Source organism: Fundulus heteroclitus, unplaced genomic scaffold (assembly GCF_011125445.2).
Source record: "Fundulus heteroclitus isolate FHET01 unplaced genomic scaffold, MU-UCD_Fhet_4.1 scaffold_129, whole genome shotgun sequence".
Taxonomy (NCBI): domain Eukaryota; kingdom Metazoa; phylum Chordata; class Actinopteri; order Cyprinodontiformes; family Fundulidae; genus Fundulus; species Fundulus heteroclitus.
Window position 1 is genome coordinate 147743 of NW_023396541.1, and position 72089 is coordinate 219831.

Here is a 72089-nt window from a genome sequence, read left to right on the forward strand (position 1 = left end):
TTATTGGATTAACTGAGCAATTTAGTACAAATACTAGGACAGTACAAAGTAAACTTTTTTTGAATTATTTAATATTTTACGTCAGATGATTTTTTTAACCTTCACCTAATCATGATTGATTATGTAGTGATATCCACCATTTTCCAAAGTCAGTGATGTATTTTACAATACATAATTTATGGATATCTATGACTTGATTTTTTTTTTTTTTGCTTGTGCAAAATAAGAAGGGTCCTTGCTGCTATTTCTTGAGCTTTATGCAGATTCTGCTACAGAAATATTTTTATAGAAAACAGGGGACATGTTTAATATTTATTTTACCCTCTCCATTGATTTATCCATCTTCTGTTCACAACCATAAAAATAATATCAGATTTACTCCCAAAATACATTGTAGGAACAACTCTTTTTACTTATTTCAATGAAAAGAAGGTTGGAAAAATGTATGGGTCGAAACTCTTCCACAATGTGTAGAAACTTGTAAAGAAAGATGGAATAAATGAGAAAATATGAAGAGCTGAGTGCTAATTTTCTGTTTTCCACGGCTGTATGGAGAGCATATATAGCGAAGATCTTGACACACAATAAAAAAGGTAGAAGAAACATTTAGTTATAGACACATGTTCAGCCATGGGCCCTTCTTTTTTCCTGTCTTTGTTTAAAGACAAGAATCCCTCTCTCCTATATTACAATTAAAGATCATTAAATAGGAAAAAATGGTTTTATTGTATTTCAAATATTAAACTTGGTTTTATTTATCTTCTGAACTTTATGTAAAGTCTTTGTGTAATTAATAGAACTCTGATGTTGTATTTGTTTAAAAATAAAACAGGTCCCTCTTAAAACGAAGATCCAGAATCTCAACAAAATGACTTTGAATGATAATAAAAAACAATATCAAACTTTAACCTTTGGACTTTTTGCTTTGTGCTCATTAATTAACCCAGATTCATTGTGCTCTTTAGCAAACCTAAGTTCTAGTGGCTCCATCAGTTTCTCAATGTTCAGTATTTGTCTTTCTGTATCTTTTTTAGCCTGATCCAGTTTCCACTGCTCTCTTAAGAGATTTTCTTTTACCCCTAACATTTTCTCAGGGTCCACGTTCTTTGCTATCTCCATCTCCACTGACTGAAGCTGCTGTCTGTTTTCTGCCCTGCCATCCGCCACGTTCTCCAGAGACTGTCTGAGTTCATCCCTCCATGACTCCATTTTAGTCTTCATCTCTATCAGTGTAGCAGCGGCATCTTCATAGGCTTGCCCCGTCAGCTGTAACTCCCTTTGAAGCTCACAAATTGCCCTCGCCATTTTCTCGTTCTCACCTGTTTTTGAGAAAAAGTTTGGGAATGAAAAATAGAACTATAGAAAACACAAACGTAGTCAAGGGTTGTGGGAGATAAATAATAATGAAAAGTAATTGTTTCTTGTTAAGAAGAAACTGGTACAAATTTTCTTGGAGCAGGGAATGATTTATTCTCTGTACCAGGCAAAGTCCCGTTCAGGAACCATTTAACACGTGTGGAAAGATTAATGGTCTTGTTATATCAAACAAGCACAAAGGTCTGTATCACATCCTGAAGATGAGCTGGTCGAGCTGACCACCAGAAATAACTGCTAAATCCTTCTGCAAAACACCTGGAAGATACCAGAATAACAACTACTTGAGCCAAGGATTGCCATAAGAAACAGACTGGCCTTATTGTTATTAACTATTTGATATTATTTTTTTCCCATACACTGTATATATCTGGATATACTGTATTTACTTCATGTACCTTTTTCTTCTTTGTGCACCTTCTGTTGCTTAAAAGAACCGATGTCACAAGTAAATCTCTCCATTGTGAGATCAACAAAGTTCTATCTTTACTTATCTTATGTTATTGGTCAAACTGTTCCACGTTCCTGTTCTATAATAGAATGTCAGGAACTTTTGGGCTGTTAAAGCACAGTACAGATGCTGCTCTGGGTAATAAAGCTCCCAATGCTGGCATCTGGACAGAGACTCCATTCGAATACGTCTTTTGGATAAGGACTTTTTAGCTAAAATGGAAGTGCGTCAGCAGTGCTGTCCCAAAAGGGCAGTCAGTAATGAAGGAGGTAGGAAAAGGAGCCTGTATGGTTCACCTTGCAGCTACTTTGGCATAGGAACCTTGTGATGTCTCTTACCGGTGCTAAGGAGCTATAAAGAATCCCACAATCCTTTGCAGGAGTGGTGGCCTAGTGGTTAGAGCAGTGTGCTTGCACTCATAGAAGGTTGCAAGTACCCGGTTTGATCCCCAGCGCCTGCACTCTGGGTCCCTGAGCAAGACCCTTAACCCCCGATTGCTCCCCGGGCGCAATGGCAGCCCACTGCTCCCCAAGGGTGATGGGTTAAAAGCAGAGAACAAATTTAATTGTAATGTTTGTTGCAATGACAATGAAGATGATATTATTATATTACTATTATTATTGCATGACATCAATGCAATTGCAGACAAATATGTCTGGAGAGAAGAGAGCGCATAGTTTGTAGTTCAATCTTAGAAGGCTGTAGGCCTGGATTTGACTTGCATCATCCATGTGCGTTTCCATCACGTAAAGACGTTGAAAATAAAGGATGTCCCAAGTCTGCACAGCAGTCCAAAGCTCTTTTCCTCTCCATGATGGATATTCTAACTGTTGTTGTGTGAGGAACAAGAGCTAGAAGCTATAATTAGACGTATTTGGATGGAGCCTAAACTTTTTACCTGTCTCCTTGTCCACTTAAGATTGTTGCCTCTGACTTTTTTGACAGGATTTACAAACCATAGGCATTTAGCTGGAATTTTAATTATAACTTGTTTACATGATAAGAACTACAAACAACTTATTTTTTTATTTAGCCAAAATTTGGGTATAGCTCTTTGCTACTGTTGATTTTCTTTAATCAACAGATTCCAAAATGTGAGGTTTGTGCTAAAAAAAACAATAACTTCAAGTGACTTCACCAGTTCTACCAAACATAATTATATTATATTATTATACAGGAATCAGCTTTCTAATGAAAGATTAATTCTAAACTATAGACAACACAGTACTAACTCACTTTAATCTAGTTTACTCCAGTTTAAAAAAAAACTAAATTTAGCCGTATACTATTATATAGGTAAATGCTTGTAAAAGTGTTGCACTGTTTTACCCTTCAGTTAACTTATAAAAAATGTATTCCCAACAAATCAATTAATGCCAATTGCCTATGGGTGTGAACACCTTTCTACACTGTTCTGCATACAAATTCATAATGTTTGAATTTTTTTTTCCATCCTTGGATGCTATGAAGGCTGAATCTTTTTCTATAATGGATGCCATAAGGGTGTAAAAACATTTGAAACTCACTATAGAGGTCTAAAAACCATCAAAGAAACTATTTAGCATTACCCCTGTAACAGGTACTTTAATTTTTACATAATATTCTAACTAACATGTCACTCATGTTACTTTCTATAAGGAAGTAAATTTGATATTTCCTTATTTGATAAACATGACCCATGAACAAATGAAATAAATATCAAAAACATGAACTTACTCTTCAGTTTATGCATAGCATATACAGTTGTCAATCCCAACATCAACTCAAGGACGCTCCCAATGGGGAACTGGAGAGTCACTTCATAGACGGCTGCTACTGAATCAGATGAAATAAGAACATATTTTCAGCAACATCCAGATTCAACAGAGTACAATTTCATAAAGAACAACATACCCATTTGGTAAAAGATCAAATTAGTTATTTAACCTGAAAAAAACAGTTGTTGACCTCCACATATGTCAATGAGTAGAAGGATGAAAATTGTCTCAAGAGGGAGGGATCCACTTAAGGACACAACTTGAGATGTGAAGACAAGTTCATCTGTTTGATTTTGGCACATAATATACTACAAAGTAAAAAAGTTCAAATAGTTACAAATTTAAAGACACATTGAAATAACTTGTTTTTTTATATTTGCTTACTGTTTCAGGTTCTTGTTTGGGTTCTTTTTTCATCTTTTCAGTAACCTTCTGCTGTTCCTCTGTCATTGTCCATTGTTCTACATTCCTCTGTGACTGTCTCTCTGTGAGTGACAGAATACTGACCTTCGTCTGGTTTGTCATTTGTTCTTTTGGATAATAGTCTGACAACAAGAACAACAAAAAGTGCATAAGTTTAAAGCTCATAAAATTGAAAAGTACAATACATAGAGAGATAAAAGAAGACAGACAGACAGAGAGATAGAGCATAACTTGCATGCCCATACAATCAAAACCAAGACAGTTGCAAGAACAGAACCAATCTTCTGAATCATGACGATCAGTGGAGCAGGGATTGTAAAATCTGCTGTAACTTGAAAACACAAAAATTGTTCGCTTGACTTTAAGATTTTCTTTTTTTGGAAACTGGTAGGTTTTTTGAGTTCTACCAAAGTTAAGATGAATATTTTTTAAGATACATTTTAATTTTTAAAACAACACCAACAAACTTTGAACAAATGTAAAAAATTTTTGACAATGTCATACAGATTACATAATGAACACATGAAATATGAATTTATACAACAGTTGTGCAGCAAATTAAGAGAACTTAGTACCTGGCTTGCAGAGGTAAATTCCTGAGTAAACGGTTACACGAGCTGCTGGTTCAAGTGCCCTGACTTGAACTTTAGTCTGTTTTCTGCTATAAACCAAGGTGTGTCTAGCACGGTTTGCACATAGGAGCCTATTGTCTCATATGATACCATCCATTACAGAGTATAGAAAAATATATGTCTCATAATGATATACACAAAAGCAAAAATCTAAATACAATAAGTTAAAAAGAAAATAAAGTTTCACTGTTTCACAATGAACTTTGACACTTTGACCACTCCCAAAATTGTCCTTATTGTGAGTGTGTGTGTGAATGGTTGTTTGTCCTGTATGTCTCTGTGTTGCTCTGTGACAGACTGGCGGTCTGTCCAGGTTGTACCCCGCCTCTCGCCCGGTGAACCCTGGAGATAGTGACCAGTACCCCTCGTGACCCCATTAGGGATAAGCGTGTTAGAAAATGGATGGATGGACATTTTGACCACTGAAAATAGAGACAGTTGTATTACCAGTCTAGTTTTCTGACAGGAAGTCACAGTAATTTACAGTGACAATAATATCACTTCATATCTCTGAAGAAAATCTAGAGTGTCTACAAAGGCTTTCTAAACAAGAGGTGGATGAGAAAATCTTGTGGGCTTCACTAAAGGTTTTCACAGAACAGAAATAAGGTTCAGATTTCTGACATTTTCCAAATGTGAATCACGCAGTGTCCTCTCTGTCTGATGCTTGCATTTGAATATGTTAATGTTTTTGGTAAGGCAAAAACACGGACATGAAACTTTTGAAACCTAGGATAGTTTGGAACTTGCTGTTGTCTCCAAAGTGTCCAGACATTGACATTTTTATGTGAATGTAGTGATCTTACTCTTTGAGTCAATGTGAACATTTTAGGGGCTATAAACGACTTAATTTCATACTGTTATCCTCAGCTGATTATAACTTTCTCACTGTGCTTCCAACAACCTTCATGCATAGAATGGAATAAAAAAATACTCTTTACCATTCTGCAGTGGCACAGATTCAGGTATAGCTGCAGGAGTACCCGTTGCGACCTCATGATGGGTGCTGATGACTATCTTCAGACTTCACTGGACGAGAGGCGGGGTACATCCTGGACAGGTCGCCAGTCTGTCGCAGGGCAACACAGAGACAAACAGCAATTCACACACACATTCACACCTAAGAGGATCTTAGAGACCAATTAATCTAACAGTCATGTTTTTTGGACTGTGGGAGGAAGCCGGAGTACCTGGAGAGAACCTACGCATGCAAAGGGAGAACATGCAAACTCCATGCAGAAAGACCAAGGGTTGGACCCAGAACCTTCTTGCTGCAAGGCAACAGTGCTACCCACTGCGCCACTTAAAAAAGATACAGTACGGGGAAATTTACAACATAACAAAAATAGGGAGTCCGACTTTTCTAATATTGTATCTTGACCGGCTGCCACTATTCAAATGCAATGTGGTTGTCTCTGTAATGTTTTCCCTCTGTTTCTGTGATTCTATTCTTTCCTCTGTTTTTTTTCATGTACAGCACTTGGAATTGTCTTGTTAGAAAATAAATAGAGTATTTAGTAAAAACACACAAGCAAACATTGAAATAACCTTAAAAATAATCTTGCACTGGGCTTAATTTATTCAATCAAGAATCTGCAAGACTGTTGTAATAAAAATACATTATCTAAAAACGTGTCCACTTGTTGAATTACAACACTACATGGATGAGCTTATACAGCACAATTCAAATTACAAATTAAATATAAAACTACACAGAGATGAAGACAGTGGAAAATATTGAAAAAGTTCAGTATGGTTACTATTATGTCAGGATTTGGGTTTTGTTTTGGCTGTTTGTTAATTTTGATTTATTAGTTAACTCTCCGGCCTTTTAAATCAGTTTTGGTTTTGGGTTCTTTCTTGTTTGGTTTCTATTATAGCTTGTGTTTTGTTTAGTCTTAGGTTTAGGTTCTGTTTTGGTTTATGGAGTAGTTTGTTATTAAGTCACTTGGCCTGCTCAGTTCACTTCTTTGTATCCAGCCTTTAATCAGTCACTCAGTTCACGTGCCAGCTATCTGCCAGCTCACCTCTTAGTCTACACCCTGTCACTCCTCTTCTCCAGTCACCATCCAACAGTGTTGTAGTCAAGTCACTATGCCTCGAGTCCGAGTCCAGGTTCGAGTCACCAGTGTTCAAGTCCGAGTCAAGTCCAAGTCATTAAAAAAAAAAATCCGAGTCGAGTCCGAGTCGAGTCACTATTGACGTGTGATGTATGACATGAAGCAGTAACATTCCCTTGCACTAATAACTCTTTCGCTGTAGTTACCCTTGGTTTTACTCGGTAAAACTACCGCTTTTTCCAAGTCTAAGACGTCTCCTAACCATGGTTTTTAAACATTGTTGTTATGGAACGCGCAACAGCGACTCGAGGTACGCTGATAGGCCGCATATGAAGGATGTTAAAGCCGCAAGCGGCGTCGATCGGCCCTCGCAGCCAAGCGCGCTCCGGCCTATTGGCCACTGCCGCGGTGCCGACCGGCGGGCGGGGTTCGCACACCGCCGGCCGCCCGGAGCCGCCCGCCCGCCGGCCCGGCCGCCCGGAGCTGCCCGCCCGCCCGCCGGCCGCCCGGAGCCGCGGCGGGGTTCGCGCACCACCGGCCGCCCGCCACCGCAGATGCTGTTACGCATTTTCCTCGCCCGTCCACCGGGCGATTCCCACAAACGCGTTCGGCAGCGTTCCCCCATGACTCACAACAAATCTGGTGTGGATCGGTCGATGCAGCGAGGAGATCCAGCCGTTGGATAATGATAATGCATTTGGCCACCGGACCGGACTAAATTGTTCGGCGGGCCGGAAAATTTATACCGATTCCTGGACGGTGACTACAAACAGAAAAAAAACGTCTGATGACGCCAAGAACGCCGAGCCGAAGAAAAACATCGACTTACCTTCCTATCAACTCGGCCCGTCTTTCCGAGACCTCGACACTCAAGCCATCGTTTGAGCTGAACGTTGGTATGTTGTTCCACAGTTCTACCAGTAAAACGGGCGCCTGGACATCCTCTTGTGAAAGTTTAACAGCTGAAAAGTCAGTCATATTGTTGTATCTGTTGCATGTGTAACGGCTGGTTGCTACTTGCGTTGCGCTCTCACACTGTTTGCCCTTCCTTAGCGGCAAGGGGCGTTGCTCATGAGATGGTGACGTCACGTGCGCGGTACGACATTTAGATATTAAAATCATACATCAAAAAATATTCTAATGACATATTAAAATTATAGCCTAATGATATAAAAAAAGTCGAGTCTTTTTCTCAATCTCCGAGTCAGAATGATCTGAATGTAGGAGTCCGAGTCCAAGTTCGAGTCATCAGTGCTCAAGTCCAAGTCAAGTCACGAGTCTCTAAATTTAGCTAATGACTCGGACTCAAGTTCGAGTCTCGGACTCGAGTACTACAACACTGCCATCCAATCAGTGTCAGTTTTCTTCCAGTCACTTCCCTGTTCCTGACAAACTCCACCCATGTCAGTAATTAGTTTTCACTCCTGTTCACCTGCTCACTCCCCTATATAGTCCTGTCTCAAACCTCTGCAATCTGCCAGATCAATTCAAACCACATGGTGAGTCTTATCCAGCGTTGTATTTCTGATAGCCCTGTTGATACCGACCCGATTGCCTTTTTGACTCTGAGCCAGCCTGATCCTTGAACCTAATTTTCTTGCCCTGTATGATTGCTTACCTGTTTTTCTGACCTGGACCTGCCTTGGGATTTTGAGTTTTGCCTTAGCCTTGTCTGTACTTCTGCCTTTTTGGATTGCCATTTTGTGTACCGGATTTTGGACTGCCTTTTTGACCACTGTGCATTGCCTGTCCCAGATTATCATTAAATCCTGTTTTTGCTTGAAACCTATCTTGTCTGGTTGAATACTGGGTCCATCTGTCTCTGGTTCATGACATATTAGGCATTTATTTATATTCAAATATATTTATTGCACCTTTTAATCAACATTTATTTAGCTAAAGGAGCTTTAAAATAGATGTTACACTGACAAAATATATATTTTACTCATATTTAAGGCAATTCCATGTTTTCAAATTTGTCCTCTAAAATGTGTTTAAAACATGTCTGATGCTTTAAATCATTTAATCAGTCATCAAATTTAGAATGGAATAGAATTAAACTTTATTGTCATTGCACTGTCACAAGTAAAGCAACAAAATGTGGTTTGCATCTATCCAGAAGTTCTATAAAGGATATAAATATTATTTATATGTATAAGTAAAAAGTAATAGTAGGTGACTGTAAAATGTTGTGTATAAATATAAATATGGGAGCTATATGCACAGATTATACAGAATATACAGGAATGTTAGGAAAAGGATTATATATGTATTAGCGGGTTTATAAAACAAGATAAATAATGGCAGATAAGATTGACAGAATCTATACAGAGTGTATACAAATTGTATGTGTGTGTGAGGGGAACAGTCCATATGTTATTATTGGATGGGGGGTTACAGTCCTTACAGTTGTGTCAGGAGGCTGTTCCGGTGCCTGGTGGTTCTGGGCCGTAAGCTTCTGTAACACCTCCCAGAGGGCAGGAGGGAGAAGAGTGTGTGTGCAGGGTGAGTGAAATCCTTGGTGATTTTCCCAAGGACTTTGACTAGGCCACTCAAAAATCTTCATTCTTTTTTTTCCTCCTAGACGTGGACTTGCTCGTGTGCTTTGGGTGATTGTCCTGCTGCGGAAAACAAGTTGGTTTCAGCTTGAGGCCTCAAACAGACTATTAACACTATTAAAATCTAATATGAGGTAAACATTGCTTTGCAAAGGCTGTCTTCTGAAAAGGTTTCACCCCTTTACTCTTGCAATATAAGTAGCTCCAAAAAAACGTGTTTTCCTTGTAATAGCAGCAGTGTTTCTTTTCTTATTCTTCAGTTCCTCATCAGCCTCCATCAAAACATGCTGCTGGTTTGGTTTGAAGACTGGCTCAAAAAACTCATCTACTGTAGCATCAGTGAATCTGGTATCGACCTCATGGTCTGTAGACAGCCAGGGGCGCACATTTAGCTGGATTACTTACACCTCGCTTGAGATAGTTGCACCTACTGAGATTTCCCGAATGCGCCCTGCCTCTCTCTAATGACTACTTGAGAGAGGGACAAACATCTTTGCAGAGATTAAGCACATATGCAAAGTGGATGGATAGTTCAGGAACAAACCGGTGTAAACGAAAAAGTAGTTTCTAAATCTAAGTGCAGCAACCCAGAGTAAATTACTTTTCATACATTCTGGATTCCTGTCTCTTCATCTACAATTCAGTTAAAAGGAGTTCCTTTGAGTCATTTTAGCAAATACCTCCCTTGTGTGAGTTGAGGATTGAAAAAATCTTTAGAAAAGTCTAAATACGGCAAGTATGTATTTAGACCAGAAGGAAGAAGAATAGATGAGGAATTTAACTAAATACACACCACAAAGTAAATCATAGCCACAAGTTCAGCGTCAGTCAGTCTTCTGGTATCTGTCTCCAATGGCTAACACCCTGGATGGGTTGCAAGTCCATCACAGGGCAGCAGGAGCCACCACAGCCCAGAAAATCATGCAGACTAAAAAACAGAGTAGCCAATGAACTGCTACAGGTGGATATTGTTAATGTTAACCTCTACCGTGACTGTACGCTCTGTATTGTCTTTAGACTGTAGGATGTTTGCCTTATTTTGCCTTATTTCAAGCACACAGCTTCAGCAACACTATATTCTATATGAAGGCCAGATGTGTGTCTGGTTATTAATAGATAGGGCTGAGACACATACAAAGGGTAACATACTGAAGGGATGGAGCTTAGAGTATAAGAAGAGATGGAAACTGTTGTTTTTTGCCACTCTTTGCCAGTTCTTCTGAAGAAGTCTGACCGGTGGTCCAACGCCAGTGTGTAAAACAGATTTTCTGTATTATTCAGATTGTGTAACTACTTTGTTACTTTTATTTGGCCTATTATGGAAGAAATATTGTTAATCTTAACATTCTAACTCCTTGTGCATTATTCGGAGAACTGTTTCCTCTCGAATAAAGAGTCCGGGGCAATAACAAAACTTAACAGTTCCGCTTTTAGGCTGTGGATAGAAGATGGAAAGAAGCTCTCAAAGGAAGAAGGAGAACATGCAAGCACAGTCCAGAAAAGGATAATTCTGGGATTTTAACCCAAGACCATCTAGATGCGGGGCAACAATGCAAACAGCACCACTGTGCAGAACAATTTATTTACGGTTGCAAACAAATTTAGTTTTTGTTGCTAAAAACATAAACAGAAATTCTGTCTCTTATTTGAAGCCCTGTACAGTGTTTTCCACATCCCCATGCAGAAATAAGCAGCAGTTACCTGCACTCCTTGTACTGTGTTTACTTACCAACAAGAAGGTTAATAAAATATTCTTTATTCCCTTTTGGATCATAGCACCTAAATCTTGCGCTGTCAGAGTGTCTTACTCCCTTGAGTCTCAGTGAAACATCTCCATCTCTCAGTCTGTCTGTGAACAGTGACGTTCTTCCCCTGTAGGCCGTGTTTAGGTCATCTGTATATTCACTTCCTTCAAACCACACATACACAAATTTAGGACTTAGGTCCAGTCTCCCCCATTCCAGCACCAACTCATCAACGTTCACAGCAACTTCCAGGTGACACGGTAAAACAACGTCTTCACCGACCATTGCTGTCACCAGCTGAGGCTGGTTTGTCACCAGGGACTGACCTGCAAAAGAAAACCTGATTAATTTCTCTAAACTAATATAACTCTTTGTACCTGGTCTCAGTCACAGATATTATCCACTAAGGGTCTTATTTCCTTGAACCATAATATCTTTTTGTAAAAAAATACATGAAATAAGTTCCTGATTTGGCAACTGACAGTGATTAATAAACTTTCACCATTTATCTCTTAGGAACTTACATTTGCAGGAGTTTGCCAGGAGAAGGAAGCCAAACATGAGTTACCTGACTCCGCCAGATAGATTTGCTCCGCATATCCATCTAGAAACCTTCCGTTGAAGTAATTTTGGGAAGGGGCGAAAATACTGGTTAGCTGATTGGCCTATGTTGGTGATAGACGGGCCATGAACCAATCAGATTCGTCGTCGCTCTGTTACGAGCGACGACGAAAACACAACCACAAGCCAAGCTGCTCTTGCTGCTGCAGGTAAAGGCTCGTTAGCTCAGCAGAGAAATACTCTGTTTTTCCGATAAAACTTGCTCGGTGGCCACGCTAACGCTAGTTTCATCGGCTGAAGCCGCCATGTTCTTAAGACTGAACTGACGCGCTTCTCGTTGCGTCACACCTCAACCCGCCTCAAACCAACGCTGATTGGACGTTCGTTTGGTGAACGGCTCCAAATTTTCTTTAACGGAGAGTAGCCAGACTGATCTGCGAGTGAAACCTTGAAAACTCGCGAGATCAGGATGGTCTCACGAGGCTACAACATGAGATCAGCAATCAGAACTTCTTTCAGCAAAGGCCTTAAAGATAACATTTGTGGTAGGGGAAGCATCCTGAAGACAACAAAGTGACAGAAGAACAGGAAAATATGCTGAAAAGTTCCACATTTAGAAAATGCTGTAGTAGATTATAGTCCCAAACATTTCTTGATCATAAAACATTTTGAATGATGGTGACCTATGGTGTTACATTAGCTTTTCTGAAGCCAAATAACCAGATTTTCTATGCTGCATAAGGTCCTAAAAATATATTTTATTTATTTATATATATATATATATATATATATATATATATATATATATATATATATATATATATATATATATATATATAAATATAAGCACTATGAGCATTAACACTACTGATTAGTGATGGGTCCAGCAACACCGATGCCTCGGCGAAGCGTCAAGCTCATAGAGCAAAACCCGTGTCGATGCGCGTATCGCTATGGGAAAGTCACGTGACCGATACAGGCGCTGTTTCGAACTGACTCTGACGCGGCAAACTGTGTTTATAAGGAAGGGTATCTGTCAACAGGATGCATCTGCCAAAATAATCTTTGATCCGGGAATAGTATAAAGTGTCAAAACATGTATTTTTCCCTCTCCCTCCCCAAATGTGGCTCCTATCTTTCCACAGAGTTAAAGGCAGCGCCCTATGGAAACCGCGTCAGGCGGGGTCCTCGGCAGCAAGGCCTCAGTCAATCGTTCCCCCGAAATGTTTGTGATGTATGTGATGGACGGTTGTACTGGAACAGTAATTTCCCTCTGGGATTATTAAAGTATTTCTGATTCTGATCTTTAGCGGTTCTTCAAAAACTATGGAGCTTCCTCAAGCCAAAAGAAAGGTTTCTGCCATGTGGGACCATTTTGATCACATATTGGAAAATAAGGTATTTGTTTTAATTTCCTTGTTGTTTCATTCTGTTCCTCAGAGTTTCCACTTGATCTATCTGAACTGAAATTCTTTTCAAAGTGACTCTTAGTTTACTGTTCCTATTATTTTCTGCAGGTTAAACAATGCACTTGTTAAACAGAACTTTATTTAAACAAAAGCACCTCCTCAATTTAAATCACTCCGGTTCCTCAGTTCCTCCAGGTGCAGTGAGCCCATCAGCAGACTGTGGTCAGAATGTGCATCTGTAATAAGAAGCACAAATGAACCCCAGCCAGGAACATCTTCACAACAGCTGTGTGACCCACTTCAGGCATGTTATTGAGCATTACATATTTGTAAATCATGTTCTAAAATGCTAATTTGTCTTTTTAGATACCCTTAGGCAACATCTTGACATTGAAGTGGGCAGGCAGACCAAAAGTCCACATATGATGCCAACCAGGAGGTGCACAGATACTTAGCAGAGGGTCCCAGGATCCTATGATATACTGGAAAAACCAAAAGACAGTCTGTTCAAACTTCTGACGCCTTTCATTACATTTTCTTTGCACTCCAGCATCATCTGTGCCGTGTGAGCGGCTGTTTTCTACAGCTGGAGAAGTGATATTAAAAAAGCGTAATGGACTCAATATCAAAACATCGGAACAACTTATTTTTTTTTAGAAAAAAACATTAAAAAAATTCAGTACACAAGCATCCTCATTCACAACATGTTTACTTAGAGTTTTTATGTTATGTTACAGGCTCACATTATTTGACTGTATCTAAAAAAAATCTAAGATATTTTAAATTTTAATAAAAATATGAAATAATACAATGCAACATACAATGACTTAAATTGTATTATTGTGCATACTTGGTCATCATATCAGTGTCAGTTAACTCTGTCAACTAGGCTGCCTGTAGGGATTTTTAAAGTCCAGCAGGTGTCAGTATTCAATACAGTTCAATACAGTATCAATACAGTTTTTTTCCCGTATCAATACAGTTTGTCTAAACGCTTCATGACGCCTCATCTAAACATCACTACTACTGATAAAGAGGATAAGTTTAAGTTTGTGACTTTCCATGCACTGCGAAGATCACTTGTTTCAGTAGTTTTTCCTCATCATACATTTAGAACCACATTTAATTAAAAACAAATAGAACATGTAACAATGGCAAATACTATAGAGGTCTGAAAATTGTTATGTCATTTTTAATCTGTCTTCTTTATAAAAATGTAAATGGTTGTCTGAGTATGTGTATATCGCCTCCTAGAGTCAATATGACCATGAGACTCATCTGAGAGATTGTGCCGTGTTGTTTCTGGTCCATCTGCTTTTATGATCAGGTCTACTGAGCAATGGAGCACTTTGCCTGATGATGTTTGGAGCTGTCGCTCTGAGTTTTTTTTTAATCAAATATAAAAAATAATTTTAAAAACCCGCTCAGACTTGTAATCATTGATGGTGTGTGTGTGTGTGTGTGTGTGTGTGTGTGTAGCCTCATTTTTGCAACCTGTCAATAAACTGGAGATGTGGATTATCTTATGCTGCAATATGGTACACTGCATCAAACGGTGTCATTTGTGTTAGAACTGTTCACTGCCCTTTTTAAATAAAGTTCATGCTCATACAAAGAAGAAGAAATCGAATTTAAGAAAAATAGGTTTATCTGCTCGGCTGTATTGTGTCTCCTTTCTTCTCCATTAACTGCAGGGTGCAAAGTCTCAGATATAAAGCCTGTAAAGTTAAAGGCGAGGCCACCTACCACCTTACTAGTTCAACCAGGAAGTGAACCTACTGAAATGTCAGTGAACTCCAGAATAAAGTTGAGACTGAAAGGAAATGATCACCCATCCCCCAGGGTTGGTTAAACTAAGCATTTCCCTCTGTCCATATTGTACTTTCTTCTCATTTTATGTAGTTTAAATTTACATATTGTCAGAGGTGTCAAAAGTCTTCACATTTATTACTCCAGCAGAAGTATAAATTCTAGGGTTTAAAAATACTTTTGCAGAACTAGAAGTATCAACGCAAGCTTTTCATTCAAGTAAAAGTGTAAAAGTGCCAGTTTCAAAAGTTCTTAAAGTATAAAAGTAAAAGTAATTTAAGCAAAAAAAAAAAAAAACGCCGTTAAGGACAAAAGCTTAGATGTCCCATGACACAAGGGCCTAAAATGCATTACACCTCTGGCCTAAAAAAGACATATTGCTAAAGGCAGTTATTACTAATAGTTTGTTATGATGTTAATGTTGGAATACATTGAAATAGGCTGTTTCTCCCACATATATGTCCATTGAAAAATAACAATTTAGTCCAATGCAACAATATTAAAGGACCAAAAATCATGAACATATGGGTTTCATGGAGCAGAAGATCTGATGACTGGTTGCCTATAGTTATTTTTGCAAAAAGTCAAATTTCAGAGACATATCATCAATAACCTCTTATTTGTTACTATTGAATGTAAATGGACAACCAAGCTTAGCTGCAAGATTTGATGAGAGCAACAGATGTCAGACAACAAAACTGGACAAGATAGTACTAATTACTTATATTACTGGCTCTCCCAGTGTGTAACTTCCAGATTCTTGAAAACCTTTGTGTGAGTAAACCATCCAGCTTTCCTATTTCTGACCTCCTGTTACTGACCTGTCTTGTTCCTCTTTTACTCCTGGCTCCCTTGCTCCTGTCGGATACTCCTGTTGGCTTCTGATCTCTGGACACTGACCTCCTGCCTTGCTTACTGACCAAGCCTGTCTGCCTCTGCCCCTTTCTGGAGTCTCCTGCCTTCTGCGTACAATGCAACCCTGGACCTTGGACCTCAGACCTGTCTCTGCTGCACATGGATACGTCCGGACAGTGTGTGTTCCTCCTGTTACGAATCTCGTGCCTGGATCCGTCTTTCCCTATCGCCTAGCCCTTCTGGAAACATCTGCCCAATGGAACATCTCCCTGTGTACCAGAAGATGTGAGTGGTCTGGAGGGTTGACACAACAGTATTTTGGTACTAAGCCGTTCATTGCTTTATAATCTAACAGAAATATTTTAAAGTCTTTTCTCTGAAGATCTCCAGGGTGTACCCAGCATCTCATCTGATGACAGCTAGAGACAAGCAGCCTCACACAACCCTGCATGAATAAACGGGTATAGACAACGGTGTGATAGACGGATGTTGTGACTGTACTCTTTGGCTGGAGTGAGTACGCAACCCACCTGAGGAAACAGTGGAAAAGGGAGAGAGGTGCTAAGGAAAAAAGAGGACCAAATGAAGTCCAGGGACGTGAGGATGACTACAATAAAACATATTAATTAAAAATCTAATTTTAGAGAAGTTGTATGGTTAAATATCTCATGCTCCTTTTTATAATTTTTCACTGGAGGGGGACCAATGAAACCCGAGACCAGTAGACCTTAATTCCAGTCCTCAAGGGCCAGTGTCTTGAGACTTTTATTTGCCACTCTGCTTTAAAATGCCAATAATCAGAGTCAAATAATCAGGTTGTTAGCAGGAATCTTGAGAACTTGACTGCATACGGAGGAGGTAATTCAACCATTAGATTCAGGTGTGTTGGACCAGAGACACATCTAAAACCTGCAGGACATCAGTCCTCGAGGACTGCGATTAAGGGCCACTTTTGACAAAGACAAGATTTTTTTTTAATATATTTTATGCTGAATTTTAGACAGCCAAATTCCGAGGGTTATATAGTCTTTGATTAATATGAAGTGGCTTTCCTTGCGGAAAAGAGAACACGTCTTTTTGTGTGATCATTAAAGATTGGCTGCTCACCAAGCACAGCACAGAATCACAAAAACTGTGGCTTTGAAGAGGAAAGGAGTTGGTCATTTTAGGCAGACTTATGTTGAGAGACTGAGCTTGTTGTTACCATATTTTACTGATGTATGTAGCATTCTATCTGCAAGTGCTGCAAAAGGTCCGTGGCAGTATCTGTGTGACAGCAGTACTCTCACAGCTATTTCTAGCATGACAATTTCAACCTGCATTTTTAAACACCTCAGAAATAATCGAGACAGGAAGAGGAAGTTCTTAACCTACAGATGACATTGCATGTCAGTGTGAAACACTTGAGAGTCAGTGTGAACATCTGTCATGGAGGCCATGTCTTCCTGCATTTGTAAGTAAAAGTTTTTAAAAGCAACTTTTTTGTGTTTGTATGACGTCGATTTCTCTCTTATGTCTTCGTTTGTAGTCCTAAATGTGTTTTTGGTGATTGCACAACGTGAACACAGCGTTTATGCTCAGAGAGCTGGTGAGTTGTGTGGAAACACTTATGTATTCATACTAAAAGTGATATTTAACGATTAGCTTACTTCTAGAAAATTGAGAGCTTGCAATACAATCTTATCATTTTGATGGTGTCCTAAGATACCCTTAGTATCCAGAGTTTTTCACTAACACTTTTCTCATTCTATTCCCTTCAGATGGGGCTTTACCTTACATTTTTCCCGACAGATTTCAGTTTTTTGAGTATGAGTCTGTAACTGTGTGATGTGAGCTGATGTCTGGCGATAATACGTGGAGAGTAATGAGGGAGTTCCACAAAGCCCGACCAACAAATGTTTCAGACTCCTGCAGCTCACCAGCACATTCCTGCACCATTAAGCCTGCGTTAGAAAAACACAGTGGAGAGTACTGGTGCCAAAATGATGAAGGACAAAGGAGCGGTTCAGTCAACATTTCTATTACGGGTATGTCTATAACCCAGGAGAAAGTTTGGATTAAATAAGAGCATGATATCTATTCATATTAAGCGTATATAATTGGAAAATGTTAAATTAAGTAGAATTAATCAAAAACGTTTTCGTCCAAATACTTAGCCTTTGTACCCTTTTAGTTTACAGTGTATTGTTTTCTGATTTGAAAACAATAAAACAAAGGAAATGAAACAGAATATTTTTGTATTAGAGACAAATCAAGGTTTTTGTCTTTTCAAACAGCCTTGAGAGCATAATTAGCTTGTTTCAAGATAATTTAGTGTGATTGATTTTTTTTGTCCTGTATGTTTTTTGGCATTTCAGGCATACCATAAACAGAAGCCAGTTGCCTAAAAGTACCAGGTCAGATTTCTTCTACAAAAAGGAAGTCTCAAGAAAAAATCCTAATGTATGTAGTAGTCTTGTGCAATTAAATGCATGTATGCTATTTTAGATTTTATTAAATAGCCTTGTCTGACAAGTATTGTCCTGTAAACACATATGAAATGCACTTATGAAAACCTCTGTTCAAAATATGATCATTTATTGACAGAAATAATTAAACTTAATGCCAAATTTCAATCAATAACTGACTGATCCAGTTAAATTCACTTAAATCTGCTAAGCAAAATTATGATTTAAGAACACTAATGAAATATGTAAACACTAAAGAACGAAAGGACAAACAAAATGGCTGAAAACTATTACGCAAATTAAAGTTCAATGAGGAACTTTATGTTTGAGAACCAAAGTCTGTTTTAAAGAATTTGAAAAAAAGGTCAAATTAGCTGTTAACTAATTCAGAATTTAGCATTTGTTTAAGCCCATTTAAAATGTAAATCAATAATGCAGATAAAACATTATTTTGAGAATGATTTGCCAGATTAGAAATCAATACCTTTAGATGATTCTAACCTGAGTCAAGAACTCAACAGGTGGAGGGAAACGTGGCAGGCCCACAGTTAACAGGTGGAAGTGTGTTGGAAGCTCATCTTGGTCACCTGTAGCTAAAAACAAAACCATTAGCCTAATATTTCTCTTTTAATTTTCACAAAATACCATGAATCAGCATTAATATTAGTATTACTGTTTATATGGACACTAGTGATGTATGGTGCATCAACACTGACATATTTAAAAATAAATACAGAAATAATTTGATTTCAATAAATAAATAAATAAGCATACAACTAAGGGCACAGTAATTACTGCAAGTAGATAATATATTTTTTATTTTCTTCTGCCTGTCCTCTTTACATTTCTGTATGCATTTGTACCTCATTATGCATAATGAGCACGGACGGCACGGTTCTAAAGAGGAACACTTCTGCCTATTGGCTGGTTAGACTGCATGGCTACATGTTATCGGCCACTGTACTGGACAAAGATGTATGGAAGAAAAATAGTCTCATTGGAATCCACCTTTTTTTTAACACCGAAATTTAAACACTGAATTTTTTAACACTGAATTTTAAACATTGAATTTTTTTTTACATTGAATTCCTTACACTGAATTTTAATCTGGTAAAAATTCGCCCTCAAAAATTCAGCTGCAAAAATTCAGCTGAAAAAAATTCAGCGTCAAAAAATTCAGCGTTAAAAAATTCAGCGTCAAAAAATTCAGCGTCAAAAAATTCAAATCCAAATGTGTTGACCTTTTGATGAACTCAAGCCAAAGCAATCTGCACTCGATAGAGTCGAGCAGCTTCTAGCCAATGAAATTAGCCCATTTGGTCACGTGACACAACGGTTGGCCATAAAAGCTTTGTTCCCGGCTGAATGGAGCTGAATGAGGAGTTTCTCTTGTTAAACAGATATGATTACAAACGTCAGGTAGCTACTAATAGACAGCAATTAGAGTTTTTCATCCAATCAGACTGGGTAAAATAACTGAGGCGATCACAGCTAGTGCGGCACCCCTGTCTGCCAAGGCTCTTGGTTTGATCCGGAAGAAGCGGCCGGCGGCAAACTTTTTTTTTTTCTTCTTTTCGGCCAGAGGCAACATGGCGGCGGCCAACTCGGGAAGTTCTTCGGTATGTATACTGTATATTATCTTATATGTATATATTTTATTATATGTATATATTATCTTTAATGTTTGTGCTTTTGAAACTGTGGCTTTGCTTTAAATGCATTGCTCATTTACAGATTTGGTCGTTGCACAATTCTCTGAGGTTTAGCCCACTACAAGCTAGCATCATTCTAATGAATTCACCTGGATATGCTGTGTTTGTGATGATATTAGATTTGGTAATGAAAATCTTTTTTTTTGCATTTATAAAAATATGCCATTGTGTTGTTAAGTATTTGTTTCCCACATTGTAGCTGACCATACATTGCTATGTTTACTCACGACATATTTTATTAAGTAGTTAAGAATAATAAATAATATAATAAAAAGAATAATATTTATTTTGGTTCTGTTTTAGGAGTTACTCCTAAATCATATTCTTGAGAGACTGCGTTCACGCTTGGAGCATTGTCTTGAACACCTTCCCCTGGATCAGGACTTTTTAGATTTCATTTGCACCCAGGAGCTTGTTTTTTTAAATGCTTTGTCCGGTCAGATAGAGGTTTGCCCTCTGATTTTAGATGCAATAAACAATTTGCATACACTCATAAGCAGAGAAAAGGACCAAAGAAATCAGACTACTGCTGTCATTCATTTTGAGCGGGGATCTGCTGGGCGCCACAGAATGGCTCTTTCCCCCCAGTATCTTAACAGTCTTCTAGAACTGAACTTGTCCATCCCAGCCATTGCTAAAATTTTGGGAATGTCTAGAAGCACTGTATTCCGACGCATGGAGGAGTTCAATCTGTCAGTCAAGGCAGTCTACAGCAACATGTCAGATGGAGAATTGGACCAATGCATTACAGACATAAAATCTAGGCAGCCTCACTCTGGGTATCGGATGGTAAAGGCACTTCTTCAGGCCAGAGGACACAGAGTCCAATACCAAAGAGTTCGAGCATCCATGCACCGTGTTGACACAGCTGGTGTTGTGTCAAGAATGGTTTCATTAGGTTGCATCGCTCGACGGGCTTATTCTGTCCCAGGACCACAGTCTCTTATGCATATCGACACAAACCATAAACTGATACGGTAAATAATTTGAGCTTTTTAAGTTAACAATCCTGAGTAGGGCTGGACGATATGGAAAAATCTATATTGATAAAATAGAAATTATATTGATCGATATCGATAATTCAACCAACTTTTTACCAAAACTACAAGATAGAAAAACTTATTCTGTTGAACTTTTTATTGACCCTTTTTTTCTATTATCGATATACGTCTGTTGATCAATATATATTGTAATTGAATTATCGTCCAGCCCTAATCCTGAGCATATTTTCAGTTGTAAATAATTAACACTGTATATATTTTCAGGCTTATTGTTAACTCTAAATGCAATTGAGCTAAAATAACTTAGTTTGCATTACCTGCTTTCAAGCAATTTTTAAATAACTTTTCTGTTTTGTTTTCTTGTTCAGCTATAACATTGTCATCTTTGGAGGCATTGATGGCTTTTCTCGTAAGGTATGTTGAGTTGTGCAGTCCAATGAGCTGTTTACATGGATGTCATTCATTACTCTTTTTCTGAGACAGATTATGTATCTTGATGCTGCCACAAACAACCTGGCATCAACAACTCTGGCATTCTTCCAAACATCAATAGAGAGGTTTGGTTTTCCTCTCAGGTAATTACTGATGCATTTCTAACTCTTAGGAATTTTGTCATACACTTTTACTAAAACTATATACTGATATTTAATTAAAGGAGTTGTCTAAAATGATAAAAAAGTATGGCCAATCTCAAACTTTAAATATTTGATTTCCCAGTATGTGTCTCTAATTTTAAAGGTTTGATTGACTTTTTGTGATGTTAAGAAAGATGACTTACTAAATACATTAAACTGGCAATACTGTGGTTTACTTGGATACAAGAGATGGTAAATTATGTTTTATCGCTTTTTTTTGATAATAAACCTCAACATTACAGGGATAACAATCTTTCATAATGTTGTTTACTTGTAGTACCAGGATTTAAAACTGAATATCATTATCTAGCAAAAGTCATAATTCTAAAATGTTGTAGTCATGGCAAGGCAAGGCAAGGCAAATTTATTTATATAGCACAATTCAGTACATGGACAATGCAAAGTGCTTTACATGATTAAAATATAGCAAATTAAAACAGAATAAAAGCAAGTAATAATAAAATGTAGATAGAAATTAGAGCAAAAAAGTGGTGGGGAAAATGGGGAAAACATTTTTGAAAAGCATATACAACTTTCCAATATATTAGCTAAAAACATATATGTATTGATGTACAGATGTTTTAAAAACATAATCTACATTTTTATTTCACAAAGATGACACTTTCCTGATATTAAAATACTTTTAAATATTTTTACTACCCTTTTAAAGCATTAAAAATAACAACTCTATTAAAATAATTTCTGAAGATCATGTTTATATAATCCAGATATTTCTAATAACATTTCAAAAAAATTATAAAAACAAAAGAACTGGACTTGTTTGTTTTTTTACTTTCTTGGAATGACCATGACCTGGATGACTGAGAATCTTCACCAGCATATTTCTAATAACACTACTTGTCAGAGACAAATAGTTGATATTTTTTGGACCACAAAAAAGATATTCATAAGTTTGTTTTGCAGAATCGTAAAACTGAAAGAAATATACAAAAAAGGCAAAGATAGAGAGCAGGAAGAAAAGAAAAATCAAACTATTATACTGACACATACTGGAAGTTGAATTGATGTGACTTTTTTTGATGCAATGCAGGCCGATCGCAATCACAGATCAAATGGGCTCTTTATTTCCTTGAAACTTAATTTACAAATTGACAAAATTGTTGATACTGCTCTGTTGGTGAGCACAGTGGTTACTGAAATTACTTGAAACTGACAAAAGTAACAGACAATGAAACAGGCCTGGATAAAAAATAGCAGTACATGTATCTTAATATTCAATTAAATTCTATTCAGTTTTATTTATATAGCGCCAATTCATGAAACATGTCATCTCAAGGCACTTTCCAAGTCAAGTTCAATCAGATTATACAGATTGGGTCAGATTATACAGATTGGTCAAAAGTTTCCTATATAAGGGAACCAGTTGATTGCATCAAAGTCCCGACAAGCAGCATTACTCCTGAAGAAGCGTAGAGCCACAGGGAGAGTCGTCTGCATTGTCCATGGCTTTGCAGCAATCCCTCATATTGAGCAAGCATGAAGCGACAGTGGAAAGAAAAACTCCCCATTAACGGGAAGGAAAACCTCCGGCAGAACCGGGCTCAGTATGAACGGTCATCTGCCTCGACCGACTGGGGGTTACAGAAGACAGAGCAGAGACACAACAAGACAGACAAACAAGCACAGAAGCACACATTGATCCAGTAATCTGTTCTATATTAGATGGTAGTAGCATGGTGTGGACCAAAAATATATTGGTCCACTCCATGTCACCAAGCATATCAGTGACTAAATGTAACCCTTTAAATAAACTTGAAGAGGAGCAATTTGTCCAGGCCTGCTTCATTGGTTTAAGTAAGTTATTTCTGTGGTTATTGTGGCTTTTTAGGTCTTTACAGAGTAATACCAACAATTTACCTCAGAATCTGTTGTTTTTGTTTCAGGGTACGTGGCGACCACGGTGGAGAAAATGTGGAGGTTGCCCGGCTGATGTTTACTGTCCGTGGCACAGGAAGAAGTAGTTTTATCTCAGGAAAGAGTGTGCACAATCAACGGTTTGTTTGTTTTTTCTGAAACTGTCATTCAATTTTTTTGTAGCTCTGACGATGTAGCTTCATTTAGTTTATAGGAAAAACTCTTATCCCAGAAAACCCGTTTCCCTAGCAACTTCACCATACACCAGTTGTAAAAATAGATAACCACTGTCATGACCGATTCTGGTCTTCAGGTTGGTTGCAGATGCACTGTAACTCACGTCTTCCAATTTTAAACATCCTGTGGTGTTTTCCTCATGAGGATCTAGTGTTAAATAATTGACCTGTTTGCGGTCACCCCAGGGTCTTTTATCTGGTAATGTGGTGTTCTTATTGTAGACTTCTGTAGTAGTAGAAATACTCTTCAAACCGTAGCTATATTTTGCAATATTTAATCTAAAAGGCAGAGGGATGTTTACTGCTTCAATACTGGTATGTCATACACAAAGCAACAGGTGCCCGAGAGAGTCCTGTTCATTCCTCCCACAGATGTTAAGTAGGACCCCCTTTAGGGACGTACACAGTATGATTTCAGTGTTCTGTTCATCACATTGGTGGAGAAGATAATGCTATAATGTAGACGTGTCCTAGCTGACACAGCTTCCACTAAACAGTCACTCTTTCCAATGCAAGTATGGTAGACTCTGTGCCTCCAGAGTCTGTTTATCTGTGATCTCCATGGTAACAGGTAATGCATGCCAGTCTCTGTATTCACATAATCTCTAACGCTAGTCCTGGTTCTTGTTTTTCCATCTGGAAGCGGTTGATATTCTAAAGATGGCTTTACAACAGCTATATTCTTTGCAACAGTTTCCTACATGTGAGACTTGATGCAAATGGGTTATCCCTGATTATTTTGAGGGTTTCAAGAGTTATAAATGACAAACGCATGATTTAAAACTGCACTAATCCTCAACACGTATAGGCTCTAAATGTGATCAGTCGCGAGTACTGAATTTTTCAAATGCATACCTCACTAAAGATTTCATTGTATATTATTTCAGAATAGAGCGACTATGGAGAGACCTCTGGGTGGCGGTTACATCTGTTTACTATGAGGTTCTTCACAATCTTGAAGATGAGGGATTTCTCGACATCTCAAATGCTGCACACCTCTTCTGCTGTCACTATGTGTTTCTGCCTCGCCTTCAGGAGGATTTGAATACGTTTTGCAGTGGTTGGGACAACCATCCACTAAGAACAGAAACCAACATGAGCCCCAATCAGTTGTGGGTGTTGGGTCACACTTACCACCCTGTTCCTGAACCAGAAAACACACAGGTAAAGATGCTCATTTTAGCATTTAAGATTTCCCATTCACACTTATTCCTTCCCTTTTTTATTGCAGGGGGTCCCGATTCCAGACATTGAGTGGGAGGACAGTGGCCTTTCTTGCCAGAACCAGTCGACTATTGTTGTTCCAAACATCGACTGTCCATTGACTGAGGAACAAATGGCAAGTTTACAGGAAGTGGTAAATCCAAGAGCTGCATCCCAGTCCTTTGGCTCAGACATCTACATTGCAGCTGTTCAGTTTTGTGAGCAATTCTTTTAAATGGGCTATGTCAACTTATCTGTAAATAATGCCAACAGATTTTTTTATGTAAATACTTTATCATTTGAAGAGGAAAATTAGAAAACTGTTGATCTAATCTCATTTGGCAAATTTGAAATGCTTGGGTTAAAAGATTGAAAATGTATACATAACATTCAAATGTAAAAGTAGAACCCTAGGAAGAAACGTGTTGTAATAAAAAACTTCCATGCAAATCTGCTTGTTTATTTTAGTCAAAATGCATGTGAATCTTTGGCAAAGGAAAGTTAACATTGTCACAAATGAAATAAATTTTCTTCTTCCAGTTTAACATATACAGGAGGAACACATCGAACTTCATATTTAAATTCCAAACCTTGAACAACTTAGACTCAATTTTATGCAGTGGAAGATCCAACAATCAAATAAGACCAAACCCCGCATAGCAGGTTTCAATGCAGGCCAGGAGTTCACCCTTAAAGGTCGAGTAGTCCTTATAATGGAGTGGAAGGCGTAGAGTCTCGTAGCAGGTGGCAGCAGTGGGATACCTTCCATCTACTATCTCCACGGTTAGACTTTTTGGCAGAATCTCCCATCCAGTCCAGAATTTTGTAAGATTGTGGAGTTCACTTGATGTTGCTGTGGAGAAAAGCATATGCTTAATATTAAAAGTTAAATTTGAGGATTTTCCAGGTGCATCAGTGGCTCAGCCTGGAGCGAGAGAAAGAGATGCTTAGATAGGCCACACCTCCACAACCTGAAACGTCTCTGAAGCGGCTGTATTCACGGACTAAACTCTGATAATCTACCTGTGTGTGTGTTCTCACTTTGTTTATTTCATGCACTAGTTTCTTAATCTGAGTCTGACTCACAATTTACGTCGCAAAATACAAACACTAAGAACTTTACTTTAATTTGTGTCCGATGACGAGCGAGAGAGACAGAACTTTGGTAAAGCAGACCACAGTAACAATAACTGAGCACTCCATAAAGATGTTATTAATAAGAAATACTTTTTTTTTTTTTTTTTTTTACAGCGGTTACATTCAGCAGGTAGACACGCCCGGGGCAACACCTCAGCTCCCCTACGTATTGCAGCTTTGTGCGTGAGCATAGTCAAGAAATTGCGCCTACCACTAATATCCCCCCCAGCTGCAGTGCAGGCTGCAGCTGGGTGCGGGCGAGTCATGCGCGTCAGTGCTGGTAGAGGTTCATAGTCAAGGCACCATGAGCAGCTGTTTGTAGGCGCTGCGCGATCAAAAGAGAGACTGTCACTCAATTTAATTTTGTAAGTAAAACTTTCAGCCCGAATTCAATTTTCCCTCTTCTGATGAACACGACGTGAGGCGAGGAAGGAGATGGAGAGACATTTGTCTTCTCCTAGATCCGTTGCAATTCTCCTCTGTTGCCTCAGATTCCCTGGTTTCAGCCAATTGAGCATATTTGCGAGAATGAATGAAGTAGAGGCACAAGCTGGGAGCGCATATGAAGCACAATGCGTAGAAGAAGATAACTTCATCTTAAAATCAAGCGTAGAACAAAACTTTTTAAAATAGATTTTCATGTCAATACATTTTATTTATAAAATTTTCAGTTTTGATTTTCACAAAGGAAATGTTTATTTACACGTCTTTATGGTTTTGGGAAAAAACACTGTCAAACCACTATTATAGAGTTCAAGTCGCGCAACCCCTAGTGGCAGCTCGCATACTTTGGGAATCCCTGCCTTAAAACTTGATTGTAACTGATGTTAAATATAGCCCCTTTCCCAATGAAATTAGCAGGCTAAAGTGGGTTTTTCAAAAGCGGTTTCAATCAGCATTATTCCCAATTCTTCCCCACAACAGTATCCCGGACCTGCCTGGTGTGTTCCTTGTTCTTCATGATTCTCTCTGCGCTTTAAACGGACCTTTTAGACTATGACAGAGCAGTTGCATTGATTCCACACAGGTGGATTCTATTCATCATCATCAGTCATTTAGGTCAACATTGGATCATTAAGAGGTCCTCACTGAACTTCTGGAGAGAGTTTGCTGCACTGAAAGTAAAGGGTTTTGATTAATTCTGCATGCCCCAGTTTTCAGTTGTTTATTCTTGAAAAATTTTGAAATATCCAATAAATTACGTTCCACTTCATGGTTTTGTCCCACTTCTTGATTCTTCGCAAAAAAAAATTATAGTTTTATATCTTTGTTCGAAAAGTTCAAACAGGGCCGGATATTTCTGCAAGGCACTGTAAGATTTCAATAACTTACCATTTAGAATGAACTGCCTGAGATAGCCTGTGATTCTGCATTTTGTTTCAACTGGGCAGTCATCATCATCGCCTTCATCTGGCCATACAATCCTCTGAAGTACGACCTGTGGTTAAAAAAAGAGAAGAGAAATCTAATCTCCAACATTTTTGTACTGCAATCCAAAAACACTGTAAAGGTGAGTTCACATTGTGGCAACAGATTCTACACTTTTGCATGCTCCATACTCTAATGGATCTGCACCTTGTTTGATATTGTGAAACATATTTTGTTTTAAAATACTCCTTTAACAATTCTGGCTTATTCAAAATTGTTACAAAGGTTTCACATTGTATTTGAGGTTTTATACCATGTTAATAAACAAAGTTCTAAAAAGAAAAAAAAAAAGGATCCAACAACTGTCGCTTTGCATCCCCTGCAGGTTTCGTGTCGCTCTAATCATCATACCAGTGGCCTTCTTCTGATCTTTGGTAAACAATATGACAAATGTATTTTCTATACTCAAGTATTAAATTCTCCTATCTTTTTTTAAAGGAGCAATAAGCGAAATTTCATTATTTAAGAACTTAAGATATAGTTTTGTGAATAACTTCAGATATGTTTTTTGATGGACTACGATTAAACCTCAAACATCTCACTCTGTTGTTTTGTTTACACACCCGGGCTTGCTGTTCAAGTTCACGTGCGTGCCAGACGCCACTCAGGGCATTACCAACTCCCTGCATATAAAATGCAAAAGCCAGGTACAAAATGGTGGAGAACATTCCCATCAGATAAAAACTTTCACTTGATAACAGGATTGTAAAGTTCTGAGTTATGTGCGTCTTCATTTAAAATGTTTCTCTGAAATGGAAAGGCTGTGTCTTTGTCCTTTATGATTATGCCAATAGAAGGCAACGGAAGGGAAAGGAAGTTCTGGATTGCAGTTAGAGTGGAGGGAGGCGTGGCTTGTCACACGTTTTGTTTTGATCTACAGATAGTGCTGAGGCATCACTCCATGGTGAAATATCACTCCTTTAATGTGAATTTTTTTTATTCCTCCCTCACCTCAGGTGCCTGTTTTGTATAGTAAAAGACCTTGTATAATAAAATGTTTGGTTATTTGTTTTTGCACAATTAACACACAATTGACATGCCTATTTTCTCACCTAATATGATTTTAACCAGACAGTTTTATTTACATTAACATTATGGAGAATTACTATTATACAATAATTATAAGGTTATGTGCAGAATAAGCTGGGTTATAAATACATGTAGTTCACTGTTCACATGACAAATAAAAAATACAAATTTAAAATAATTATGTCTTCCACAGAAATTAATTCTGTTTCATCAGTCTTAACATTTACAGCACCATTTTTTTTAAAGTAATTTAAAACTTAGATCAACTCTATCATTTAACTAATTTTGCATTTGATACCAGATACAACAAAAATTACCAAATCCCATTGGCTACACGTTTATTATTATTATTATTATTATTATTATTATTATTATTATTTTAAATACAGTGTTGTCTAGCTTTCCATTCCTTGTAAATACGATTTTCATTACCAAATCTAATATCATCACAAACACAGCATATCCAGGTGAATTCATTAGAATGATGCTAGCTTGTAGTGGGCTAAACCTCAGAGAATTGTGCAACGACCAAATCTGTAAATGAGCAATGCATTTAAAGCAAAGCCACAGTTTCAAAAGCACAAACATTAAAGATAATATATACATATAATAAAATATATACATATAAGATAATATACAGTATACATACCGAAGAACTTCCCGAGTTGGCCGCCGCCATGTTGCCTCTGGCCGAAAAGAAGAAAAAAAAAAAGTTTGCCGCCGGCCGCTTCTTCCGGATCAAACCAAGAGCCTTGGCAGACAGGGGTGCCGCACTAGCTGTGATCGCCTCAGTTATTTTACCCAGTCTGATTGGATGAAAAACTCTAATTGCTGTCTATTAGTAGCTACCTGACGTTTGTAATCATATCTGTTTAACAAGAGAAACTCCTCATTCAGCTCCATTCAGCCGGGAACAAAGCTTTTATGGCCAACCGTTGTGTCACGTGACCAAATGGGCTAATTTCATTGGCTAGAAGCTGCTCGACTCTATCGAGTGCAGATTGCTTTGGCTTGAGTTCATCAAAAGGTCAACACATTTGGATTTGAATTTTTTGACGCTGAATTTTTTTCAGCTGAATTTTTGCAGCTGAATTTTTGAGGGCGAATTTTTACCAGATTAAAATTCAGTGTAAGGAATTCAATGTAAAAAAAAAATTCAATGTTTAAAATTCAGTGTTAAAAAATTCAGTGTTTAAATTTCGGTGTTAAAAAAAAGGTGGATTCCAATGAGACTATTTTTCTTCCATAAAGATGCCTACCCAGGTTATCAGGGAGCTTAGGCGTTCAGCAACTTTTTTTTGAAAACACTGTAATTCCTGATTTTATTATTTAGCGGCACACTTGATTACGACAGTAATCAATTATTGAGTCAATGTGAAACTGGATCAAAGCAAACTCTCAGACTTTCCTGTGTGTTAACAGACATGATCTATGGTCAAAACCACGCATGACAAGGAGAAAGTGACAAAAAAAACTTTGACTATTCATGTTATTTAATTATCTGGTCATGATGTTTCTCGTTTAGTGACAGTCACTTAGAGCAGAAAAGCATTTGTCATCGGTGTCAGTTGTGCTTCCTCTAACTCCCTCTGATCAGAATTTCTGTCTCATCGCACCAAAACTATGGAGGGAATAATTTTTACTCTTTGTTTCTAAATGTGACACATTTATTTTTCTTTCTGGTTTGATACCTAGTTAGAGATTTCAGATGTTGACTTCTGTGGTTTTATTGCTACTTTTTAATGTATATTTCCTTGTTTTTATCGTGTTTTTGCTTTTATTGTTTTTTTATATTGAGTTATTAGCTTCTTAGAGTGGCTACGACTTTGGCTGACTGATTTTTATTCAATGTGCTGAATAAAGATCCTTAGATCCTCTCCACTGAGTCTCATCCTGGTATAAAAGTCAGAGAATGCCCAAAATTAGGGTTAGCATATTCACAGGTTTGGAAAAACACACCATCTCAAATATCTACAGGGTTCTAATGTATAAAGCAAGTCTAGTCAACTTATTGTGCAACAATTGCTGGTGATTATGATTATTGAACACGGTAAACGATTAAGAAAACAAATGTGCACTGCACGCTAGGGGAAGCAGTAGAGCTGAGAAGGCTGTAGTAGGAATACGGGGCCCATTGGAGGCCCTGTGGCGCTGCTAGAGAAACATGCAGTATAATTCAGTTGCATTATGTAAGAGAAGAAATTAAAATCATGAAAAAAAAACAATACACTGATTTTGCATCAACAACGGTTAACTCGGTTTTACCAAGCAAGGAGGAAAATTATCAAATGTAATAGATTTATGTGGGATTTAAATGAGGAAAAAAATAAAGTACAATGCATAAAATGTAACAATGGGCAGTGTGTTACAGAAGCAGGACTCACACTACGAAGTGCTTTTAGAAAAAGACAAATTTTTTGTCCTTTTTTCGACCCCCTAAAAACATGACGAATGTCTGATTTTCTGGACGAAACTGAACAATGTCATCACGACAAGTTTTCATTTCCTTAAAAAGATTCATTAGGAGGAACCCATTAAAACCAAAATTATTTTTTAATTATTTTAAATTAAAAGACCTTTTGCGTTTTTGTTCAGGGTAAAGTTTTGGGCAGATGTAACAGGCTGAATGTGAAATGATGCTTTGCTACTTTTTTGTAAAAGTTGTTTTAACAGTTTTTTTCCAACATTCCTGTTACCAATCTTTAACTGTGGCTTTGTGAAAGTATCGCCTGAAGCTCGGGTTCCTTTTTTCACTACTTAATCACATTTTGTGCTCATGGACTGGGTGCCAAAGGAGAGACTGGAGATATTTCTAAATTTTTCTTGAGCAAAAATTTTTGTATTGCTTTTTTATTGCTAATCATGCTTTAAACATCTTGTTATTATGTTTACTATAACTATAATTTTACTCTGGCATTCCCTCTCCCCCCCCAAAAAAGTAGGACTACCAGGACTTATTTTTCACACTTAAAACACTGGATTGCTACACTCGTCATCTTGAATTTCGCTGCTCATTGTCCTCATCTCTCTTGACTTGGCAACCTGAGCAATACTCTGAAAGGTTAGTGTGTTGTTCTAATTTGAAATACTGAGTGTCATTATTACTTATTGCTCTTTAAAAATTGCTTGACAGCATGTTGTGTGCATGTCTGTGCTGTAAAAAGCGCCGGTATCAGACTGAGTCTCAATATCCACATCATTTTAAATAACTCACATCTGAGAACGCTACAAAAAACCATGAGCAGTACACCTTCATATCTTTTTAGCGCAGTGTCAGTTTAGTCATAGCCGAACACTTGCAGTTATTTCTAGAAATACACATTCAACCTGCATCTTTATTGACCCCAGAAATAATCCAGACAGGAAGAGGAAGTTCTGGTCAGCACATCACTTTGATGTTGGCGTGAAACCTTTTAAAGGCAAAGGCAAATTTATTTATATAGCACAATTCAGTACAGAGACAATGCAAAGTGCTTTACATGATTAAAATACAGGAAAATAAAACAAAATAAAAGCAAAATGTAAAAACAAAATAGAACATTATAACAAAATAGAGTTTGTTCCAGATCAGTGGAGCATAGGAACTAAATGCTGCTTTAGAGTCAACAGCGTCAGTCATGGAGATCACACCTTGGTGTAACTACCAACTTATAGAGTGTTTGGCTTTAGCCAGGCTATCATGATATCAGACATTCATCTCATTCTAATGTCTCTGCAATGACGATCATGTTTGTGTGGCTGATTTCACCGACTGAGCACAGCTATGCTGCTCAGAAAGCAAGTAAGCATCAAACTGCTACTTATCTGTTTAATCATTTATGTAACAATACTGTTTTTTTTAGAGCTGAATTTAAACACTCTTATTCTTCACCTTTAATTAAAAGAAGATAAATAATGGGATATTTTCAATTGTCCTATAAGCTGCTGAAAGAACTAAATAAACCTAAAACTAATTTAGTATCTATGAATTCAAATTGAATTTGAATTTGAATGCTTTTCTCATCACTTTCTGTTCAGACACAGGAAGAGACTTCAGTACTTTGAGTACGAGTCTGTGTACCATGTGAGCTGATAGGTGGTTTTAACGCCCAAAGAGGAATAAGGAAACAGAATAAGACTAACAAATTTGTCAGACCCCTGCAGCTCAACAGCACCTTCCTTCATCCTTGATCTTGCCTTGAAAACACACCATAGAGAGTACTGCTGTGAAAAGGATAAGGCAAAGAGAAGCAACTCTGTTAATATTTCTACCTTTTGGAAATCAGTATGATGGCTTTGGCAAATGTGAGACCAGTCATTTAGTACTTTTAGGTCAACAATCGTTTTTGTAGGAGTATTTACACATGGATGATATTTTAGCGATTCTCTCTCCTTTTATTGCTGATTGGTTTGCATGAATCAGCCATAGAAATTGTTTTTAAACAGTTTTCAGGCTGACAGATGTTTCTCGTCTTTTCTGAAACTCCTTTACATTTAGATATAACAATGTTCACAGTATCCTTTACCCTACTTCATAAGATATTCTGTGACTTCTTGTTTAGCAAAACAAAACAGCAGACAGGAGGAAGGCTGCATGACAAAAAAGATATGTATACATTTTTTATTAATAATTTTAAGAAATCTGAAACTTTATATATACAGTGAGGATTATACAGTGTAATATGTCGGTTGTCATGTGACAGTTTTTTGAAACATTTTTTTTTCAAATCACGTCATACAGATTATGATTACTTTTTGTGAAAAACAATCATCTTTTATAAGATTTTGTTTCACATATTTTATGCTAAACTCCAAATATTCAAACTGAACTTAATTTTAAGTCAAAAGTTTAAAACCATATTTAAAGGTTTTAGTCATAATTTATTCATTTTAATGTCATTTGGGACAATTTGGTAACACTATTTAATTATAAAACCTAAATATTGTACTAAATGGTTTTCAGATACAAGTCCGTGAAGCACAGAGGGTGTAATTTTTACTTTCTCAGTTTAAAACCACAAAATAAAACCGCATGCTTCAACAAACGTCTCTTCTGTGTGTTTAGTTTTAAACAGTGCAAGTCAGTTTCAGATAAAATACGAAGCTATCGAGCACCAGCAGCAGGAGCGGGTATGAATCTTCTGCATGAGTTTTGCCCCACAAATTAATTTAGGTTATTTTTTTATTTAAAGCATGAATACTTTAAACTGATGACTCCATTTTCTCTCATCAGACTCCGAGGCATCCACAGACAATGACCCATGTTTGTCAGAGGAGGAGGCAGTCTGATCATTTAAGTTATGAAGACCACTCTTTCACACTGAAGTAAACTTGACTCATATGATCAAACAGGTCTTTTCTGATCCAAACATGATGAAATTTTTTATTATTGCCCAAGAATGTAATCTATACATGTTTTTTGAATGTTCACCACTTCTATTTCCTTTATGAGGAATATTTAACTTAGGAAATATTTTTTTCTCAATAATTTTCTTGTTTTGAAATAAGATAAGGAAAATAGGATGTATTTTGTGTTTACTCATATTTGTTCAATACATTTTTTTTTCATGTTAATAAATGTTAGATTATCAGTCAGCTGACCATTTTAGTTTTTATTTTCACTTTATATTACTTGGACCTAACACTGATGCAGTATGCTTTGCATATAAAATCTGTTTTTAAATATGAGAATTAAGATTTTAACTATTCAGTTTTATTGCCCATTATTTTTAAATATATTAAATAATGCAGTCAATTATATTTATGTATTTTACATTTCAGTTTTCTGCTTTAAAAAAACAAAAACTTTTGACCTAATGCTTTTTACATCTTTTTCGTTCTTCTTTTTTAAAGTCTTAAAATTAAGTTTCTTTTTAATGTGTTGTATAATAATTGTTGTCATCTTTCCAGCTTTTCAAAATGTTCATACTGCATTTTAAAACCAAAATAAAACGTCCAGTTCGTCGTTTATATAGTTTATATTTACACATTTTGTCTACATTTTGTTTGTGGTCTGGCTCCTGCGTCCTCCAGTGTTTTGTAAGTTTTGGATTTTCATTAAACTCACCCATAACGACTCCCTTTGTCTCTCTGTTTTTGGGTCCTTGAACAATCACAACTAAAAAATCACAAACACATGGTACTGGAGTTTAAATAGAACCTTCTTATGTTGTTTCTTAGATTTTGTGATTTACTGCTTGAGTTTGTGTTGGGATTAATGTTTATACTTCATTAACCGATTTATTTTGTTATGATGTAGTAATGTAAGCTTCTGATATAATCATATCACTCACATGATAGCTTAATCATGTCCCTGTGAAGAAACAGAAGACACTCTGTTTCTTCCCTTCCTGAAACAAGAAGACTCAGCTACAAGATTATGTGCTGACTGGACGTGATTGCTCAGTTGTGTATCTTTGTTGACAACTGAGGCTGTAACTATCTGTTCCCCCACCCTTCAGTACAGCCTCAGTCCTGTAACTAGGGAAACGCCCCAAACTTAATAAAACCGAGGAGAACGCTGAGACCGGCAGAGTAGTTTGGAGATTGTAACTGCAATGGTCTCTTCCTATTTTCCTCGAGAACAAAACCAAACTAACTGTCTTTGTGCCTTTCTTTCCCTGTTTGTATGATGTTTTAAGTATTTAGACCTGACAGTGTGTTTTAAATTAAAATGAATATGAAGACCAGAAGTCTCACAATACAAAGTCCTTCTGTCAGTTTCTATGTTCTCCTTTGCTTTGATTGACTGTCACTTTTCTGATGCACTGACATAATTTAAAATATTCATTCAATACAATAAAAAATGTAAAACACATAGAGTAAAATATTAAAAATAAAAAAATAATTCATTTTATAAGGAATCAAATAGTAATTTCCTATTTTAAACATTGATTAATGTGGTGTTGTCTCACAGGTACAAACATTAGAGTTATCACAGGTGAACACACGAGGATACAGATCAATTCTTGAACAACATGACAATCCCATGCCATTATTTGTGAACATTCTAGTTTTGTCCCTTTAGGTTTCTGCACCATCATGTACATTATTTTACCCAGAAAATGTGAAAGTATTATATGTTTTAAACAGAAAAGGTTCACTTATATGAAAAAAAATCTACTAAATTGAAACTTGTTGGGAAATGAATCTTCTCACTTAATGTAGAAATTAACCAAAGCTGATTTGTTTTATATCTCAGCAGTGAAATCACATCTGTGTCTCCATTTCTTTGAGATGTGTTTTTATTTCCTCCACATGTTTCTTAAGTTCCTGTTTTCTCTCCTTCAGCTTAGTGACTTCATCAGCAATTCTCTCCATTAGTTTCTGTGTCATCAGTTCCATCTGTTGATGACTTTTCTTTCTCTCAACCAGTCTATTATTGCTCTCTGTCATGATTTCTTTCAGTTTGAAGTATTCTTGTGCTTTCTTTTCTGTCCTGTTCTCCTTCTGCTTTTCTACTCTATCATCAACTGCTTTAAGCTTCTTGTCGATCTCTTCAGCCATTTTCTCTGCCTCCTCTCTTTGATCAGTGAGACGTTTTTTCTGCTCCTTCAGTTCCTCTGACATCTTCAATAATGCTTCAATCTGCTGATCAATGCTTCTATGATCCTCATTTCTCTTTTTTATCTCCTCCTCAAGGTTTGACCTTTTCTTAGCCAAATTATGCTTTTCTTCTTTCAAGAGCTTCTGGTTCTCTTCATTCTCTTTTTCTTTCAGCTTCTTCATCACTGCAGAATCAGAATCAAGTTTAATCGCCAAGTTCGGTTTCCACTTACAAGGAATTTGACTTGGTGTTGATGGTGCAGACAAAAAATAAGAATACAGTAAAATAGAAAGTAAAAAGGATATATATACAGAAGCTATATACACTCAGTAACAATATACACTCAGGAAATAAAATTAGAAGTAAAATAAAATGATTTTGCATCAGTTTAGTTTCTTATTATTGAAACAAGAACTGAAGTGAACTTGTTCTATTTTGGACCAGTTTACAAAGATGTGCTGTATAGTCTGCTCAAAAATAAAGGGAACACTAAAATAACACATCCTGCATCTGAATGAATGAGATATTCTTGTTAAATACTTTGCTCTTTACATTGTAGAATGTTCTGACAACAAAATCACACAAACAATAAATCAAATGTATTAACCCATGGCGGTCTGGATTTGCAGCCACACTCAAAATTAACGTGGAAAAACACACTACAGGCAGATCCAACTTTGAGCTAATGTTCTTAAAACAAGTCAAAATGAGGCTCAGTAGCGTATGAAACTGTCAATCAGTGTTGCTTCTTAAATGGACAGTTTGATTTCACAGAAGTGCGATTGACTTCCAGTTACGTTGTGTTGTTTAAGTGTTCCCTTTATTTTCTTTTTGAGTAGTATATATTAACTTACAGGTTTTAGTTTTTCTCCAGTTCCAGCAGAAAGCAGCAGCTCCAAGAAGAACCATGAAGGCCAGAATCACAGTAAAGCTGACAGAAACACTGCAGTCAGGCTGAGGAACGAAGGAACCATCTGAAACATCCATGAAGAGAACCAAGTAAATAAACAATAACTGAACTGTCTGAGGATCAAAGTCTGCTAAATGTTCTACCTTGGACATAAAATTGTGTCTCTCTGGTCTGGTTGATGTTCTTCTGCTGGACTCTGCAGGTAATGTTGTTGTTGTGTCTCTTCTCCACAGTAACTCTGCTCCTGACAGTGTAGAGACCATCAGGACTTCTGGTTTTCTCTGCAGCTCCAGCAGAGATGATGCTTCCCTCCCCGTCCAGCCAGAAGATCTCAGGTTCTGGAAACCAGCCTGCAGAGCTGCAGTCCAGCATCACTCCAGAGATGCTTCCATCACGTCCTGCTAAACTGATAGCAGGTGAGGAGACGGACCCTGACAGTAGGAGAAGAGCAATGTCAGGTAATATATTTATACCGTCCAAAACATTTGAAAAAGTTGCTAAAAAAAGTTCGGATCAGTAATTCAACTGTCAAATTATTCAGACATTGGTGTTTCTTCACTTCCTAATTTTTTTTTTTTTTCAATGTTTGTCACACTTAAGTGTTTCAGAACAAACAAATTTTAATATTAGTGAAAGACAACACAAATAAACACAAATTGATGTTTATTTGAAGGCATTTATCATTAAAGGGAAAATAATCCAAATTCTCTTGTCCCTTTGTCAAAAAGCGATTAACCTCTAAGCCTAATAGCAAGTTAGATTTCCCTTACGTCACCCTTTCAGCAGCATGAATCAAGCATTTACAAGAACTCACAATTAGTCTTTTTCAGTGCTGTGGAGTAATTTTGACATCTTTGCAGAATTGTTGTAATTTAGCCACATTGAAGAGCCATGTGGGTTTCCTCCCTAATAATAAACACCTAGAATTAAAAACTGTATTCTGTGCTTACTTGTATTGTCTTTGACAAATATAAAAATTTATTTGATCTTTCAACACACCGAAGTGCAACAAATATTCAAAAAATAATAATAAAGAAATGACAAAAGCAGCAAACACTTTTTCACATTTCTGTAAATACCCACTGCAGGAATTAACTTGTTAGTTACCAAAGTGTCTCATGCATAAAATAAACTTCCCTCACCTCTGAAAAACTAAAAGGCAAATATGTTGTACAATAAAATGGGACCAAAAGCAAACACACAGTAGGGTTTTGTCCATTTTTAAGTTAATTTAGGTATTATCCTTTATAAGAATAACAAATCCTATCACATGTACTACAGAGATTTAGATAAGGCCAAATTCATGAAAAAAAGAACTTGAACATTTGTGGAATCTGGAAATATCAGGCAGTTCTGTCGTTTTATTCTCTGGCTTCACTACTTCTTGTCAATATTTGGGTTTTGTTTGTTTTGCCTTTGGACTTTTCTTCAGCCGTTTACCTCTCAGCCAGTGTTCTGCTCTGCTCTTCTGCAGGAAAAGTTCAGCTCTGCCACGGTCAATTAGCCCACATAAACTCCACCTGCTGCCAGTAATTATACTCTACTCTTGTCACCTGGTCAGCAGCCTATATATAGCCGCCTCAGCCAACTCATCCCTGCCAGAACGTCTACTATCTTCGCTTCTCATGACGGATCGCCCTGTTTTATGTACTGTAAGATGACTCTTCAGCTAAGTTGCCTGTGTCTGCGCGTTGCAGTTCTGCCGGTCTATCTCCGTGAGTCCCTGCCGTTTGCTCAGCCGGTTCTGGTGGTTCCCTGGACTACACCACCTGCTCTGTTCTCCTGCTCATCCCGGCCTGCCTGCTCCTTCAACCAAGATTCATCTACCAAGTCTGGTTCTTTGTCTGCCTCACACATCGCTATTCATCTTCACATTAAAACTTTAATGTATCTATGTGTCCAGCTGAATATTGGGTTAACCCGCTGATATCATTACACTTCTACTCTCAGTACTATCAACAATGTCAGATGTGGCCGACATCAGATAGGGCTTCATTGTCCCTGAAGAGAGAATGCTTTGGTGCCTTGCAGCAAGAAGATCCCGGGCTGTAGATCTGTTCAGATCCTTTCTGAATGGAGTTTGGATGTTTTGTGAGACTGTGGGTCATCTCAGGGTGCTCCAGGTTTCTGGATCAGCTACTCTAAGTGTTTGGGAGCATTATTGTGTTTTTTCTCACCCATTCACTGTTGGAGATAGTGACCAACATCTTTGCAAAGTTTAAGCAGAAATAGTAAATGGATAGATAGCTCAGAGGAACATGCTTGAACATAGCTTCTAAACCCTAAATTAACTTTCCTTGCGTCATACATTCTCAGTTCCTGTCTCTTCATCTATGGTTGATTTAGAATGAGTCCCAGTGAGTCAGTTTAACAAAAACCTCACTGATGTGAGTTGAATTTATTTTCTTTTAAATCTTCACCTAAGTAGAAAAAATGCATGTACCAATTTAGACCACTAGGTGGCACAATTAATATGGAATTTAGCTAAATCCACACCCGAAATAAGCAACAAGTTCCACAGTCAGTTAGCCGTCTGGTAATTATCTCCAATACACTGGACAGGTTGTCAGTCCATCACTGGGCCACAATCACCACACAGCCCAGACAATCATACAGATTAACTAACGAGGGGTAACAATTACATTTAACAGTCCAGTTTTTATGGTGTGGGAAGAAGAACCTGGACAGAACGCTTCAAATGGGAGGACATGCAAACGCTGTGCAGGAAGAGCCCATTCCAGAATTTTTAACCAAGTACCATCTTCCGGCAAGGTAGGACAATATATTTAAAGCTTGCTATTTATTTATTTATTGCTGAAAAGCAGATGCTAAAAAAATACCAAATAGAAATTTTATTTCTCATTTAAAGCCCAGTACAGCGTTTTCCACATCTATCTATGCAAAAATAAACAGCAGTTATAACTGCACTCATTGTACCGTGTTTACTTACCAACTAGAAGGTTAATAAAATATTCTTTCATCCCTTTTGGATCGTAGCACCTAAATCTTGCGTTGTCAGAGTGTCTTACTCCTGTGAGTCTCAGTGAAACATCTCCATCTCTCAGTCTGTCTGTGAACAGTGACGTTCTTCCCCTGTAGGCCGTGTTTTGGTCATCTGTATATTCACTTCCTTCAAACCACACATACACAAATCTGGGGTTTAGGTCCTGTCTCCCCCATTCCAGCACCAACTCATTAACGTTCACAGCAACTCCCAGGTGACACGGTAAAACAACGTCTTCACCGACCATTGCTGTCACCAGCTGAGGCTGGTTTGTCTCCAGGGACTGACCTGGAAAAGAAAACCTGATTAAAATAATAAAATGCCTTGGAAGTCGTCTCAGGCAGAGATTTTAACCACCTAGCATTTGTTTCCTTGAAATAAATACAATAATTCATTCTTTTGGCAGCTGACAGTAACTAATAAACTTTCACCATTATTTCCAGGAAATTACCTTTGCAGGTGTTTACGAGGAGAAGGAATCCAAACATGACTTTGCCAAACAGAACTTCTTTGAACATGGAGTTTAAAGACAACTGTTCCAGCATTTGAACCATCCTGAAGATAAAAATGAAAGAACGTACAACACTGAGGAAATGCTTTTACAGGTTTGTGCCATAAACGTTTCTTGATCATAAAACAGTTTCATGCATTAGGATCAAAGGTGTTACAAAGGTTTTCACAAAACCAAATAACTTGAATTTTTATGCTGCATGAGGTCATAGAAATGTATTTTCTGATAAAACTTGGTATTAGGAACTTTGAGCATTAGCACTGCTGATGACCACAAGTACCAAACAGATTAGTTTAATGTTTTACTTTCTATGCTCTCCAGACATCACATTTGTTTACCTTCACTACAGGATTGCATCTACATAAATTGCAAAATACATGTATTAATAAAGAAATTAAAATAACTATATAACGTTGATAAATTGTACCTGCTCAGCCGTATCATGTCTCTTTTCTTCTACATTGACTGCAGGGGGCAAAGTCTCAGATAAAGACTATAAAACTAGAGGTGTGGTCCAGTACAACTTTACCAGTCCAACCAGGAACTAAACTTCTTGAAATGTCAGAACTCCAGAATAAAGTTGTTCCTAAGAGACTGAGAAAGAAATCACACCCACTCCCCAGGTTTGCCACATTTCAGTGAAAGCCAGTAAAAATATTTTAATGATGAGCAAAGAAATGTAAGTAGCAGTGCAGGAAGTTGACAAACTATCATGTGAGTGTGTTTTTAGCTGCTCTGGTGATTCTGGGAACTCCCACCCAACCTGAGCTGGAAGGATCGGATGTGATGCTTCCTTGCATCTACGAGGAAACTGAGCTGAATCACATCAGAGATTTCTACAGAACTGGTCTCTTTATCTGATGATGTGCTGCACCGGCAACATGACCATCAAGAATGTCTCCAAGTCCGAAGAAGGGAGCTAGAAGTGCAGCACATCTGGAGGTGAAGAAAGTTGGCCGGCTGTTAATAAACCACTCACAGGCTGGCTTACTGTTCTTTATTTTGCTGTCATGTTTTATATTTAATATCTGAAATATACTTTCAGTACCAAATGAAGAGAGCGTTGGCAGACTGACAAAATCCATCCCCGATGAGAAAATAATCCTGCACTTGTGTTCAGCAAAATCTATATTTATTAGCATTTTATTATATACTGATTTACTGGCATATGTTGTAGTTAATAAAATATATCCAGTCCTAATATTGTGTTTGTTTGCTTTATAGCATTTTACTCAGTGCTTATGTTTTATTCTTTGGTGAAATTGTAAATTTGTTTGGCCAGCTTTAGTTTTTAAGTGTGCTGTATAACTAAATTCGACAATATTTAGACATTCTTTTTCACTGAATTGTTGTCTAGACCATCATGCATTTCAAATCTACTCTTCTAAAACCTTATATGTGGTAATATTGATAAAACCTCTTGCCTTAAGTTGATATAGCAATCTAGGGTCCAGGGCGAGCAGGTTGCAGAATAAAAGGCTGGTCACAGCAGAGATGATGGCTGAACAGGCTGGTGACTGGCTGGAGGCAGAAAGTGGAGCAGAGACCCAGGCAGGAGATATACAGAGAATTACAGGGACCGATATTATGCAAGATAGTGACCTAGAACAAAAAGCCAATGAGGTATCCAGTGAGGGCTGGGTGAACAGAGTCCACACAGGAACAACATATCAGGGCAGGCATTGCCCATTATACTGGGATGCAGCTCACACCGTGCAAGTTTAATCTGGAGAGACTCATACAGACACAAAAGAGGAAAAAGTTATTTGGTGTTCACATCCTGGCAGAAAACGTGAAAGATGCAAATGTTCATGAGCTTGGATGTTCATTCTAGGTTTAGTTAAGTCTTCCCCCGGGGTCTGGACACAAGTGGTGGAGGCTGTAGGGGAGGAATAATTAGATGAAGCTTGTGGGCGTGAAGGAGGAGATGACTTGGAGGATCGAAACTCAGTTGAAGAGCAGGAGAATCCATGTGTGGAGCAGGTTTTAAACAGCCTTGTGGAATGGTAGGATGAGGACTCTACGAAGATTCGCTGGCGCACCTACGCTTGACCAGGCAATCAGTAGATGCAGGTGCGCAGGGGTGAGTCATCCTGCTTGAACTTTTGTCTAAACTTCATAAGACAATCTGGTGCTGAATGGCTGTGAGAGGCAGGCATAAGTAGGCAAGGCAGCAGGTGAGACTCACGCAGGGATAATTAGCTCAGCACAGGTGAAACTACTCCACAAATACGCAGAGTGGAGCAGAGCAGAAGGAGGCGATAATTATAGGACTACAATGGATAGAGGAGGTAAAACCGGATAGAGCAGTTTGTTGTTTCGATCCTTTGGCAGCCCTTCACAGTATCCAAAATATGAAATCAGAAAGAGAAGATTTATTATTAGAAATTCATCAAAGTTTATTCAGAATACAAAAACTTTATATAAATGTAAGGTTTTATTGGGTTCAAGCCCATGTATGAATAAATGGAAATGAAAGAGCAGACCAAATAGCTAAAATATCAATTAGAACAAATAATATTATAAACATACCATATGGGAAAGGAGAAGCTAAGACAATAATCAAAAAATAAATAAAGAAAATATGGCAGGATAAATGGAACATGGATAAAAGTGGAAGAAATTATTATAGTGTACAGAAATCTGTTAATGCCAAGGGTGTGATTAGGAAAAATCGAAGAGGAGACTATTTTGACAAGACTAAGATTTGATCATACTGGGTTAAATAAAACATTATTTTTATTAAGGAGAAGTGAAACAGATGAATGTATAGAATGTAAAGTAATAGAAAATGTAGAACATCTTTTATTATATTGCAGGAAATATGATGAAGAAAGGATAAGATTAAAACAAAAAACAAGACAAATAGGAAAAGGATGGAATCTGAAAGGATTAATAGGAACAACAGGAGAAGGGATCAAGGAAATACAGAAAGCTGTTATAAAGTATCTTAAGAATATAGGATTATACTATAAGATTTAAAATTTTATAGGTGTATGTATATATATATATATAAATAGAGAGAGAGGGATGGATGGATATAGCTATATAGAGATGTATATATATGGATATTGATATGTATGTGTATGTATATGTATGGGTATTGTAGATATTAATACCGGCCTGCTCCTGCTTATCTCTGAAGGCCCGTCTTACCCCGGCTTAAGATTTGGCAGTAAGGCAAAAACAATTGATCAGAGGCAGAACATTTAAAATATGCATATTTAATTCATTAGGAATTCCCGACGGAGACAGAAGTTTACATTACCATTTCGTTGTATTCATTATAAGCAGACATCCTGGCTCATTGTGAGGTAAAGATTTCTGTCTAACTTTTCCTAGTCTGAAAACATCTTTTAAAGGCTGCGTCCCTCCCATGCTTGGGAGGAGGGTGATCTGTTCTTAAAACAAAGAGACTCTTCTACTCTGCAAAAGGTCAAGCCAAATGACCTATCCACCTGCCATAAAACCCATGCATGTTTATCTTACCCACAAAAGGGAGAGACAGTCAAAACTCAGGCATTCCTCAGCACTGCCATATGAATACAACTATGATATTTATTTTCCTCAACTGTATGTATGTATAGGTATGCATGAAAATATGTGTATATAGGAATATATATATATATATATATATATATATATATATATATATATATATATATATATATATAGAGAGAGAGAGAGAGAGAGAGAGAGAGAGAGAGAGAGAGAGAGAGAGAGAGAGAGAGAGAGAGAGAGAGAGAGAGAGAGATAGATAGATAGATAGATAGATAGATAGATAGATAGATAGATGGATAAAAAAGTAATCATCACATTGAAATAGCTCATGCTACATACTCTCGTATAGTAGGTGGCAGTATGCACCTAAAAGTCAAGATTGCAATCTGCCATTAAATAAAAAGAAGAAGAGCAGAAGGAGGAACACAGCCATCCAGTAAAACAAAACAGCAGACAGGTTTGAAACAGCTCGTCTTCTCTCACATTTTGGTTTACATGTTTTCTGGTAAACCCCATATATTCAAACTGTGAGCTGAAGTTTAAGTCAAATGTTTTAACCCCTATACATCATTCGTTTTATTCATTCAATGTAAGTTGGGACAATTTGGTAACATTTATTAAATTCTAAAACCTAAATATTGTACAAGAATGTTTTCAGATACAACTCTGAGACGGTAATTTTAACCGTCTCAGTTTAAAACCACAAAATAAAACTACAGGTTTTATTTTGCCCCGTGTGTTTATTTTGACAACAGTACAAGTCAGTTTCAGATAAAGTACAAAAATATCGCGTATCGAGGAGCCAGATGGGATGTAACTTCTGCATCAGTTTTACAGCACAAATTAATTTTGGCTCTTATTTATAGAAATAATAAAATAAGACGGAGAAGCAAAGTAAAGAAGCAGTATTGTAAATTCTAGGCAATGAGCTGAGGCAAAATAGATGCAATATTTAAATGTAAACACAGCAAACAGAAATGAGCTGTTTTAACTGATCAAGGGTCCACTAACAAAAACCCATGTTTATCATTGAAGTTATGAAGTCGACTCTGTCACACTGAAATAAACTTGACTCACATGATCAAATAGGTTTTCACTGATACAGAACATGATGAAAATGTCAATTATTGTCATGTTGATCTTTAAGGCATAAATCAGAATTAATCAGTCAACATTTCTATTTTACATTTTATTATCTGTGGCCTAACACTGAAGGTATGGCTTGTACAATGTACAAAAAGTTTCTTTTTAATTTAAGAATTTGATTTTTAAGGATTAGAATTTTAATACCCTATTATTTTAAATGTTCAAATAAAACAGCAAATTATATTTAAATCTGTCAGTTTTCTGTTTTCACAGAACAAAAACATTTAACCTGATGCTTTTTAGTCTTAAACTTAAGTTTATTTTAATGCATTGTGTAACTATTGTTGTCATCTTTTCAGAAATTAAATTTGTTCATACTGCATTTTTAAACAAAAATAAAACATCCATATTTCTCTCCATATGTTCTATAATTACAGGTTTTTCTTGTAACATAATGTTTAAATTTATTGTTATATGATTTCTATCATGGCTACTTTCAACTAAAGTTAGGCACATAAAGACGATTAAATAATCTAAATATATAGTAGTAGAGTTAAAAAAAGAAAGTTATTATGTTCTTACAGTTTTACAAGGGGATTTACTATTGGAGTTTGTTTTCAATTAAAATTAGTACAAGGACCAGAAGTCCGTCCGTCCGTCCGTCTTCTTCTGCTTATCCGGGGTCGGGTCGCGGGGGTATCAGCTTCAGTAGGGAGGCCCAGACGTCCCTCTCCCCAGCCACTTGGGCCAGCTCCTCAGGAGGAATCCCAAGGCGTTCCCAGGCCAGCAGAGAGACATAGTCCCTTCAGCGTGTCCTGGGTCTTCCTCTGGGCCTCCTCCCGGTGGGACGTGCCCGGAACACCTCACCAGGGAGGCGTCCAGGAGGACCAGAAGTCCTTCTCGCTCTTTCTGTTTTTTTTTTTTTTTTTGGTTTACTTAACTGTAACCTTCCTGGTGCACAGAATTTCAAAGACTCAGCTAATAAAATAAAAAAATAAAAAATATAGAAAGGCAAATATCACAAATCAAACAAAACAGGGAAAAATATATTCCTATTAATAAAAAAATCTAATGGTATCACATTTTCCTATTTCATACATTGATGCTGTTTTGTCTAAACTAAACTGTGTTCCTGATATCCTGTAAGTGAAGAGGTCACATCGTACTCTGTGCATAGAAATTAAAAACAAAAAAGCGTAGGATACAGATAAACTCTTTAAAAACATATCAGTCCCATGCCATTCCTGTATAAGTGAATTTTCTAGTTTTGTGCCTTAAGTTTCTGTACCATCATGTAAATAATTTTATTGTTGAACCTCAGAAAATGTCAACATTTTATATATTTTACACAGAAAAAGGCCCCTTATATGAAACATAATCAAATCTACTGAGTTGAGACACGTTGAGGAATGTATTATCTCATTTATTGCAGAAAACAATGAAACTAAATGTATGTCTCAGCAGTGAGATCACATCTGTGTCTCCATTTCTTTCAGTTGTGTTTTTATTTCCTCTACTTGTTTCTCTAGTTCCTGTTTTCTCTCCTTCAGCTTGGTGACCTCATCAGAAGTTCTACTCATTAGTTTCTGTGACATCAGTTCCATCTGTTGATGACTTTTCTTTGTCTCAACCAGTCTATCATTGCTGTCTGCCATGATTTCTTTCAGTTTTAAGTATCCTTGTGCTTTCTTTTCTGTCTTGTTCTCCTTCTGCTTTTCTACTTCATCATCAACTGCCCTAAGCTTCCTGTCGTTCTCATCAGCCATTTTCTCTGCCTCCCCTCTTTGATCAGTGAGACGTTTTTTCTGCTCCTTCAGTTCCTCTGACATCTTCATTAATGCTTCAATCTGCTGATCAATGCTTCTCTGATCCTCATTTCTCTTTTTTAACTCCTCCTCAAGGTTTAACATTTTCTCAGCCAAGTTCTGCTTTTCTACTTTCAAGAGCTTCTGGTTCTCTTCATTCTCTTTTTCTTTTAGCTTCTTCATCACTGCAGAACCAGGAAATAAAATGTGATTAATTAGGTTTAATTAGGTTCAGCATTTGTTAAGTTTCTGAATAAAAAAACATGTATAGTACATCAGAGAACTTCATTTATTGTGGGACAATTTGATAGTATTTTTAACATAGTGTCAAAGATGAAACCTCCTTGTATGATGAAAATATATGAACTTACAGGTTTTAGTTTGTCTCCATTTCCAGCAGAAAGCAGCAGCTCCAAGAAGAACCATGAGACCAAGAATCACAGCAAAGCTGACAGAAACACTGCAGTCAGGCTGAGGAACGAAAGAACCATCTGAAACGTTCATGAAGATTTCCATGTGAAAAGCAATAACAGAACTGTCTGAGGATCAAAGTCTGCTAAATGTTCTACCTTGGACATAAAAGTGTGTCTCCCTGGTCTGGTTGATGTCCTTCTGCTGGACTCTGCAGGTAACGTTGTTGTTGTGTCTCTTCTCCACAGTAATTCTGCTGCTGACAGTGTAGAGACCATCAGGACTTCTGGTTGTCTCTGAAGGTCCAGCAGACATGATGCTTCCCTCCCCGTCCAGCCAGAAGATTCCAGGTTCTGGATACCAGCCTGTAGAGCTGCAGTCCAGCATCACTCCACTGTTGCTTGGATCAAGTCCTGCTAAACTGATAGCAGGTGAGGAGACGGACCCTGACAATCAGAGAAGAGACATAAGCTGAAGAATCACATCCTTCAAGAGTCATCCAAATGTCTTTAAAGTATGCACAGTATTTATGAATTGCAATAATAACCTATATGTGAAAACACACTTGCAATTAGGACAGTGAGCGTTGAACAAGCAGGGTGATCTACTGGTTTAAATCAGACGGTCTTAGTCCACTCATCAGCCAAAAGAAGTGTGTGTTTGTTTAAAATGGTGTCTGCTATATTATATCTGTAGCTGTTTGACACCACTGATGTAGTTTTTAGGGAAAACATCTCGGCAAAGGCTATGAAGAACAACAATATTCTGTTGCATCTTATTTTCTTCACTTACCAACAATGAGCTCGACAAAATGTTCCTTTTTCTCCTTCGGTAAGAAGCATCTGTATCTTCCATTGTCAGAATGTCTCACATCAGAGAGTTTTAAAGAAACGTCTCCATTCCTCAGACTTTCATGGGACATTGATGATCTTCCTTTGTAGGCTTCATTTTTGTCAGCTGAATGTTCATGGCCATCAAGACTCACAAACACAAATCTTGGTTTCAGATCTTGTCTGCCCCACTCCACAGTCATCCGAGAAGCATCCTTAGGAGGTTTGAGATGACACGGCAGAACAGTGTCCTCACCAACCATTGCTGTCACTGACTGGAATGAATCCGTTTCCTCTGACTGACCTGAAAATGGCAAAAGATGGTAAATTAAGAATAGTTTACCATTGCTGTTGCCTATAGAGTTTCCTATAAAACCATTGTGGCCTATAAGGGCAATTTTGCCAAAAGCTATTATTACACAAGACTGGCCTTGATTTTATAACTAATCCTAACTTATACATTCCACACGAACCAAGGATTATTTTGGAAGTGCTTTGCCACCATCTAGTGGTTGCACTTATTCCCAGTAATGACTGGGCCCCCTTCAGATGAAACCAGGTTCTGCTGTATCCGACAAACCTCTTGGTCTGACAGGAGTCCCATCCAGATGAAGCAGATGTGAAACTGACTCCATTTGAATCCTGCTCCCAGACTGGATAAGTCTGAAGCCATCTTCTACTGCCGCTGTGTTCTGACATCTCTATCTGCATAAACCACCCAAACTCCAGCGTGTTTGAGCATGCAAGCTAACATAGAGTGCGATTTTCTCTTAACACAGATTCACTAAACAAACAATACTAGTGGACCTCAGAGTTTCAGTTGAGTTTTAGACACTATTCCATTTGTTAAAGATTTTACACTAAAACATTTTGTGTTCATGAAATCAGACCACACAAATGCCTCTTTTCTTTCTCCTTAAGCTGTCCCTGTTCTTCTTCCTCTTTCTTCCTCATTTACATATACCGCAGCATCACTTCATCGCTCACCACCATGGCATAGCATTTACAATGCCTCCTATGGCTCCTACAGCTTAATGCAGTTACATCGTGATGCTCAAAATTTTCTGTGCACACAGTTTTGCTCTGTATGGATGTAGCCTAATTTGAATAACAAAACCATAAGTTATAACCAATTTTATGTTCTATGTCCAAATAAACAATCTATATCCAATTTAAAAAACTGTTTGGCAGACAAAAAAAAACAAATAATATTTTTTTATAGATCCAATTAATTCAGTCAGTAAGGGTCTGATGACATGCATGTTGGAATCACAAAATATTTAATTCAGATGTCTATTTATGACTGCAAATCGTGTTAAATCGGAGGCAAAGACACTTTCTGGTTGCCTCCGATTTAAGCTTGTTTGCTGTTTCACCGCAATAAAAGCCTCAACCTTTATTGAGAAAACAGAGTTTTATGAATGTTGATACATTGGAAATCTGCTTCTTTGTCTGATGCAAAGGTGCATATAATGAGCATACATTATATGTACCTATTTCACATTACAATTATCCAAAAACTCAAAGCCTTCCCATCAGTTTTGAGAATAAGAATAAAAAACTTTTCAATCACTTCTGTGTGAGATTTTTTTATTCATTTAGCAATTTTTGAATAGTGTGTTTCAATTACTAGAACAATGGGACGTGACGAGAGGACAGTTTTTATCCGGCTCCCTGTTGCTAACATTCTTTTGCTCTAAACTTTTTATAACTTAGCCAAAACTACATAAATATTGGACAAAACAACTTTAGATCAGTGACGATCAGTGACTATCAAGTATTTTTCCCCCCTGTGTGGGCAACACTACAGAGGACTTAGACAAACATCTCTGGGAAAAAGCTGTTAAAGAAATGATGGTCCATCACCCTTAAGTTAATATGGAGAAGGACCATCCGATGCCAGCTAATTAGTACAAGATGCTTCCCTTCACCACAGAGGACTTTAACAAGCTTCTATAGAAAATAGCTGTTATGGAAATGAAAATTAATCACTTTGAAGTAAACGCAAAAACAAATGATGGGTATGACAAAGCCAGCCACAGGGCCATACACCTTGATATTAGGCAGTGTGGTTGTAATGGGAATAAACACTTATGCAACAAGAAAAACACAGAAATGATGATCTATGACCTTGGCCTGGTGTCTCATATCTCAGAGTATTCTAGGGATCAAAAAATAGTGTCCGACCTTGGAAAAAACTCACAATAAACACTTGAACCTCGGGTGACAAAACAAATGTTTTTAATGAGTTTAATGATCTTTTATGTTGGTGAAGATTCTCAGTCCTCCTGGTCATGATATATCTAAAAAATATTAAAAAAAACAACAAACACAACAACAACTGGACTTCCATTCTGAAGCTTCAGAGCTTCAGAATGGCACATATTCCCTAGTTACTGGAGGAAAATAGGGAGTCCCAATATGGCGGCTGATGGCTTCACAGCGACGTGTATTACCAACGGCCAATCAGCAATCCAGTGAATAAATAGAGCTCAGTGGTCTGGACAAGTAGCAGATTTTGTGGCAGGATCTCTGACTTTCTCTGTTTGTCTGCTGTCTTCTTGCCGCCACCCACTGGACCGGAGTGGTACCGCAGTTTTTCATCAGAACGTCCCATATGTCATTGGGTTGATTAACATAAATGGACCCTTGCTAATGGAAACAGGAAACCCAAAAGTCCCAGGCTTTTATTTATCAGGGTGATACAAAGCCCTTTGTTTCAGTGGAAAAGGGTCTAATGATACAGTTGCAGTGTTACGCATGTTTTTATGTTTCAGATCTAAGTTTTTCTCAAGTAATTCAAAGTTTAAACTGGTACTGTTGTGCATCTTTTTGGTGAAAACTTTACCTTCAAGGAAAGGCCCCCTGAAGAATCACTGATATAGCTGCCAGCACCCCCTGTCATGTTCTAAACATCCTCCAGGGGGTGAGAAACAATACTCATCACCAATGACTGCACCTCAGGAGACCCATCTGTCTAACTTTTAAAGTTTGCTGACAGCACAATGGTCATCCGGGACAGTGATGAGTTGACCTACAGACAGGTGGTGGATAAGTTTGCTCTGTGATGCAGCCAGAACAACCAGAAGCTTAACACCCTAAAAACTGTGGAGATCTTTGTGTTTTTGTATAAGTAAGCACATTGTGAGCAACGTACAATAAATCCCTCATATGTGTACACATCCCTGGCAGATAAAGCTGATTCTGATCATGCTTTTTAATACCTTTCATTTTTCACATCTAAATCTACGTCTACAAACCTTTGGTCTGAAGCTGTGGTCTATATATAGGGGAACTGCAAACCTTTGGTCTGAATTCTTTGTTATTGTTGCCCGCTAGCTTTTCTTTTGCCCCTGTTCTGAGGTGTGTTTGATTGCAACTGGTGCTTTATCTTTAAATGCAAATGAGGCACTTCACACATCGCCCCCTACAGGTTGGAGATGTTCCACTCAACTTAGTTTGGCTTTTTTTTTTTTTAGTATGCTGAAAAATGTTACAATGAATTGTGCTGGTTAATGCTACCAACCGGACATTTTGACATGTCCACTTTGACGTGTCTCTGTCATTTTGACATGTCGGTATCCTTTTTGGACTGGAAAATCATAGAGAAAAAAAAAACATAAAAATAGCAGAATCACTAAATATTTAAGTTTTAAGTCCATTACCTTGTTTGGTTGTTGTTGTTGTTGTTGTTGAACCAACATGCAGACAAGACCCTAGAAGCCGCATTAGTGAAGTGAACAAATAATTTAATAAAGATAGATTTGACAAAACTTACAGACTGAGCAGGTGAGGGCAAGGAACAGGGAAAACACAAGGAGCAAACCAGAACAGGGATAGAATAATGGAGGACCTGAGACTACAGATAACAACATTAAAGTTAGGGTATGGTATACTTTTAACTGAGACTGAGGTGATGTTGGCTCTTTCCCCTTAGACACAAATAGGTTTGCTGCCTGTCCCCACCAAGTGCAGGTGGCTGTGGAGATTTTCCATCCTTGAAATCATGGGTTAAAAACAGCTAAAAATCTCATAGTGAATTCTCAGCTGAACACAGAAACGGTCATGCTGACACTTTAATTCTAAATGTGTCCAGATAACCTGTAATTCTGTATAGCGTTTACCTTTGCAGGTGGACATCAGGAGCAGGAAGCCAATCACAGCAATACTGGAGGGAAGATTTGCAGATATTTCTTGCTTAAGAAGCATCCTGTAGAGTTAATAGTAAAATGAAAAGCATAAAGTTTCTGTATTCAAATGTAATACAACTAACTTCTAATTATTTTTTTAATAAGCTGAATCCTTTCTTCAGTTAATGTTACTCTTTTACAAGGGGTTCTTAATAAAACTTGCTCTTATTTTCCAAATGTATCTTTGTGATCATTCTAACATTAACATTTAAAATGATTCTGTTTTTCAAGAAAACAGTGCATGAAGTGTAGAAATACAGGTAGATTAGACAACTATTACTTTCAAAGGATGCCAATAAATGTTTTCATACAGGATGTTGTCCCTTTCAAACATCCAAATGTATCCTACAGTCTTTCATGCTTTTTAAAAAAACATTTACATTAAATGCATTCCAAGTAAAAATGAATGATGCAAACATTTGAAAGGCTAAACTATGTTCTAAAACCATCTTATAAAACCAGGTTCATACAGACTAAAAGATCAGCATGTAGTATGATATGGGAATAATAACTTAATTTCTAATAAAATACACATATCTTTATTTGGATTTACACCAACCTGCAATGGGTAGCTTTACAACCCACAAATATCACCAGAGCCTGAACAATGAAGTCTGCTCCAGAGTAGAAAGAAAAACATTAAAATTTATCACAGTGATTCTAAAAGCTTTTACATTTTAGAAAATATATAGAACTACAAAAGCAACAGCAAACACTCTTAAGTCAGGGGCAACCGAACTTTCGCTCAGTTCTTTCTGAATATGTTTTCTTTAGGTCTGTTTGCTGTTGCAATTACCCAGATAACTGATCATTTTCACAGGTAGACGATAAAGGCGTTCAAATGTATATTTGTTACTGAGTCTTCCAACAGTTCTTACATTTTAGATTTCTGATCAATCAAAAGAGACTCATAAACATATAAATATTTACAAATTTTCTACCAATATTTTTTTTACTAAAATGAGCTTAAGAATCAGAATCAACTTTAATTGCTGAGTTTGTGGGTACAAACAAGGAAGTTAACTTTGAACGGTGCCGGTGTAAAACACAAACTACAATATATAATATTGTAGCCATTTTAGTATAAAGGATGCATAATCAGAGCATATTTTACATAAGATTAAAGTTTTTTCAGGAAAAATAGTGAGAAATAGAAAGTTTAAAATCTCTCAGTACATACCTGCTCTGCAGCAATCCTTTTATGACTGAACAAGGTTCATAGTAGATAACGAACATGAGTTGCTGGGTCAAAGTCCTTCAGTAGCTGATGTAAATCAGTTATTTCAATTTGTAATAAAACACAGTGTTCCTCTTTGTTGTTATTTTTGCTTGCCTTGATATTGATTGATTTATTTCCTTGGCAAAAGATTTTCAACTAAAATACAGAACCCTATAAAATTTTGTGAAAATCAAATAATATACAATTTTAAAGGAGCAATAAGTGAAATTTCACCACTAGGTGGGCTGTTGAGCACTGTCTGTAGACCAAAACAAGATGATACTCAAACTGGAGTCGCTTCTGCTCTCAAATTGCTCGCTGCCCTGAAAATGTGATTTTGTCTCTTTCCTTATCTGACCACTTCTTTGACAAAGACTATTGTGTTGTTTTGTTTTGATAATAATGGGTTGGCATATGTGTGTACGCAAATGGATATTTTTAGGCAGCTCACGCTGTCTCTTTGTGACTCTTGTTTATTGTTGCTACTTTCACAGTCTAAAGAAGAGGCTTCACAGTCAAAAATAGGCCCAAATTCATTATTAGGCAGACTGGGTAACACTGCTCAGGTGGTGGAATTTTATAGCCCTGAATAGCAGCTGTTCACATGCACTTAGACGCATGTGCTGCCAGCCTGGCTTGTAGAGACTGGAGAACAACACAGAGATGGTATGTGATGCCATACCATATTCCATCTAAAGAGATACCATTAGATATTCACGTCACCATGTTTCAGTTATTCAATTCAATTCAATTCAATTTTATTTATATAGCGCCAAATCATGAAACATGTCATCTCAAGGCACTTTACAAAGTCAAGTTCAATCATATTATACAGATTGGGTCAGATTATACAGATTGGTCAAAAATTTCCTATATAAGGAAACCAGTTGATTGCATCAAAGTCCCGACAAGCAGCATTCACTCCTGGGGAACCGTAGAGCCACAGGAAGAGTCATCTGCATTGTACATGGCTTTGCTGCAATCCCTCATACTGAGCAAGCATGAAGCGACAGTGGGAAGAAAAACCACCCATTAACGGGAAAAAAAAACCTCCGGCAGAACCGGGCTCAGTATGAACGGTCATCTGCCTCGACCGACTGGGGTTACAGAAGACAGAACAGAGACACAACAAGAGAAACAAAAAAGCACAGAAGCACACATTGATCTAGTAATCTGTTCTACATTAGATGGTAGTAGCAGGTGAGCCGTCTTCTCTGGATGATGTCACAGTTAACAGAACGCCAGACCAGGTGTACCTACTATGAAGAGAAAAGAGAGAGAACAGAAAGTTAAAGCAGAAATGACAACACATAATGCATAATTGAAGAACAGTAGAACTCAATATAGTGAGAAAATTAGATCCTGATATACTCCAGTAACCTAAGCCTATAGCAGTAAAACTATAAAGGTAGCTGAGAGTAACATGAGTCAATAGTTATCATTTTTGTCAAAAAGAAAAGTTTTAAGCCTAGTCTTAAAAGTAGACAGGGTGTCTGCCTCACGGACCAAAACTGGGAGTTGGTTCCACAGGAGAGGAGCCTGATAGCTAAAGGATCTGCCTCCCATTCTACTTCTAGAGACTCTAGGAACCACCAGCAGACCTGCAGTCTGAGAGCGAAGTGCTCTACCAGGAACATACGGGGTAATCAGAGCTCTGATATATGATGGAGCTTGATTATTAAGGGCTTTATACGTTAGAAGAAGAATTTTAAATTCTATTCTTGATTTAACAGGAAGCCAATGAAGGGAAGCTAAAATTGGAGAAATATGATCCCTCTTGTTGATTTTCATCAGAACTCTTGCTGCAGCATTTTGGATCAGCTGAAGGCTTTGAACTGCATTTTGTGGACTTCCTGATAGTAAAGAATTACAATAGTCCAGCCTTGAAGTAACAAATGCATGGACCAGTTTTTCAGCATCACTCCTGGACAGGATGTTTCTAATTTTGGCGATATTCCGGAGGTGAAAAAAGGAAACTCTGGAAACCTGTTTAATATGGGATTTAAATGACATGTCTTGGTCAAAAATAACACCAAGATTTTTTACTTTATTACCAGAGGCCAGGTTAATGCCACTCAGATTAAGTGATTGGTTAAGAAGTTTATTTTTTGAGGACTCTGGCCCAAAGATTAAAACTTTGGTCTTGTCAGAATTTAGATGCAGGAAATTTAAAGTCATCCAGCTTTTGATGTCATCAAGACATGACTGCAGTCGAAGTAATTGATTGGATTCATCAGGATTTATGGATAAATATAGCTGAGTATCATCAGCATAACAGTGGAAATTAATCCCATGCTGTCTGATAATTTTGCCTATCGGAAGCATATATATAGTAAAGAGAATTGGTCCAAGGACTGAACCCTGTGGTACTCCACAGGTGACCCTAGAGTTTGAGGAAGATTTATTATTAACATGAACAAATTGGAATCTGTCTGACAGATAAGATTTAAACCAGCCTAATGCTTTCCCCTTAATCCCTACAGTATGTTCAAGTCTTTGTAGGAGAATATTGTGATCAACTGTATCAAACGCAGCACTGAGATCTAACAGGACAAGTATAGACACAAGTCCATTATCTGAGGCCATGAGAATATCATTAGTGACCTTCACCAGAGCTGTTTCAGTGCTATGATGAGCTCTGAAGCCTGACTGAAACTCCTCAAGTAGGTCATTACTTTGTAAATGTTCACAAAGTTGATTAGCAACTACTTTCTCAAGAATTTTAGATAAGAAAAGAAGATTAGATATAGGTCTGTAATTTACTAACTCATCTTGATCAAGAGAAGGTTTCTTAAGTAAAGGTTTAATAACAGCTACTTTCAAAACCTGTGGTACATATCCATTTAACTGTACTAAAGAGAAATCTAGGATTATTTTTATTCTCTTCAATTAATGATGAAAAATATGCTGCTCTAACTCTGCGGAGGGTCTTGTTATACAACAATAGTCTGTCCCTCCAGATTAAGTAGGATTCCTCTTGGTGTGTAGAGCGCCATTTTCTCTCCAATTTCCTAACATTGTGCTTCAAGGAACGCAGCTCTGAATTAAACCAAGGAGCCAGCTTCCTGTGAATAATCACCTTCTTTTTCAAGGGAGCTACATTGTCTAATACAGAACGCAATGAGGAAGTCACATTGTTAGCAAAGGTATCGATTTGTGAATGGGAAGAAACAGCAATGCTGCCATCTACAGGGCATTTCTGCAATACTGAGGATATTAAAAAGGGGACAGACTCTTTAAGTTTTGATACAGCATTATCCGATAAAAATCTACTATAATGGAACCCTCTTTTGGGGGTGGAGAATTCAGTTAGATTAAACTCAAATGTTATTAAAAAATGATCAGACAGGACAGGGTTGTGAGAGAATACTGTTAATTCTTCACAATCAATGCCATATGTCAGCACAAGGTCTAAAGTATGGAGCCGAGAGTGCGTCGGTTCATGCACATTTTGAGCAAAACCAATTGAATCTAGGATAGTTTTAAAGGCTACACTAAGGTTATCACATTCAGTGTCAACATGGATGTTAAAATCACCCACTATAATAACCTTATCAGTATTTAACACCAAATCAGATAAGAAATCTGACAACTCATCCAAAAACTGAGTGTAAGGGCCTGGTGGACGATACAAAACAACAAACAGAAGAGGTTTTATTGCTTTGCAGTTTGGATGAGGGAAACTGAGGGTTAAATGTTCAAAAGAACTGTAATTATTAGTTGGCCTGGGACTAATTAATAAATCAGACTGAAAGATAGTTGCCACTCCTCCTCCTCTTCCCACAGATCTGGGAATGTGGAAATTTGAATAACTGGAGGGGGTTGACTCATTTATACTAACGTAGTCCTCTTGTAGCCAGGTTTCTGTGAGACAAAACAAATCAATCTGATTATCAGAAATCAATTCATTAACTAACAAAGTCTTTGGAGGGAGAGACCTTATATTTAATAGACCACATTTTATTATTTTATTTTTAGGTTCAAGGTGAACCATATTGATTTTTATTAGGTTTTTATGATTTGTTCCTTTTAGATCAGTTTTTGATCTGTTAAGTTTTGGCCGTGGGAAAGACACCGTCTCAATAGGGTAATGGGTGGGTAACAGTACAGAAGCTGCAGAGAGGTGTGTTAAACTACGGCTCTGCTTCCTGGTCTGGACCCTGGGTTGTCAGCAATATTTCTATCTAATATAATGCATTGTTGCTTATTCGTCCTTTAAGAATAAGAACGTGGTTAATAAGTTTGTTTTATAATGGCATTGCAAAAAATACTGTTAAATCTTTAGAAAACAGTTTGATGTTTATTTTGTTAATGAATTGGAACTAACAACAACAGCAGCATTAAAGCCTAAGTAAAAAAATTGAATATTGTCTACCTTTCCTGAACAAAGTTTGTTAATATATTAAATATATTATGAATAGGCCTACCTTTGCTAGCTATTTCATCAAAATTGACATAACTGCGGATTTTATTCTTTAAATGTTGTTTTTTTATGTATGTGTCTTACGTCAGTTATGTAGATTGCAGGCTGATGTCACCATAGCAATATAATATTCTCATGTCTGTCTGAGAATGCACAGAAATCTTCAGCTAAACTAACAAATGAAAGATTGTGTACCTTCCCTGAATGAATATTATAAATAGACCTATTTTATGCATACGTTTCACTAGAGATGTCATCAAAATGCATATGACTGCAGACGTTTTACTTAACTTTTGATTATGTACCACAATGCTGATGCAAGTCAGTGACAGAAAGCATAATCATGTCACATCTTTCTGAAAACGGACTAAAATCTTTGGCAATGAAAATAATTTGCATACTTCTGGATAGAAATGCCATCAGAGGCATATAAACACAGCACTTGTCTTTTAATGTAGACTTTTCTACATAAAGTTTTAGGGCATAAGCCTTTTTTTTCCCCGCTGGGGAGAAACTTGATAGTCACGCGACCAGGGGTCCGTTCTTCGTACTTTGCTAACTCAGTTAGCTGGATTTGATTGTTGACGATTTGGCATGATCTTGGATCGTTTGGTTCTTCGAAACTCATCCTGCACTTGTTGTCATAGCAACATGTGCGCAAACTTAAACCTGCTCGCGAGCAGGTTTATTTCATGTAAACAGGATTAGATCGCAGCTTTATAAGCGGAGGAGATAGTGAAGTCTGTCCAGCCAGTGCACTTGGACCACCTAGTGGCAGAGGACGGGACAGAATTTTTTAATGTTTTATAAAAGACGAAACAAATAATGCTTAGTTCCTGTCGTTTTATTTAAAAAAATATTTATAAAGAAAAGCCAGCAAGTCATCTTTTGTCTGCAATAAGAGAGTTATGTAAAGTCAGCAATACTACTGTCAAATGGTGTATTAGAACTTACTCTTAACGTCCTTTTGAATCAACTCGATCTCTAGTGCAATTTTTCTCTTTTTCAAGTTGTGGAGTTCAATTTCTCCTCTTAATTTGTGTTTTTTTTTTCAGGTCAAAATACTCTTTTTTTTGTTGAAGATGCCGTTTATATAGGGAACGGATGGCACTACGTGTCATTTTGTGAAAGAAAAAGAAAGGGTGAAACATGCCTCATGCAACAAGAGTAAAAATAACCTGTTTTTTTTCAGCCTTTTTCTTGGTGGCTGAACACAGACAAACACATCATTTAACAGTGGCTTTTAAAAAAGAGAAAGAAGTTGCTTTTTAAAATAAAGTATAACAATTAAAGGCTACCATTTTGTAGAATATTCTTGTATTTCACTTTTACTTGTCCCCATGTTCTAGTGGGTCCCGTGGAGCCTCTGACATAAAAGAACAAAGTAAATATCAAATTATTAAAATGCAAAAATACATACTGTAGAAAGTGATTGAAACATCTACCATGGACAGTATTTACACATTAATTTGTCCGCTACTTTTTGACAGCCCTCTCTCATGGCTTTAGCAGACTTTGAGGTGTTCCCTGTCGTTTTAATTAATGACTCAAATTCATCATAACCTTCCATTAAAAGCTCTTGTTCTGCTTGGGAGAAAAACTGTGGGCGTTCTTTGGCCATGCTGAACAGCCAATAGCAGCGTTGCTGATCATTGTTTCTACTATCGATACATTTCCCCTTTTAAACAAATGCATGAACGCGCAGTTATCTCAGATAACTCAATCCAGCCATACTAATCATAAACGAAAAAGAAAGGGTGAAACATGTCTCATGCAACAAGAGTAAAAAGAACCTGTATTTTTTGCATTTTAATAATTTCATATTTACTTTGTTCTTTTATGTCAGAGCCTCCACAGGACCCACTAGAAGATGGGGACAAGTAAAAGTGAAATAAAAGAATATTCTACAAAATGGTAGCTTTTAATTATTACACTTTATTTTAAAAAGCAACTTCTTCCTCTTTTTTAAAAGCCACTGTTAAATGATGTGTTTGTCTGTTTATAACAGCCACCAAGAAAAAGGCTGGTGGAGGTCCTGCACCACCACACTATACCCCAGCAGAGGAGCTGGCCCTTGGGTTAAATGAAATCCAAACCGTTGTGGAGGCATCCCTCAGACCCAAAGCCAGGACCCAGTAGCAGCAACACCTTCATTACTGGTAGGCTAAATGAGCTTTCAAATCTCTTAGTACACTGTAGCATTATTTGTTGCTGCATTAAATGAAGTGTAATCCAAATGGCTGGTACAGTCATTTCAACCATTTGTGAAAGTGAAAACTTCTACACTTTTAGTTAATATAAAATATGTTGCTATGAGTTAATGAAAAATTGCGCTAGAGGTCAAGGTTGCTTCAAAAGGACCTTCAGAGTAACTCCTAATACACCATTTGACACACAGTAGTATTGCTGACTTTACATAAGTATTTCTTATTGCAGGCAAAGGATGACTTGCTGGCTTTTCTTTATAAAGAATTGTTTAAATAAAATGACAGGAACTAAGCATATTTGTCTTATATTCAATATAAAAATATTCAAAAATGGTGTTCCACAATTCTGTCCCGTGCAGCTCTGCCACTAGGTTGGTCCAAGTGCACTGGCTGGAGGTCATCATCATCAGGCTGCACCCCCACCACAGGGATTCTCTCCTTTCTGATAGTTGCAATGTTATGCAATATAGCACATGCAACAATAATGTCACAGGCCCTGTCAGGTGCAACCCTCAGACTTTTCAGACACTAATATATTTCCTTTAGTTGCCCAAAGGTCATCTCATTGCGTGCCCTTGTCCTGGCTAGAGCTGCATTGAAACAGGTTTGTGGTCCGTTTGGGTCTGGGAAGGGCGTCATAAAATACTGCCTGCAGGCATAGCCCCTGTCTCCAAGCAGGAGCCTGTCAAAATTCTCTCTATAATGGAAAATGCAGTTTTGTTAGGCTCAGCATAAGTGTGTTTAATACTGTAAACCTGACATTTGTTCCCTTACCACGTTCAAATAATGTACATAAATGTGACTCTATGAAAATCTTTGAGTCATGCATTGATCCTGGCCATTTTTAACCTGACTCTCGCCAGATGCATTTCGTTCCGCTTAGCTCCACCTAGCTTCACTCACATCCATCTGGGACCTCTCCCATAGAGAGTGATTTCTTCAACCAATTTTAGTGTCCAGCCAATCAGGACGCAGGGCTGGAGTTTCATATATGTGACGTAGTGGAGAAGAGACCGTGAGACTGTTTTAATTCAGACAACAATGGCAGCTCGCATCGAGGAAGCAAGCGTTAACATTAATGCTGCTGTTTCTGTTAGGATTCTGTGTATGGTTCCTTGTGTGAGTGAGAGTTCCTGTTTTTAGAGAAGATCTCTGCTGGTGAGTTCCTGCCAGCTCTGGGTTCTGCACACCTGGAGCAAATCACCTGATCAGGCTGACTGGGGTTTAAAAGAGGCAGCAGGATCTTCACTCCTCGCCGGATATATTATTAATAGTTTGTGCTTTGGTCTTTTGGCTCTAGCTCTCAAGGCTATTTTGTCCCTGTGTTTTCAGACTTTTTTGGATGATCCTTCACCGTTGGCAATTTTGGTTTGAAGACTTGTGTGCTGCTTGAAGATCCTCAGTCAACTAGCTTGCCTGCTCGCTCTCCAGTGTGTCGCTTTCACTTTCAGGAAACAACCTAACAGGAACTCCCTCTGGACTCTGAACTATATCCACCTGAACTGAACCCTAACACCCTTCCCTGCTCTCACCTGCCACTGAAGAGTAAGTCACTCCTCCTGTGATTTAGACTCCTGCCTTTCTGACAGACAAATAACTCATCTCTCTTCCCCGTAGAGGACCTCACAGTGGACTCAGCTGCCAAGCTGACCTCAGTGGTCAACTAACTTTTTGTTGTAAATAAACCTTTTTCACTAATCTGTGTTCTGAGTGATTCTGCATGTGGGTCAGGAAACTGCCTCAAATCATGACAATTTCTTCCGTGTTTTCCAACCTACCAAATATTGTTTCATTAAAAGAACATCAGAGAACGGCTCTGAAGGCTTTTGTTGGTGGAAACAATGTTTTTGTCTGTCTCCCGACCGGATTCGGCAAGCTTTGATTTCGCGGCGTGCCCTTGGCGGAGCGGTTAGCGCGAACCATGTTGGGACGCTTTTAGTCCTCGACGCGGTCGGCCCGGGATCCACTCCGACCCGTGTCGATCCCGTTTTTTTTCCTGCGTCGCTCTCACAGCGTCACGGGTTGGCTTCGGTGTGAGTGGTTGAAATAGCATGTTGATAAAGAGACAAGTGGCTTATCCAATCATATGCAAGGATTTCTGATAAGGCCCAGCTTTCTGAAACGCCATTCTTATGGATCTGTTTCAGATGGATGAGTGGAGCTAAGCGAAACGAAATGCATCTGGCGAGAGTCAGGTTAGGTGTTTTTGCCTCCACATTTGAATCAGAATCAGAAATACTTTACAGTTTTTCTCAAATGCTAAAACACATTTCACAAACGTTTCGTCCATGTTCTCCAATGTCTAAACACAACACCCTTTTCTAAAGCTACATAAACACAACCACACCTTCTCCCTTCAAAACTAAAACTTTCACACCCAAAGAGCAGCTCGAAGCTTTCAAAAATGTAAACACTATACACATCATTACACACTACAGCAAAACAATTGAAAACACAATGCTCAATTTGTGAGAAGGTTCATTGTTTCTTTACTGCCAATGCATATTTTAGAAACTTTACAATTCTGGATCTTCTTAGAGTTCTGCAGAGGATTGGGCATTTAGATTTGTGAGTTTCATATGAAGGGTATAAATCTATAGTAAATTCTGTACACTACTGTAACACAACTCACTGCAAAAGCAGAATCTATTGCACACAACAGTACTCTTGAAAACATGATGAGGGTGTGAAGTTTTTTTTATTCATTTTACAGTATTTACACCACAATCACTGTGCGGCATCATGTCGCTGAGCTGCATCAGGTCACATCACCTCATCCACATCACAGGCTATATTGTCTCTTGCCAGGCACCGTGGGAAAAACGCCCTGGAATGGCGCATCCACCCTTGGAAGTTCTCCACTGGGATGTCAACACATGCCAGCTCCATTGCCCTTAGGAGGTTTTCTCTAGTGTATGGTCGTCTGTCATAAACCTTCCATCTCCACGATGAGAAGAACTCCTCTATAGGGTTCAGGAAAGGGGAGTAGGGTGGCAGACAGACGTTTACAGTAAAAAGTGGTTACTGTTGGTGGTGAACCACTCACTGATTTGGTATGTTGTGTGGAAGCGTACATTGTCCCAAATGATCACATAAATGGGATGTTCGGGCCCAGGATGGTGTTGTTGGTGGTCCAGGAGGATATCTTTTAGCTCCTCTAGGAAGGTTAGGAGACGTTGGGTGTTGTAAGACCCAAGGACAGCCTGCCGGTGGACAAGCCCCTCCAAACCCATAGCCGCACAAAGAGTAATATTACACCCCCCCCCGTTGGCCAGGAACCTCAGTGATGGCTCTTTGGCCAATGATACGTAATACGGCCTCTTTGCCTTCGTTTGTGCAGATTGAAGCCAGCCTCATCCAGGAAGAGGTACTCATGAGGTCTGGCCACCGCGTCCAACTGTAATATCCTCTGTGAAAATGTGAAAGTGCACAGGTGTTCAGAACAACAGTCAATCAGGTAGCATATTACTGTATTGTCCAGAAGTAATGTAGGCCACTGAGCAACACAGTATGTTTACTAACTGTACTGTGAACATGGATGTATACTTACTTGCACATACTCGTAACGTAGGTCTTTGTGTCGTGCAGAGTTTCGCTCAAAGGGAACCCTATAGACTTGTTTCATCCGCATCTTTTGGCGCCGGAGAACTCGGTCTATTGTGGCCAAGCTGACATGATCAATGCCCTCAAAGTTCACATTATCGTCAATGACTTTGTCTCTGATCTCCCGGAGTCTGATGAGGTTGTTCTCACGAACCATATCCACAATGGGGGTTTCTTGTGCCGCTGTAAATATGGCAACCCGCCCACCTCTATGTGGCATTCTTTCAACTCTAAAGAAAGAAACGTGTCGTCAATTGACATGTTTTACAATACAGTGACAACTGATTTGAAACTACTGTAATAGAACACTTTCACAGGCTTGTAAAATTGTATTGTGACAAAGAAAGCAATAGAGTACAATACCTGTTGTGTTGTCTGAATGCCCTGATAATGGTGGCCACGGTGAACCTACTCAGGTTTGGACGGACTCTTAGTCCTGCTTCAGCCATTGTCATGCCATGGACAATGACATGGTCAATGACTGTTGCTCGCATCTCGTCCGTAATGATGGTACGAGGTTGTCTTGCTCTCCCTCCTGGACCTTCTCTCCCTTGTTGGCCTGCTCCTCTTCCTCCCTGGCCTGCTCCTCTTCCTCCCTGGCCTGCTCCTCTTCCTCCTCTGATGCAATTACCTCTTCCCCTGACTCTGCCTTCATCCATTGTGTTTGTTTGGAATCTTCAGCAAACTGTGCACTCTGAACTTGCTTTTATACATGTGGTCACAGCATTAGCAACAGGTGTTTTCAATTTTGAGTCGTTGTGTGTAATGAATGACGCCAGGTGTGTTCATTTTGTTCAAATATTGCTGACTGTGGCAAGCATTTTGCATCACATGAGCTTTCATTTGAGAATATGAGCAGAGTTCTTTTGCAACTTGTGTTTTAGCAAGGAAAAATGTGTTAAGATTTATGTGAATGGAGGATTGTGTTTTGTGAATTGTGTCTTCATGTGAAATGTGTTTATGATATTGGAAAATGATGGCTAGATTTAGTAAATGTGTTTAGACAACTGGTCATTTGGTTTAGAGGATTGGCTTTTGTGTTTTAGCATTTGAGAAAAACTGTAATAATCCCAGAGGGAAACTGTTGTTTCAGTACACTCGCCATAACATAAACAAACATTTCAGGGGGAGACGATTTACTGAGGCCTTGTTGCCAAGGAACCGCCTTACACGGTGCCCACAGGGCGCCGCCATTAGTCTGTGAAAAGATAGAGGTCACAAAAAAATGAAGGTAGGAGGGGAAAAAAACATAACTCATACTTTATCCTATAACAGGATACAGTTTGAGATATCAAAAACCTCTTGCACAAAAAGCACAAATAAGACGAGACGCATATAGCAGAAGGTAAACATTTGAGACTAGTCGCGTGTAAGTTCATCAGTTTATATGAGCATCAGTTATGTGTGTCTGTTTGGGTGAATGTGTTTATATTTCCGTGAACACTCTCCAGAGCCCATTTTCCTTGATGTTATTAGCCGGCCAACAGTTCAGAAAGCATCCACAGGTGTCAGCGAGGGAGGGGGTAGCAGGGTAGAGTTCTGATCACTCTCCACCATAACAATCCAGGAGTAGAGATAGGGAGGGCATACACCAAATATGTTATTTGTTATAAGTAGGGCTGGGCAACGATTAAAATATTTAATTGCGATTAATCGCATTGTATTTACAAACTCCAAGAATGAATTCAAAAGTAGTGTAAAGAGCACTTTTATTTTAATGTTCTGCTGCCATATGAACAAAAGTGTTGTAACATTTGTAGCACTTATCAGTAACACATATTTAGTGTAAAGCTCAACTTAAACATGTAAAACAAAAAATAGCAATAATAATAAATTAAAGCTTATTGCCACTGACAGGGAATTCTCTTTATGGGGAAAAAATCTACCAAAAACAGGCAATTTCTGAGGTAACAGCAGGGAGCAGCATTACCATTTTATGTTCAATACCAAAGTTCAACTTGGCAGTGGTTACAACTAACTTGTTTCTGTCATATTCGATGCTGGAAGAACTTTAAACTGAAATGCTTGCTAACTCGATATGCTTGCGTTTATTTGACGTTGACACGCGGCTTTTTGTTGTTGCTTTCTCGCGTGCATATAGTGAATGGCAAGGAAAAACAGGGAAAAACACATGGATACTTTGAAACGCGAAGCGACTTCACCGACGGCGTCTAAGCAGACCCCCCCCCCCCCGCTCCGCTCCGCACAAAACTTGTTCCGTTCGCCAACTCACCGCCTCGCCTAAGCAAATAGCGAACCGCGAGCGAGCTATTTTTAGAAACGTAACGTCACATCACGTGGTACGCAGTAGGGCAAGCTTGCATAGTCTGTCGCTGTTTCGCTGTAAAAGAGACGTGCGTTACCCTTGGTTTTACTCGGTAAATGACTGCTTTTTCCAAATCTAAAACCATGGTTTTTAAACATTGTTGCTATGGAACGGGCAACAGCGACTCGAGGTACGCTGATCGGCCGCATATGAAGGATGTTTTCTTCAAGACTGCCAAGGAGAAATGTGTGCGCTGGGTTCACCGGTGCGGTCAGCCTACACAACAGTTCAACCCGGAAAAAGTTACCAAATTCAAGTACATATGTAGCAAGCATTTTGTCGGAGGAAAGGGCCCAACCGAAGAACATCCTGACCCAATTCCAGCGACATCAAGTAGTGAACAGGTAAGAGTATTTTGGTGGCCGACATGTTAATATTGAAGCGCCTGCTACCATGATAGCATATAGGCTATCATGGTAGCAGGCGCTAACATGTTACCCTGCTACCAGGATAGCTTACTCAAAAACATTTCAAATAAGACAAACATTAAACATATACCGATCCCTGGACGGTGATTACAAACAAAAAAACGGCCGATGACGCCATGACTGCCGCGCAGGAAAAAAAAAGCAAAGCTTACCGTTCGATCAACTCGGCCCGTTTTCTGTTTTTTTTAGCCCTCGACACTCAAGCCATCGTTTGAGCTGAAGGTTGGTGTTTTCTTGGACAGTTCGACCAGTAATCCGTGCGCCTGGGACATCGTCTTGGGAAAGTTTAACGGCTGTACAGTCGATCATATCGCTGGTTCTGTTGCGCGTGTAATAGCTGGTTGCTACGGGCGTTCTCTACCTGTATGTCCTACCTAAGCGGCAAAAGGGGCGTTGCTCTTGAGACGGGGACGTCACGTGCGCGGTACGCTATTCCTGCGGGAAACACCGCCTTCCGCATGTCGGCTTTGTTTTTTTACGGCCAGCACCTTTCTTACTCTGAATCCGAGGTTTGGCTGACAGCGAGGTTATTGGCGCATTATCGCCACTTACTGTTCTGATTCAAACCCCTACACCGCAGCAACAGACCTTCACAAAATAAAAGCATGTGAGCAACATGCGTTAACACGCGTTAAAGAAAATATCGCCGTTAATAGTCTAATGAGTTAACGCGAAATTAACGCGTTAACTTGCCCAGCCCTAGTTATGAGACAAGCTGCACCGACTTTCCTGTCAGTCTTTTTCCTGGCTCTAAATGGTGAAATCCAATTTTCCAAATTGTTGGGCTTTTCCACATTTAGTTTCCAGATTTTATCCCTTCACCCCCTTGAGTTCAACCACCGAAGCCAGTCTGCGTATCAGCACATCCAGCTTTTTGGCGTCGCTCTTTTTCACCTTCCAGAGCTGTCCGTTCACCGCCTTAGTGAGCGCGTCATATGCAGCCGGCAGCCTGATCAAGGCCAAATGGCTACCGACATCCGCTGTATTTGCTGATAGATCTAAAATCCACCAGATCCAATAAGTAGAAATCCAAGTATCCTGAATCCAAGCATGCCAAGATTTCAAATGTCCAGGAATGACAAAGTCGAAAGACACACCGTTTCCATCCAAGAATATAGGGTGTATCGCACAAAATGAGTCAAATCAGGATTGGACGGGTCCCCCTTTCATTGCCTACCCATCGAAAAAAAATGGATCAATAGCATTGGGAGACCAGCTTACAGGATCCATGTTTTTCAGAGTTCAGTTAATATGAAGTGCTTAGAAAGACAAGACATAGGAGCAGAAGCAGGAGAAGGGGGTAAAAGCTGGAGAGGAGAGAAAAACATGACTGACCTCGAAGAGAGACAGAACAGAATCATTGCGATATGATACCTAGAGTCAGACACCATCTAAGATATTTTAGTTAGTGAACAGCATACTTTTTGATTCCATTCCTTTTTTTAATGTAATATATTGCTAATCTGGAATATTATAAATTGTATAGTAACTTACCTGCACATTTAACTGTGAACCCCCTTTCGGTCCATAAAATCTCCTTCATTTGGGCCTGGTGTGGCGTTGATGGGGATGTGTGCGCAGTCTATGGCACCAATCACATTAGGGAATGTGATTTGCGAATGGCACGACAGACAGAACTTTTCACTAAGTTCTCTGCATCTGCAATAGTGTAAAGGAAAGTGCCACTCACAAAGAATCTGAGGGCAATGCACACAGTCTGTGCAGTTGTCAAAGCCCGACTCCTCCGTGTTCAACACTTAATGTGTGGTTCCAACAAATTAATTATGTAAGTAACAGCCTCACGAGAAAATGATATCTCTTTACAATTTCACTGTCGTGCTGCGCTAAAGGATCCTATCTATCTCGCAATACGCGATTAATTGTAAAAGCTCTGCGAATTATTGTTGCTCTCCGCAGCACGTTGCTATTGTAAAAATGGACATGGTTATGACAGACTTGCCTATCTTCTTCGCATATAAAGCTGCAATCTAATTCTGTTGAATTAAGCCTGCTCGCGAGCAATATGTTGCTATGACAGAAAGTCATAGCAACAGGTGGTATCTCCTACAACAGGTATCTCCTACATTTCTGAGACCAGGTGTTTTGTTCAAAGCTGACTGATAAATCATCTTCCCATTTCAGTTCTGTATAATTTAGACAGTAGTTTTGGGGGGCTTTAGATCCAGAAATTCTGATACAATATTGGAATTTGTAAACCACCTTTAATGATCTTAAATGTATTTTTTTATCATAGATTTAATTTGTTGATTTCTTTTGTCAATACATTATTGTATATTTAATCTATCCAATGTGATAAACTCAGTTCCTTCAAATATATGTTCCAGGCATTCAATACCTTTACTTTTCCAGTAAGGAAAGCTTATCATATTATTTTTGTAACATGTTAGGATTATTCCAGGTGGGTGTACCGCTGCATGGGGTAAGTGATGACTCCCACCATGCTGTGAGATGGAAAATTTTCTTTCTCTGTTTCTGAGTGTAACCATTGTGCAAATCAGTGGCATTTATGGTCTACCCTGCAGCCTGTGTTACAGAAGTGTAATCTTAATCAGAGTTCAGTTTATCAATGTGTGCATGCATGATCTTAAAGCATACTTAGAACTTTATTATCTCTATCCGTGTGTCAAAATGGGGGGGGGGGGGTTGGGGTAGTGATTTAGAGTGGAATGGGGGAGATGAGTCCTCGCTAGACCTTTAGGAGGGGTTAAAGGTTAGGGGCCAGGATGGAGGTGTTAACTTTCACAGAGGGGTTTGTTTCTCCATGACAGGCTCCTCCTTTTCTTACTGGGCACACATTCTACATGTCGGTCACATCATGTGTGTGAACGTGTCTCAGAATTCTGTTCTGCTTTCCATCAAAATAAACCAACAGACAGACCAAGAAAACAGATTTTCCCTAATTCTCTTATAAAACAGTATCTTACTCCTTTGATAATCACTTTTTCCATGACAATTTGGTATCATGAAAAGGTTTCAGCACACTGATCTGTGAGGAGATGAGAGACAGGTGGCTTGGCCAGCCTGAAGACACTTATCTTCAGCCCACCGGACTTTTAAAAACTGGGGGAGCCTGCATCTCGCCTCCTGCATTGACAGTCACCTGAATTCACTGAAGGGGAAACCCAGAATAAAGGCCCATTTATAACTAACGTAAAAGACGGATGCTGATACGTGTGGCGTGTTTTATACGTTCTAATCGTCGATTTCGTCCGTATTTTGACACGAAAATTGGGAGCTTACGATTACGGACGAAACGGATCAATATGGAGCAATACTACCGGAAAAGGTGGGGGCGCTATTGAGTTTGTAGTACAAAATGTCAACAAAATCACAAAGAAGATTATAATTCTGGGCTTTAAACAATGGCGGGATTCAATGAATGACTTGCTGAGCTTGTCCGCAACTACCCACACACATATGATGTGTCGTGTCTTGGGCACAGGGACAAACAAAAAGTTCTAAATAGTTTTCAAGAAATCGAGGATGCTCTGGGCATGACAGGGGATGTCATAAAATCCAAGTGGACTGCAATTAGGGAGCGCTATGTGCGCGCTCATAGCAAAATAAATAATAAAAAAAAGTTGCGATGGAGAAAACGGGATGTCTGCAGCAGGCCCTCCAATTTTACAACGCCTGGTGTGGCTGAGCTCCTACATTTCTGCCACCTAGAGGAAAATATTGGTTATTGCACACCTCAACATAAAAGACGGACGGAGGTATTAAGGAGTCAACGGATAGAACGTAGGGACAAAAATACAGATGTGTAGGCCAAACGTAGGGTATGAATGGACCTTAACCCAGGTGATAAACTGTTTTCAAGTAATTCCTGAAATAATAAAGTAATGAATATCCATCCATGGTCTTAGCTGGTTCTGTCAGGTGAAGGAGACGGAAAGACAGGGGTTGAAGTCCCGTGAATTAATACAGACGGGGTTTGAGTCCCCCTTGCTGATGTTTTATTTGAGATCTTTGAGATAGAGTAATTAATTCTAGGTAAAACCATCATTTGAATAAATGAAATTGGTAGAGATTTCCATCTGCCAACATATTCTATCTTCTTTAAAAGAGGGATGTGGTTAAGTTTTGTTAAATCCACCAATTTAGACACTACAGTAATACCCACATATTTAAAACTCACTGACTGTAGTTGTAAATCTAGGGGGTTCTGTAACTAACAGATAATTGGCTGTACTGTAGATTTTGACCAATTTGTAATCTGCGACTTTTGGGAAAGATTCTAGTAATCTAATTAGTTGAGAGAGATAGATGTTTGAGTGCTGGAGATAAATGAAGATATCATCTGCATACAGACTAAATTTCTGCTCTATATTCATGCGTTTTGTACATTTAATATCATCAGTTTATTTAATTGTTGCTGCTAGTGGTTAAATAAATAGATTAAACAGTGAGGGGGGAAGAGAAGCCTGTTGCCCCTTTGGGGTGACCATAGCTGCAATATTTTAGGTAATTAAACATCTTTTTAACCATGGCCGGCCAATTCGATATTTTTCTTTCAAGATTCCGTGCTCACCACAGTAAAGAGACCGTCCTTGTAAAGGTGTTTACTGACATATCTATAAATGTAGGATATAGAAGAACCACAATGCTGGTATTATTGGACCTCAGTGCAGCATTCAGTACTGCTGATCACTCAATTGTGTCAGAGCACCTGGAAAACTGGGTCAGCCTTTCTGGTACAGCACTTGACTGGTTTAAATCCTACTCAAAGGACAGGGACCTTTTTGTTTCAGTATGTATCTTTACATAAGAGGTGAAAAAAATAACAGGCAGGGTTCCCCATGGGTAACATCCTGAGTCTCTTCCTATTTAATATCTACATGCTCCCTCTGGCTTAGACCATAAAAAATAACATCAGTTACAACAACTATGAAGACGACACACAGCTCTACATCACCATGTCACCAGGTGACTATGAACCCATTCGAACAATGAGTAAATGCTTAAAGAAATCAATGCATGGATGTTCCAAAACTTTCTTCAATTGCATAAAATCTAAACTGAAGTAATAATTTTGGAACCAATAGAGGACTAGTTACCGGCTATTAACCACTGACCAGGCCGAAACCTGGGTGTAGTGAGAGACTCTGACATGAACCTCCAAAAACATCTAAAGACAATTACAAGGTCAGCTTTCTATCACCTGAAAAACATTTCCAGGATTAAAGGACTAATGCCTTAGCATGATCTGGAAAAACTAATCCCTGCATTTATCTTGTAGCAGCTGATCCAGAACACTGCTGCCAGCGTCCTCACTAAGACCAAGAAAGTAGAGCACATCACCCCAGTTCTAAAGTCCTTCCACTGGCTCCCTGTATCTCAGATAATAGACTTTAAAATACTTCTGTTAGTGTTATGGCCCCCCCCTTTTTGTGAGGAGGGGAGTAACACGACAACCACAACAATTTGACAGAGTCCACGTGAATGTTGTAAAAAGGAGGGATTTATTGATGACAAAAATCCCGAGAAGGCTCACACAAACTGTGGGGGAGAAAGGGGTGGTTAGGTGGTGCCAAATCAAAGAAAATAATAAAACAAAACAGGGCCTAACTACCATCTGGGCTAAAGAAACAAGAAAACAAAAACCCTGCCTGTCTAATCTAACAAAAGTTTCCACCAAAACTTTACATGGGTGGCACCCACCTACTTGCCTAGTGTATCTAACAGAAAAACAAACACCTACGTGATGAAATGTACAGGGTACCCCAAACTTACCTCACCCTCTAACTCCCAC

General features: G+C 38.2%; 2 protein-coding genes across 2 annotated transcripts; one reads left to right on the forward strand and one right to left on the reverse strand.

Moving 5' to 3' along the window:
* The first annotated feature begins 19098 nt into the window (after positions 1-19098).
* LOC110366812 lies at positions 19099-25193 on the forward strand. The gene is made up of 7 exons (XM_036129021.1): positions 19099-19334; positions 20330-20770; positions 21163-21208; positions 21278-21369; positions 23334-23444; positions 24428-24704; positions 24772-25193. Exons 2-7 carry the CDS (start codon positions 20364-20366, stop codon positions 24976-24978), a joined length of 1140 nt encoding a protein of 379 aa, XP_035984914.1. The 5' UTR covers positions 19099-19334; positions 20330-20363; the 3' UTR covers positions 24979-25193.
* A 9580-nt stretch (positions 25194-34773) lies between these two features.
* On the reverse strand, positions 34774-48593 carry LOC105922324 (butyrophilin subfamily 2 member A2). Its single transcript, XM_036129017.1, has 9 exons — positions 48497-48593; positions 47249-47536; positions 47051-47170; positions 46348-46864; positions 40228-40361; positions 39723-40064; positions 36916-37203; positions 36717-36836; positions 34774-34796 (listed from the first exon to the last, which is right to left on the reverse strand). The coding sequence occupies exons 1-9, from the start codon at positions 48591-48593 to the stop codon at positions 34774-34776; spliced, it is 1929 nt and encodes a 642-aa protein (XP_035984910.1).
* Positions 48594-72089: the final 23496 nt, after the last annotated feature.

What these genes read in the sequence shown, in the direction of transcription:
- LOC110366812 (XM_036129021.1), top strand. Translation starts at nt 20,364, where the DNA reads ATGGCTCTTTCCCCCCAGTATCTTAACAGTCTTCTAGAACTGAACTTG. An exon ending in TTGATGGCTTTTCTCGTAAG is followed by an intron (nt 21,209 to 21,277) that starts GTATGTTGAGTT and finishes TTTCTGAGACAG; the next exon opens with ATTATGTATCTTGATGCTGC. An exon ending in AGGTTTGGTTTTCCTCTCAG is followed by an intron (nt 21,370 to 23,333) that starts GTAATTACTGAT and finishes TTTTTGTTTCAG; the next exon opens with GGTACGTGGCGACCACGGTG.
- LOC105922324 (XM_036129017.1), bottom strand. Translation starts at nt 48,593, where the DNA reads ATGGCTTCAGACTTATCCAGTCTGGGAGCAGGATTCAAATGGAGTCAG. An exon ending in CCTGTCAGACCAAGAGGTTT is followed by an intron (nt 47,537 to 48,496) that starts GTCGGATACAGC and finishes TCTGATTGTCAG; the next exon opens with GGTCCGTCTCCTCACCTGCT. An exon ending in CCTCGTAAACACCTGCAAAG is followed by an intron (nt 40,065 to 40,227) that starts GTAATTTCCTGG and finishes TTTCTTTTCCAG; the next exon opens with GTCAGTCCCTGGAGACAAAC.